This window comes from Ixodes scapularis, unplaced genomic scaffold (assembly GCF_016920785.2).
Source record: "Ixodes scapularis isolate PalLabHiFi unplaced genomic scaffold, ASM1692078v2 PGA_scaffold3__209_contigs__length_174095766, whole genome shotgun sequence".
Taxonomy (NCBI): domain Eukaryota; kingdom Metazoa; phylum Arthropoda; class Arachnida; order Ixodida; family Ixodidae; genus Ixodes; species Ixodes scapularis.
In genome coordinates, this window is record NW_024609868.1 from 61,447,412 (window position 1) to 61,519,248 (window position 71,837).

At 46.1% G+C, this 71,837-nt stretch overlaps 2 protein-coding genes and 1 non-coding gene across 3 annotated transcripts; 1 reads left to right on the plus strand and 2 right to left on the minus strand.

The window, feature by feature from the left end:
- Positions 1 to 1,440: 1,440 nt before the first annotated feature.
- On the plus strand, positions 1,441 to 32,488 carry LOC115314033 (indolethylamine N-methyltransferase). Its single transcript, XM_040210822.1, has 4 exons — positions 1,441 to 1,470; positions 21,166 to 21,308; positions 28,181 to 28,385; positions 31,658 to 32,488. Exons 2-4 carry the CDS (start codon positions 21,176 to 21,178, stop codon positions 32,091 to 32,093), a joined length of 774 nt encoding a protein of 257 aa, XP_040066756.1. The 5' UTR covers positions 1,441 to 1,470; positions 21,166 to 21,175; the 3' UTR covers positions 32,094 to 32,488.
- On the minus strand, positions 23,590 to 23,671 carry Trnas-aga. Its single transcript has one exon. It is a non-coding gene; the product is annotated as a tRNA-Ser (tRNA).
- Positions 32,489 to 50,761: 18,273 nt separating the features above from the next.
- On the minus strand, positions 50,762 to 62,040 carry LOC8031297. Its single transcript, XM_040210821.3, has 4 exons — positions 61,705 to 62,040; positions 59,841 to 60,066; positions 54,288 to 54,415; positions 50,762 to 51,465 (listed from the first exon to the last, which is right to left on the minus strand). Exons 2-4 carry the CDS (start codon positions 60,061 to 60,063, stop codon positions 51,325 to 51,327), a joined length of 492 nt encoding a protein of 163 aa, XP_040066755.1. The 5' UTR covers positions 60,064 to 60,066; positions 61,705 to 62,040; the 3' UTR covers positions 50,762 to 51,324.
- Between the last annotated feature and the right edge of the window lie 9,797 nt (positions 62,041 to 71,837).

The window sequence follows — 71,837 nt, forward strand, 5'->3', positions numbered from 1 at the left end:
GATAATGGTTGTCTTGACTGCTGGTCGCCAAGAGACTCGGTCATCCAGGAGGAAGCCTAGATAGGAGTATGTTCGAACCCTTGTCACGTTTGTCCCATTGATCGTGTAAGTTCGGTTGATGGAAGACCTGGCCGTAGGGTGGTATTGAAGAGCGGCTGTTTTAGAGGCCGATAACGTAAGACCAAGCCTAGATATCACGTCAACTATAGCGTCGAGGCCTAGCTGGAGTGTTCGCTGCATGTTACTGTATGAGCTAGTTGGGGCAGTAGCCCAGAGAGCAACATCGTCGGCGTAAATTGCGATGTTTATGACTGGAGAGGGGTTGTTCAAGGGCTGCAGAGCCTCCGGCAGAGCTGCCATTGCTGCATTGAACAAAAATGGGCTAATGACGCTGCCCTGAGGAACACCCTGGGCTACTTGCCGTTTTGAACTGCGCACACCTTCTAAGCGAACGCACATTGTACGCCCTGTCAGGAATGCACGAACGAATGCGAGTGCTCGGCCGGTAACACCAAGCCTGATTAGCTGAGCTAGAATGGTTTCGTGCGGGATAGAGTCAAAGGCCTTTTTGATATCAAGGAATATTGCCGAGGTTTTCGCATTGGACGTACTTATTCTTATGTTTGGTGTTGCAAGTGCCGGTGTTGTTGGCCTCCCCTAGATTAACCTTCCGGCACATGGCATATCCCTTGTTTGGTGCCGAGCACACTACTTTGACGCCCTGCCTTGTGGCGATCTTTTTCAATCTATGTGTGACTCCATGAATATACGGAACCACCGCGAAAGGTGATTTAGGAACCTTTTTTCGTGTGTTAGAGTCATTCTTTTGGCTGGATTTCTTGATGTTTCGGCAGAGTGTTTCACAGATGGAGGCTAAGAAGGGTCTCGGATACCCGGCCTCATGGAGTCTGGAGATTTGGGTCTTGAGGCTTCGTCCCATCTGATGTGAACATGTTTTTCTGTGGCTAGCTGTAAGAGCTGTGGTGGCGACCCCTTGCTTTACATTTTTCGAATGTTCTGAGTTCTGACTCACGTCGCGCTGCTTACAACTCAAATTGTATTTTCGTCTTGCTTCTTTTTCTTTTACCCGTATTAAACTTCTTCGTTCTCTTTTGTACAAACAAATAGCGATGTCTATCGCACATTACCTTCGAGAGTCAAGATATAACAATTCTTTTTCAGTAAGCGTTATGGATGGACTGCTAACACTAGTATCACTCCTTTTTATGATGTTAGCTGCCTCTATTATCTCACGTGTTAACTGATGATGGTTCTTTCCAATTACGGTGCTATTTTCGAAGTCCGCTGTGCACCCACAGTCACGGCAGTGAATTCCCAAAAGTCCTGAGTTTTCTAATAAGATGTTGTTGTTATGTTCCCTTAATCTGTCATTTATACATCTTCCAGTTTGTCCTATCTACTGTTTGCCGCATGAAAGGGGAAAGGAATAAATCACTCCCTCTCAGCAAGGTATGTATAGGGTTCTATGCTTTTTAGTGCAGCCGGTATTAGTTTTTGGTATGGCGTTAACTTTTTTACATATGCCCGAGAGTTTGATGGAGGCGGAAACGACTACATCGACATTTGCGCGATTCCCAATCTTCTTCAGGTTATGAGAAATATTATGAATGTAGGAGATGACTACCGGTCTTTGGTTACTGTATCTGTCGCGTGGATTGTGGGATGTGATTTGACCTTTTTTAATCTGTTTAAAGAGACTTTCGGCAACTGAAGTTAAAAGATGAGAAGGATATCCCGCACTTAGTATCCTAGATACTTGTCCTGCGAAGCTTGTTAGGCCTGAATGTGGGCAGGACTTGGAAATAGAGTTTTTTAAGCACTGGTTGACTATGCCTCTCTTTGCCAATTTAGAATGCGCCGAATTATAATTTAGGAGTGTTTTTTTCCCTCTCGGCTCATACGACCAACAGACATGATGGGGCTGAAGATGCAGTCTTAGGTCCAGAAATCTTAAGGATCCTAGCTCTGGCAGCTTGTGTGTAATCTCCAAAGGGTTTAAACATGCTTTCAACTTGACGAGCACATTGGGCACATGAATCGGGAAGTCTTTTTCGTTAATGTCCAGGGGTATCAAATAGTCATCAACGTAGCGAAACACCTTTACCACAGTCGAAGAATCTAAGCTCTTTTGAAGCAGTCTGTCGTGGTATGTTAGGAATAAATGACTGAGAATTGGTGCAATGCAGGATCCTATGCAGACCCCCTTTTTTGAAGGTAGGTGTTACGGTTCCAAGACGCAAAGGTAGACCTGAGGTAAAACCTGAGCAAATCAAGAAAGTTGCTTTGGGAAAGTCCTGAGGTGTTCTGGAAACCTATGGCACCATACGAGTCAATGCTGTCTTCAATGCACTCTAAGAGGCGTACCTGAGGTAAAGCATAGTATAGGTCCTTGATATCAATCGAGAAAGCCTGGTATTGGTTGGCACTCTGTTCTTGTAGAAAGCTGATGACTTCATGTGAGTTTTTTTACCAAAAAGGAGGTAAAAAACCGAGTTTACTTTTGCCCTTCTCCTACATAATGAATATCCAACTCGCCCAAGCATTAATTCTGAGAAGTTAGTAGAACAACTCAGTTGGGAAACTGCCATAGAGCCTGCTCTGAAAAAGTGGCGCCGATCCTTACTCCAGTACCGAGCTAATGGCGATCGCAACGCTACCTGTCTCCCGCAGCGGCCACTTCGTGAACTGCACGGCTGCAGTTACTGCTTCCGTCGAGTCACGGAAGGCCCGGTAGCGCCATCTCGTAGGACCATCTTGCAGAGCCATATAAAGCAACTTTCATGTTTCAACTCGTCGCTAAAGGGTGGCGCTGTTATCGTATTTAGATCGGTCTCGGTGGACGCCAGCGGCCGAGGTGTCAAGGGCAAGTTTTCAAACTGAGTGTTTCCGTAACGTTGGTTTCAGCTTAAGTCGAAGCGCAGCCGACGCTTCGATGTAATAGGACCAACCAAGCAGCGTTAAAAGCACACTTCAATAGGCCTGTTCTGATTATAACTGGTTCAGCAATGATGTAAAACATACACAAACATAACGAACCCCATGCTGAAGCGCTTTTGACGCTCTGATTTGTCCCTCAGCTCATAGCGTCGGCTGCGTCTGAACCAACGTTATTAGACTAGTCAGTTACGACCAACAGAACAGGGGAACTGCTCAACGAGGTAGAGGGGCTTAGAGCGATAAACCGGGGTTCCGGTCTGCACTCGAAAGTGACCCCCCTAAGGCGGCTGCCATTGTACGCAAATTTGACCACACGTCACATGACCAAACCAAATACGTGACGTCACAGGAAAGATGGCAGCGCCCATGCAGCGGCTGGCCCCAGCTGGGCCGGAGCTTGTCGGATGCTTTGTTGGTTGTCGTTCGTCTCGGCGAGTTGATTTCAGACGCGGAAGCCGTCATATGAGGCCGGTCGAAAGCGAGTTCAGAGTTCAGCGTGGTGTAGGTATAACGTGAAAATACGGAGGAACGGTGTGCATTTCGCTGGTGACCGTGTGCATTTCGCTGGTGACCGACCGGGATATTGCCACGGAAGAGACAATCTGACCTACGTTGCTCGGACCTCGGATTGATTCGGATACCGCTAGGATAAAATTTAAGGCGACGTTTCTGTGCTCTCGTTGACCATCGGAATCTTCGAGGTTTGCAGTGAAGCGTGTGCAATATATTTGGATACACAGTTTAGCGACGGAAATTGCATGAGTCGTGCTTGGCGGTGTGCAATCGCGGTGCAGCCTCGATCAAATGACCGAGGCTCACTTCGGTTGTGCGGCGTACCGGAAGGCTGCCTTGAAGCTGGTAGTTCCCGTGCCGCGCTGAATGATGCTGTGCTGCTTACAAATTGTTCTGGCGTAGAAGTGCACTTTCACGGAGCACAGGTGTGCGGCGCACCGAAGAGCTGCCTTCAAGCTGGTAGTTCCTGTGCCATGCTTTAGGTGATGCTGTGCTGCTTCCAAAATTGTTCCGGCGTAGACGTGCACTTTCACGGAGCACAGGTGTTGCAGTTGGTATTGATCCCGCTGGTCTGTCGCACGTTTCGTCAACACAAACGTTTCATCCACACTCGTTACGCGAATTGCAAGCTGCCCGGACATTTCATCGAGCGTGTTACGTACCCAGCTCACGCCGCTTTGTGGCAACAGTCTGCAGTGGCCCATTACCAGAAAAGTGGTCCCACATCCATTTCAGTTCAGTTCGTCCACGGCAGTCGCCAAACCCCGAAGGAGAGGATTTATTCGGACAGAATGCCACTAAAGCAATGCAGCTTCTTCAGTGGTCAGGATAGATTCTCTTCTGCGAGTTTTGTTATACTGTCACGGACCCTTGTTCCAGTCCTATCTTCTATCAATATTCACTATTCTGGGACACTGCAGGTCATGCTCAGCTGTAATTGTATGTTCAGGTGGAGGTGCTGGGCACTTTACCCATAGCCCTTCACTCTGTGTGAACCCGGCGGCTCTTCAACCGAGTTACCCGATAATGGGACACGGCTGGCGGACTATCCTGCGTCTTATACCCCTGTCGAGCCGTAAGCAAAGTCCTGACCCGAGCCTGGCAGAACAACCGCAAGACGACCGAGTACCACAAGGAGTAAGCTCGGAAATACACCACGAAGCACCTGAAATCCGAGCCAGTTGCTGCTACCAGGAAAAACCACCGGAATTCGGTCTCCTGTCAGAAAATCCGAAGCTGACTAAGCCAACAATGACAAACCTGTAGCAGCAAACCGTGTCCCCTCCCACCATTGTTTGCATGCCCGTCGCAAATCACACTCCGACGCTTTTTCACGCAAGCTGTATGAAGACGTCAAGGACTGGATTGAACAATATGACAGTGTCGCCCGCCACATTGGGTGGACAGACAACCAGCTCCTGCAGAACCTATACTTCTCGTGGAAGAAACTGCCGGCGCTGGTCTGAGAACCATGGATCCTCCTTAACGTCATGGGAAGTATGCAAGATCGAGCTGAAGCGCGCATTCGTCAGCCAACATCAACGAGAGAGAGCCGCATTCTTGATTCTGTCCAGGACACTGCCCCAATGAGAGCGCCACCGCACTCGTGGAGGATGTTTTGCGCTTGATCGAGCGCCCACGCCCACGCCCACGCCTTCGGCAGCCTTGTCCGCAACCCCCCCAACAACAGTCGGAGTGTTCATATCACTGAGGCTTCCAACATGGAATGTGCACTGCATGCCCAAGCCTGCCACTATGAACAACTTCCCGGCGTCTCGACACTCGAGTTGTCCAGCTACTACTTCGACGCCAGCCTCCCAGGCATCCACGACATCATCCACGACGTTGTCTGGGAGGAGATCAGGAAGCTACTTCCTGCCATCAGTTGCCTGGCTTTTATTTTGATTGCCGAGATTGTTTCGGAACAAGTTTGACAGGTATTTCAACCGAGACTTCTGCGAGCGAAGCGGCATCTGACAAACCGAGGGCAACTTACACCACAATGGCACGACGACCGCCACCGGCTGCCCCTTAGTACTCAATGCCAATTCAATGAGACACTCTAACGCCGAAGCATTCCCGACATCGTGTGTAGGTCTGTGCTCAACAAAGTATACCGAGGAAAACGTAGGTGATGCGAATGTACAACCGAAAACCACTTTGCTACCACTGCATGAAGCCGACCATGTCTACCAAAGCAGCCCGTACCAATGAATTGGTCGGCGAGGGTTCGTGCCAAACGACCCTCGATTACGTCTTGAGGAGCGACCACGGGAGATTAAGGATTACCTTCGGCGACCTTTGTCCCTGACGCCGAAGGTGCTGAATCGAAGATTCTGAATCCCTGATTACCCCAAAGCTCCTCATGTCCATCACCTCAACAAGAGGTAAGCACGACAAAGCAGGTAAGCGGCGATGCAGTGACAGTGGATTTGGTGTCGGTTGTCGTCCAAGGACAATACCTAAAAATTTGCTGACACCAATTTTCTGTGTCCACTCCACCAAGCACACAATTTCCAACTTTGAGGGAGAATGCCCCTGAATGACTTGAAGGAATAGAATGGCTAGTTGCTCTCAAAAGTGAACTGCAAGCATCACCAGACTTGGATAGCAAACAAAAATTGTTGCCAGCTTTCAAGTCAATGGTACAGCAAAAGGCACAGCCACGTAAGCAATACATGCCCGAGCTTGCTACATTGATGCCGAAAACTACCAGGAAAATTTTCGGATTAGAAGCCAGCCCTGCAGCTTCAGTGCATCAGACGTCAGTGGCCGCACATGACGTACGATTACAAGACAGCATCAGTCGGTCAAAGTCCGACTGATGCTGTCTTGTAACACCGACGTGCCAGGAGCGTCATCCGACAACAAGGTCCACAGGTACTACGACTGAACGCCTGACACCAGACTGTCGCAGAAAGAACTCGTTATGGAACCATTTACTAAGAATCAATAATTATGTAATCAAGTGGAAATAAACATATTTGATACACTAACCAGATAAACATATTTCCGCTTGCCTTCATGCCTTGAGAGTCTACACACCGAGAATTGTGTCCACTGCACGCTCTGGACCTTATGAGGACACTTGCTTCTCTGACCCTTCAATATTAATTAAGGGGTCATACCAGACTGGCAGACTTCTTGCAAGGGGCTGCACCCGTTCAACCTTTCCTGAACATGTGGTGCATCCGAAAAGCAACTCCAGTGATGTGAAAATGTTATTTATTAATTTATTGCTTCCAGGGGCCTTCGTAGGCATTGCAGAGAGGATACTTAAAACTACACACATGATAATAGCATTAAAGCACACTGCTGTAACTTTTTAATTGGAAAAACAAACACACCTCTGAGCATATAGTTTAATAGTATGTGTTGATGCATTGTTATATAGCATGACACTTCCTATATGTATGACACAATAGACCCTTTGCAGAACCTTATCAAGCAACACAACCGTCACCATTTTTTTGCCGTAAAGCACACGAATGGGCCCCAGTTCACGTCGAACGCTAATGCAGCATTCAAGTCCAATAGGTGCTGAGCCGAATTCACAGGGATGGCGGACATAACATTCTTGTCGAACAAATACCCAAAGTATGAAAGCCTGAAGTAATTACAGTAGTAGCTACTGTAATTTGTTTCATTAGAATTTGGCAGACGGCAAAGACTACAGTCTCGGTGAGTCAATACACACATTGGAGAGAGGCACATGACAGCATATCACCAGAGTGCTCGTCTGCACAGATTTGTCACACACCTTCGCTCCGTCTCTCTGATTGGCTCGAGGGGGCTGTGGCGGTTGGCCTTTTCCAAGTTACGGTGATGCGAAGTATAGACAGCCCACACTTTTAAAAAGAGTCTATTGAAGAGACCGAAAGGAATGGTAGTCAACATTTTTCAACAAGACTGCTCTCCAGGCAAGGGATGAACACAAATATGAATAATCTTATCCAGGTAATTAGAACAATTAAATAATTGACCGACTAATACAATGCACTCTTGATGGAAAAGAGTATAGCTGCAATAAATCCTACAAAACATAAAAAATACGCAGTTAATCTATGCATGCACCAAAACAGTTGTTCTTATAGCAAGTCGAATAGCTTTGAAGCAGGTGCCTGCAAGGATTTTTTCTTCCCCATACCCAATAAAACGCCAACCTCGTAGCTGAAAATAAGGGTGCACCTCGCACTCACACATACACAAAAAAAAAAAAGGAAGAAAAGCGATCGAACGTAGAATCGTGGATTAGCACAAAAGGTTAAAATCGCAGGAGCTTCCTCGCTAAACGTTGCTATGGTTGTTCGGTGACGGAGGCCTAAGGGAAGTTTAACAACTTCCCTTAGGCCCTAAAGCGTAGATTCTCAGATATTTCAACGTTCAAACAAAGCTAAGAGAATGCGAAAATTTCATGTTAAAAACACTCAAAGTTCTATCGATCCTCGGACACATCCCGGAATCCGAGCACCGGTACGGCGATGCAGAGCTGATCCTGTCTCACAGGTGTTAATATCCAGATGATCCACAGCGATCTTGCGCAAAAACGGTATAAAGTCTCATTCCTTCATATTTTCACATTACACCTGCGTCAGCGAGCACGAAGAAGCCCGAAGTCGTCGGAAAGCAGCTGCACATCACGGCTACCGTGCACCGAACAAACTCGCATCCGCCAGCTCTGGGCGCTGCCATCTTACCCGTGACGTCACGGCTCTTGGAAGGTCACGTGACGAGTGGTCACATTTGCGTAAAATATGGCGGCAACCGGGGGGGTGCCACTTCCGAACTTCCGGTTTATCACTCTAAGCCCCTCTACCTCGTTGGAACTGCTCATAGATGCTGCAGCACCCCCCTCACTCACCACGACTCGCCTGGCGCCGCTCGACGCGCCGGACGGCTGCTTTGGTAACTACAGTGTATTCTATGGGATACGTACGTTTCGAAGCACGGCGTCTAGATGGCGCTTCAGCTCTGCTCTTTGGAACGCAGTTATGAAACGAAAACCGGGATAGCGCTTCGAACGACGGCAGGCGGATTGGAGTGAGTGAGGGGGTACCCCCTTCCGCGGGAGTTCCACAACTGAAGTAATCTGGTAACGTTGGTCTGTACTTAAGACCTTTTCGACATTCGCCTTCTGCGCGCTGCCATCTTTGTCTCTGGGCTGTGTAAGGCGTTCTGATCGTGCGCAGTAGCTCTCCTCCGTGGAATATGAGACACCGCGCATGAGTTTAGAGCCCAGTTACACGTCATTCTTCGCCTGGGTGATAGGCACTAGAAAGGTTCGAGCTTCAGACATCCAGGCATGCGTCGCCGTGTCTAGCGTCGCCACGTCCTCCCTTTGTACCATTCCTTTGTTTTAATCCATAGGCATTAGACCGTTTTTGTTTTTTTTCGAAAACCCGGCGGTGTCTTTCGCTTGTCGGCGAGAGACTGTAAAAACCCGTCGGCGGAAGAGAGGGAGAAAGAGGGCGAGAGGGTGACGTGTGTGACGCTCCGAGTGGTCCGAAGCGCTAACGTCAGCACGCGCCAACCTCTCCCTCTCTCCCCCGGCGCTGCCAAACTGACAGGCACCATCGGGTTTTCGTCAAGTTTTTCGAGTGCTGCGTCAGCGCTCGGCTTCAAGTCAAGTTTGAGCCCAACGTTGACGCAATCGCGGTCCAATCTCTGCCTGCAGCGTTGGCCTTCTCTGATGATACTATCTGATTCAGCACCACGGATTTTTTTTTATATATCTATGTGTTGCTCACTGGCGCGGTGGAATATGGGCGTGTTCAATTGCCGCTCTGCTCTCGCCGGTTACTCTTCGCTCTGGGTTTCCGTAGCAGCGACGCGTCGGCTGTGATGCGTGTGTGTAGTTAAAATGATGGATGCGGTTTTCTCTACGAGTGATACGGTTGACCGTGTTTAAGGGTGTCGACGAACCGTGACAGGCAGAGTACAGAAAAGGCATGGAAAAAAATTATAAAAAGATCCATTGGTAGATTCTTACAGAATACGTTAGCATGACCCTTGGAAAGCGCCACACAGGTTCCCCTTTGTAAAACGCTTACACTTACCACGAAACGCGGTCAAACAAAGGCAGAAAAAAATAGAGGAAGCAAAAAAGAAATTTCAAAGAGAAAGGTGTAGGGTTCAGCATTAGCGTTTCCCAAATGGGGACGTGTGTAGCGTCTCCAAGGGTGATGCTAACGCATTCCCTAAGAGTCCACCAATGAATCTTCCTGTAATTTTTCTTGGTGATATTAAAAATATTGCAGCCGGCAATGTTTTTTTTAAATTCTTTATCTCACAAACATTTACAGCGTAGAGAAAGACATTCGCACGACGAGCGCGTGGCTTCAAAAAGTTCCTCTTAAGTACACGAGTTCTCGTACCAACCAATGCGCTCTGCTGATGCTAGTCCTTTGTCTTTACTACAGACATCTGCGGGATAGAGTATTCGCGACCCCATCGATCTATAGGGGAGGCCAATATCGGACAAAAATGGCGGTCTAATACAGGTCGTGCTATGCCATGTGCCAGCTCAATGCACAATGCTGGGGCATCAGCAAGCAAACATCGGACTCAAAATTGTTTTCCCCGCTTTTTATCCTCCACGTTTCGAACCTGCGGCGATGTGCTGGCGCAAGCGAGCTTCCAGAGGCTTGACTTTCTTTGAGAAAGCGATGAAAGGCTGCCTACTGTACTTCCACGGTGCTGACGAACGTTGATAAACGCGAAATGTCTGGTTCGCGCGGGTGCGTAGGTTGCGTGCAGAGCAACCTGGGAACAAGCTGAAACTACAGTTACGACAAAGTCACCAAGGCAACTGTTCTATCGCGCAAACCACCGACAAGATGTAATCACAGAACCCACAAGAGGCGAGCAGTAATCGCGAAAAGACCTGTTCCGGCCAGCTCAGTGTTTCTTTGTGAAATGTAAACCTGGAAATTATCTCAAAAGTCTGTAATATACTGATATCCTTGGAAGCAAAGATTTCTTTAAAGGGGCGATGCAACGATTGTAACTTCGAAATAATTTACAGTTTTTTTATCTTTATATTGTTTATCTTACCAAGAGGGATGGTGAAACCAACTCATTATGTTGAAATATTGGGATTCCGTTGTGTATTAGCAAAGCAAAGAACGGGAATGTTTCGCGATTTGCATCTGCAAGTGTCGACCATGGGAACTATTTGCCTCATATCATCGACAAAATGGTAATATATTCAGTTTCAGTGGCGTCATCTGCCCGAGGTGAACAAAACCATTCCTATCTTGAATCTCACCTTGTCGTTACTAAGTCAGTCGGACTTCCTTACGGCAATGCAAGCACTACGCCTACAAACCTCCCTCCCCTTCCCATCTTCACATCGCTCAAACCAACGTTCAAAGTCGCCATGTGTGCCGACAGTCGCAAAACTTGTTGCACGGCCTCTTAGTATCTGCGCACACAGATAGAAGGACGAAATGTTGCGATACGGCTATATATCAGAACGCCAGTGGAAGCAGAACGACAACGCTCAACAGCGGCGCTTGCTATCCCTGACTGGATTGAGCGCGTGGGATCAACCATCAACGAAGAACGGGGACTCCTAAGGTAATTACTCCCTGTATGCCTATCTACATGTGTGCGCCAGTTGAATAGTTAACTTTTTAAATTCAGTGACTGTTCTAGCAGATAGAGTCCTATTTTAGTAACAGATCTTTGGTCTGAGCAGAATACTGATTGCCCTCAACCACGGTCGAGTTGAATGCAAGCCAGGAAAATATGGCTATGTGTAAGCTTTTTGAGCGCGTTTTCTCTAAAATGCCTTAACACAAAGAGTTGTTTCAGTGCCGTTTAGAAAAACTAAAACGTAAGAGTTCTAGAAAAAAAAAAAAGAAAAAAAAAGCTCGTCTGTGCTGAAAATTGATATCGATTTCTTTGCAAAATTTATCTTTGTTTTCAAGTTGTTGACTTTTCTAAAAACTGCTCAAATTGCTTCACTTAGCTGTTCATACAGATATTAACAAAAACTAACATAATTATTAGTTTTTTTTTTTATAAATCTCATGTCTGTTGTTTAGAACAATTTGCACCCTGTTGAGGTTGTACAAATAGAACCGTTAAGAACTTCGGCGTAGAACAACATCAGTGCATAGTTATGATTATAGCCCATTCAATGTTCGCGTTTGTAAATTTTGTAAATATTTGCTTAAAGCTTGTTAAAAATTTAAAACATATTTTTAACATTGAAAGCAGATCTTTTTTCAAAAGCTGATTATTCACTTTTTTATCTTTTTATATGGATTGTTCATTAAGTTGGGAATCACAAAATACACTTGTGATTCTCCATCATGTACCTGTACTTGATGTAGAAATAAACATCATTATTATATATATATATAGGTTGACCTTTCTTGTTCTATACACGAAAAAACGAAGTTAATCTCTAACGTAGTTGTTGTGGTATCTTTTTAATAAATATTACGTACCTCACTGGACAGGAAGTAATTGCATAATGTGTATATCGCAGCTGACCTCTTTTGTCGTAATCTCGGGACAACCGGTTCAGCAAGCCGCTGTCGGGCTTTACCTCCATTGTTCTCATCGAAAATGTTATCTCTGCACTTCAACGCAAAGCCGTTGCCGGGCTCAAGAAGAGCAAATGTCGCAAAACAGTACTTCAGCATGACATATATGTGCTATATATCCCTCTCGGTTCCAGGAGATTGGCAGGAGAGTATTTTCTGTATTGGAATCGTCGTCGAAGGGTAGCGTGAAAATGACAGTAATAAAATTGAAGAAACCGGAATGAATTACAAAGAAAAGGATAAGCTTCGTAGGTATGATAGCCTGCGGATTGCTCAGATAAAAAGTGTAGCACTTAAATATGGCCAAGTAAACCACTATAGAGGGAAAACAACGTTTTAAGTATACGCGTAGAGCTTGCTTGCAACCATACCTCGGCAAACCTCACTCATGAGGGCCCTCACTCACCCTCACTCACCCTCATCTTCACAGGTGAGGTGAGGGTGAGTGAGTTTCTGAACCAGGAAAATTCATGAGTGTGAGGGTGAGTGAGGGCCGTGAGGGCTGTGAGGGCAGTGAGGGCGGTGAGGACCATGAGGGCGGTGAGGGCCGTGAGGGCGGTGAGGGCCGTGAGGGCCGTGAGGGCGGTGAGGGTCGTGAGGGCCGTGAGAGCCATGAGGGCGGTGAGGGCGGTAAGGGGTATGAGGGCCATGAGTGCGTGAGGGGCGTGAGGGCGGTGAGTGGCGTGAGGGCCATGAGCGCGTGAGTGGTGTGAGGGCGGTGAGTGCGTGAGGGGTGTGAGGGCCATGAGTGCGTGAGGGCAGTGAGTGGCATGAGAGGCGTGAGGGCCGTGAGGGCCGTGAGGGCGGTGAGGGCCGTGAGGGCGGTGAGGGCCGTGAGGGTCGTGAGGGCCATGAGTGAGTGAGGGGCGTGAGGGCGGTGAGTGGCGTGAGGGCCATGAGTGCGTGAGTGGTGTGAGGGCGGTGAGTCCGTGAGGGGTGTGAGGGCCATGAGTGCGTGAGGGCAGTGAATGGCATGAGAGGCCTGAGGGCCGTGAGGGCGGTGAGTGCATGAGGTGGTGTGAGGGCCGTGAGGGCGGTGAGTGCGTGAGGCCCCCTTCAGATCGAGCATCTTTCTCAGCAATTTTGGTGTTAATGGCGGGTTGTTCTCTAGCTTTCCCTAGATCGACACGAATCGCTGAGATCGGGTCCGGCTCGAAATAAGCAAGCAGCTCGGAGCAATCCGAATACGTTTGAAGCGGCTGCATCTAATCAGGGACGCAAATTTTTTACGTGATACCTCGTGCCGGTGATGATGACACCGAAAGACTTGGTTCCCGTTTGAAATCGATCGTTTTTTGGAAATAAACTGTTTCAGAAAGGTGCATTAGTATTCTTAACGAGATTGAAATGCATAAAAACACGTTTATAACGCGTAATTGTGTCTAAATAGTGCAAGAAAAATAAAACTTTATGATGACGATGGCAAATTGCAGCAATTGGTTGCTGCGTGTGATCGCGGGCGGCGCGTGTTGCTGGTGTTGCGACGTAAAGTTTCTGGGCGAAATTGCCCCATCTGAAGCTGGCCTGAGTGGCGTGAGGGCCATGAGTGGCGTGAGTGGCGTGAGGGCGGTGAGTGGCGTGAGGGCGGTGAGTGGCGTGAGGGCGGTGAGTGGCGTGAGTGGCGTGAGGGCCGTGAGGGCGGTGAGGGCCGTGAGGGCCGTGAGGGCGGTGAGGGCCGTGAGGGCGGTGAGGGCCGTGAGGGTGGTGAGTGGCGTGGGGGCTATGAGTGCGTGAGGGCCGTGAGGGCCATGAGGGCGGTGAGGGCCGTGAGGACGGTGAGGGCTATGAGTGCGTGAGGGCCGTGAGGGCGGTGAGGGCCGTGAGGGCGGTGAGTGGCGTGAGGGCGGTGAGTGGCGTGAGGGCCATGAGTGAGTGAGGGGCGTGAGGGCCGTGAGGGCGGTGAGGGGCGTGAGTGCCGTGAGGGGCGTGAGGGCCGTGAGGGCCGTGAGGGCGGTGAGTGCGTGAGGGCCGTGAAGTTCAGTGAGGGTGAGTGAAGGGCTGAAGGTGAGTGTGACTGTGAGGGTGAGGGTGAGTGAGGGGCTGAAGGTGAGTGTAGCTGTGAGGGTGAGGGTGAGTGAGGGGCTTAGGTGAGTGTGGCTCTGAGGGTGAGGGTGAGTGAGGGCGACCTAAAATGCCGACCTCTGCTTGCAACTCAGACAAAAACCTTTACTTGGATGGCGAGAGAATCGGGTAACCAAGCTTCATGAGACAGATATGAACGCGCAGCTATAAATGAAAGCTATCTGCAGGGGGTATTTTATTTGTGTGGGTTAATCAAAATAAAATAAATTATATGTTACTTCGAAGTTCCGAAATAGTTTTGAAATGACATATTTGATTCAGGTTTATATATATAGTTGATTGACTTCGAAGCACACCAGTCAGAGACGTATTCTAGGCAGCGTACTGTTCCTACAGTCAAAACCACATTAAAACGGGGTGTCAGCGTTTGTGCGTATAGACCTGTAGCTCTCAAGTTGGGAGCAGCGGCCCTGCCGGGAAACATAGGATATTTTTAGGTCGCGTTTCTACTGTGAGTAGCGTTGCGTCCTTCCAAATGCTATGTTCGTGCGCGTGAACCATGAGCAGACGCCGAGGGAAACTGACAGACGCTAGTCCACGCACCTGAACGGTACATGATGGGACGCTAGGACGCCGCTTCAAGTCAGCATTAAATGGTCGCGTCTCGCGGACGCTAGCAAAGGCGCCTCTTTTGTGGTCGTGTCTTGTGTACACTACAGCGCCCCCTGGCCAAGAGAAACGGGCCTATGGCGCGTGCTTTACTCGCCTTCTGAAGTGTCGCGGACGCGCGTGCTGGGCTCTCATTTTGTAAACATCGGGATGGTGTCCCCATGTTTAAAAAATCGAATGGCCTCGTGCGCTGAAACTTTGAACAAACTGTGGCGCCGTAATTTTGGGTTGAACAAGCTCATTTGATTGGGCCTCTCACTACCTATAAAGCCCTTATTGAGCTTTTTTTTTTTTTTTTTTTTTTTGCGTGTACTGTTGAAGTATAGAAGTCGGTTAGATTCAACACCGCAAGACAATCAAAAGTTTCAGATTCATGCCCCCCCCCCCCCCCCTCCAGTGTACGAGTCTCTTATCTCTGGGTGGTGACATCAGAATATCAGTGTCCCGACGCTTTCTTTTCGTTTTCCTTTTTATTTTGGAACGCGTCAAACGGCGTCTCTTGGCTCTCGCTCTTGGCGTCTTAGCTTAGAGCTGTGCTTCAACGGCTTTCGAATTCTTGTTGTTTCTTGGTATTTTAGGCGTGATCAAGTCACGCACGAGAGCAGGCACGCTTCTTCGGTGTCACAGTTTGAGACGCTAAAGTTTGTACTATCCAAAACGAGTCGTAACAAGTCCCTTTTCGCAGCGCCCTCGGGGCAATGCAGGAGGCCTATCTCGCGTACCGCACCAGAGCAGGCACGCTTCGTCATGTGTGACTGTTTGAGACGCTTAAGTTTTTACACCCTCCCCCCCCCCCCCCCCCCCAAAAAAAAAAGAAAGAAAAAAAGGTTCTAACAATCTTTTTTTGCAGCGCCTCCTGAGCAATGCAGGAGGCCTATACAAACAGAAACTGCGCGTGAAGGACATGGAAATGCACGGGGCGTCAGAGCAGCAAGCTGCCTTTGTCTCTAATCGCGGTTCGAACGCGTTCCAACCTCAAGTAAAGATCATGGTGTAAACTCTAGACACATTGGTATATAAACAAAGGCAGCTAGCTTTTTGTCTACCCATTATTTGTTTCAATCCGAGCTTGGTGCTCCGACGGCACATCGCTCTCTAATCTCCTCGACCTCCCTGACTTTTTGTCCGTATGCACTGAGAAACTGAAAAAGAAAAACTTTTAGCCTTTCTACTCTGGTAAAGAAGGAAGACCAGCGAAGCTGTACCATGGTGGGAATGAAGTAACGGCCGGCCGCAAGTCGCCAAGCCAGAGTGGAAAGGTTGGAAAGGTTGTCGCCATCTATAAGTGATGGCACCAATCAGACAACCGGCAGGCCGGTTGTCCGGTTGCCGCCGTAGCTCATAGATGGCTGTAGCCGTCCGGAGTTTAGTGTCATCATTTGTTTGTCCGCGAACACGATACGGGGGAAACAAGCCCTCAAAGGGATACTGCAACGGAATTTCGGTGCTCATTTTTTTGGTTTATATGTGTTAGAGGAGCATGCAGTGTCACATCGAAGAGAGCAATTGGCGACGTGCGCGACCGAAAGCGTCGCTCTGGTTGGCCTTCCACGATTGGCCGAACGCTGACTATGACGTAGGAAAGGGGATTTATCATCGACGGAAATCAGAGGAATGAAAGAACTTTAATTTTGACGGTGTTGGCAGTGTTGCTTTAAGAGCCCAATGATTTCAAGCTTCCACCATGTTATTTACAAACACCATCGAACTTGTTTGCAAGGTAATGACGTCATATGGGGCAATTATAGGAGGGCGCCACCAAAACATCTCGCCGCTAATATCTTCGTAAAAAAGTCACGAAAAGGAATTTTAAAATGAATTAAACAATTAGCAAGGGGCACCTGGTGGATTTCGCCAACGCCTCGTTTGTAGTGCCTGTCTAGGAACCTTGACAGCTATAGTCGGTTACAAGTCAAGAAGGTAGGAGAGGCTCCTCCCACAAGTGTGATGCGCCCGTTTCAAATCTCTCCGCCGTCGAAAGAAGAGTTCACTGGAAACGCTCCTTGTTCCGCTTCAATGGATTCCCTCTTGTCTCCGATCCCACTTTTTAAGAAAGCGACCTTTGTATTCATCGGAGAGGGAACCGAGACCCTAAAAGCAGCCTTTGTATCCATCGGGGGGGAAACTAATCCCCGAAAGTCGTATTTGTTTCCGTCGGTGGGGGAGAACTCTAATCTCCCTCTCGAGGCTTCCACAATGCTAAGTCAAAGTCGAAAGATAAAGCAAATATGTACAGAAAGGCAAGCCCTTCCTCGCTCGTTGGCCGCGACGTCACGGAAACGGTGGGACGCTATTGGATGCGGAGGTGGCGGAGGGATATCTGCTTCCCTTTGAGGGGCATTTGCCGCTACCTTCTTAACCTGTAACTGACTATAGTGACGGTAAGTGTCTCGCTTCCAGCCACGACGAGAGAAGAGGGGAAGGAGGAACTCCGCTCTTTCCGAGAATCTCTTTTGTGTGTCCCAGAAATCGCTATTGCCCCCTGCAAGATTATAAAAAATTAACCCGTCACTCAATTTTCGTACAAAAGCAGCCGCTTCGGTGGCTGGAACGAGGCCATCCTCTCGACGTCAGCCCCGCCTTAGCTTTGCTCGTCCCGACACGAACTACGTCACGATTTCGTTGTATGTCACATGCTCTCCTCTGGCTGTTCTCCGAGCGCTTGCCAAAGTGGGCCGTTTATAACAAGAAATACAGCCACAAGGCTCAAAATACAAACGTGCGATAGTCATTTACGGATATAGTGGCTCATATTCAACGTATGCTTAAATAGGACGGTTATATTTCAAATTTCGTACACTGTAAAAGACAAGTGAGCGGAGGAGCGCCAGAACGCCGAGATGTGGTTGGTAACGCAAACGCCAAACGCCGAACGCCTGCGTTCCGTGTTCCAACGCGTTCGACGAGTCCAGTGGAGACAAAGAATGCTAGCTTTAGTTTTTGGTCTTATCTGTGGTCACCTCGGTCTCTTAATTATTGCCCCCCGATCAATATGCTCTTTGCTCGTCACCCAGGGAGTGACACAACACAACGAGAAGACAGCGAATGGGTTTACTGTACTTCCCGGTCGCCCGTCCTCAAGAGCTGGCCATCCAGGCCCACCGACCCTGGTTGTCGCCCGTTGTTCAGAGCTCGCAGTCGGAGTTCATGTCCAGGCCTGCGGATCGTCCTTCAACACGCCAGCGCTGCGTAGGCTAGCTGCCCCGACCTATTATATCCCACGATTCTCGCATGCAGAAACACTCCGGGATCGTCATGGCCCAGGCCGGTAGGGCCAGGGCTCGCCGTTCCCACCGGTCCTGTTCGAAGCCTTGCTGGTGGACCGCTCCGTTGTTCGCCATGGGCCAGACTAGCCAGACCGGCTCCGTCGTTCCGGCCCGGCCCCCGCCTCGCGCAACACGCTCTGTCTTCTGCGCCAGCTCGTGTCTCTTCGACCAATCGCCTGTCACGTGCCCTCCGCCCCGTCGTCTTCCACCCTCGTCTACCACAAGTTCTACCCACTCACCACTCTAACCAGAGCCCGGCGTTCTGAAGTCACCGCGCGCTCTCGTTTCCTCCTCTTCCTAAATTTCTCGCCGTAGAGTAGGATGTGGTCCTTTTCTAGAAGGACTACATCCTACTCAGCTCATTTGCATTAAACGGCGCGCCTATAGACCTTTTTCGCTTACTCTCGTCTCCAGTCACCTGATAGGCATATATGGTTTGGGCGACGAAAAAATAAAACATTTCAACCTGCGAATAGTAAAAGATAAGGCGGAAACAAAACGAGAATATCTGACGGTTACGTTTATGTTCTAAATGCATTCCATTGGCGTAGTGACGACAAAACAATGCTTTCGCCCATACTGGAAGTGACGACATCTCAAGATGGCGGCGCCCTTGTTTTGCGGGCTTCTAACTCCGATTCCCTCAGAACCTGTTCCCGGATGAATATGACACAGCAATACTTCTCTGTCGGCAAAAGGGTTTATTCACTCACTTATTGCCTGGGAGGTTTCGGGATCGGGCAACGGTTATCAGCGAGGCGGGGGGAGGTGCGCTGCTACTGCAACTGCTCCAAGTCCCAGCGGTAGTCGTCCACACCGCGTCATGGGGACGTCGTCATCCAGGGTCGCCGTCCGGTCCGTTAATCGAGTCCACAGCTCGATGTCTTGCGCGCATTTTCCCCGCGCCATCGTCCGTCTCCCGCCGAATCCCGCGCCAGCGTCCTCATCTCCTGTCGCCGTTGCACGCTTCTTTCTATCCGCCACCCGAGAGCCGCCGTCCTTGCCACGGTTGGTAAAATGTCCTACTACAAATATCACTTCACAAAATAAACAAAACGCATGAAACAGGCTTTGCCGCGCGTTACCCAAATATTGCACGAAGCGAGCTGACGAGCCGAGGGATCGAGGATCTGAGCGAGAAGCGCCCCCTGTAGTTCGCGAACGCCCTCAATAAAATATTTGTAACTCTATTCTCTCCCCCCCCTTTTTTTTTTCTTTCCCTTTTTTTTCACTACAACGCTTACAACAGCAACAGTCACTGTCAAGGTCTTTTTTTAGCTCCCGGCCTCAGCAAGTGCTCCTTGCCTTTCGGCGTGCTCTGGCTGCGCCTGGACGCTTGGAGAGTTTCACGAAAAGCCAAAGCTTTATCAAAAGTGGAAGGAAATGAAATCTGTGCGGAGAGAAATCGATGGCGAGGAGGAGATTAGAACGCGCGAAGACGCAGAGTCAAGCACTGACGAACATATTTCATGGGACTACGATGCCTGCATGGAAAGAGTTTCCGACTGGTGTGTTTAGCGTCCCATTCGCGCTAAGAACCTCGCTAGGGGCGGTTCTGTTGTTCTCACTAGTGCACGTGCTAGTCACGTGGTTATGTTTTCATTTTCGTAGTGCATAGAAGCTTGGCATTGCACGCGTTTGCACCAGCAGGGCAAGTATGCTCACTCTGGGTTGTGAAAAAATTCCTCCAAGCGGCGATGCAAATTGCTTCTCGCCGCGAAATCTGCCCATGTATCGAAAGTGGTAACAAGTGACGTCACAAAAGCCGGAGTGTCATGCTGTCGGATTTCACAATCCTGGCGGTCGGTCTTAGAAATGCTGGCGAAAAGCAGGGACGAACATGAGTGTCGCTGTCGTTGCAGTGTCACAACTCCTGGCTGCCGAAACTTCCGTGGACTGACAAGTGGAAGAGCGACCTGCAGCAGAACAAGCCACCACCACTGCCCTGACACCGCCAGAAACGCGGCCGAAGACAGCATGACACTTACGTCATTTCATCAGGCGGAAATCTATATAGGGACGACTTTTTGGGGGGCGGTAAACACACCTGTCGGAAACATGTTACAGGCGCCATCAAAAGTCAAATTTGGGGGTTTTACGTGCCAAACCAACGGCGGGCATCTGGCACGCCCAGCGGAGGACTGAGGATTAATTTCGACCACCTGGGGATCTTTTGACGTGCAACCGAAAGCTCGGTTACACGGCGTCTTCTCCGCAATAAGCCTCCGTCATATTGCGGGCACCTCGGCCGGGATTCGAACCCGCCACATGGGGATCCGTAGGCCGACGCTCTCGCCTCGGAGCCACCGAGGTGGCTCTTACAGGCGCCATCATTGGGCGGTAGACGCAAAGCTAGCACCGCCTTTGTCACTACCCAGTGCTCGAACGCATTCGAAAGTGAACGTTGAAAGCCGGAATTCAGCGTTCGGCGTTCAAAGATGTTCGATGAGTCAGCTTTGCGCCTATCCCCTAATTATTCCGTTCAGAGCTCGGCTCATTGGCGTCCCCGCTCTTTGGGGAAAAGGCGCAGATCTTGTTTTCTAGGTGATATCAATTTAATTCACTGAAATTCAACCCGTCGATAGCTCGATGTTATGACCTGGTCCTGCTACGAGGCCTGCTTATGTCATCTGGATTAGCAAGGTGGCGGGGCGTCACGCAGACGTTCGCTGGGCTCGCAGTTAAGTTCGTTGAGCATGTAAATTTACGCTGACAGGTGTGCATCAGAAACTCTATCGTGGAGCGTAATAAAGACAAATTTTGAAAAGGTGTCTTAAATCACAAAATTGTAATAATACCCCTATATATCAGTAGACTGTAGCGTAAGCCCCTCCAACGGAATTCAAGTGAGACGGTTCCTTTGGTACAGTGATTGAGTGTATAGAGGATACGATTGCTGTCGTCCATTGGTCGCTGATAGAAACCCGGTTTACCGAGCAGCGAATTTGTGTTTCCTTGTAAACTCCGTGGCCGTGGTAAAAATACCTAAAACTCTCAGGTGCTGCGGCTGGGCGCGATCATGTGATTTATGATATCACCGAGTGTTTTTGCGAAGAACGACCATGGGAGTCAACGGGGAGGTTTCCACTGTCAGCTGTCGCTGTAACAAATATTGTTTCAGTGTTTATATGGAGAGACACATTTGTTAATCGCACTCACGAAACGAGGGTCTTTTGATGCAGCCACTGCGCCATGAATCAAGAAGAAATTGCTGAAAAGTACAAGAACCAGTTCGTGCCTGAAGACTATCCCGAGGCTATGCAGACGGACATTCCTTCTGTCTACGCCTTTTATCAAAGAGAACTGCACACCATATTCAGCTCCCGTAAGTATACGTTCAACGGCGATGAAGCCATATTGGTTTTTGTAAGTACGAGCAAGGATTATTCCTTAACGTTGTGGGAACCATGGGGTTCCCTCTATCCCTATCTAGGTCTAGCTTCGAGCAGGACGTGGGAGTGATGCCTATAATGACGTCGGCCTCCCGGATACAAGGTACCACGAGGCCGAATTCCTCAAAGGGGCCGGTTCTCCCGTGCCCATTTAGGTGAATGCGCCGTCGGCACACCCTTGAGAGTTATAATGGACGCGACTGCTAGCGGTCTCCCTGGGCGCGTCCATTCTCCAGGGCTACATAAGCTGGCACCGAAGGTGGGCCAGGGGCTCTCGTCGGCGGAGGCCCTGGCCCTTCGGAGCTCGGTTTTTCTTTGTGGGCCTCCGACTTTCCGTGAATCTGTCTAATGCGGCAGCGCTGGAAACCGACCGGGGGATACTGGCAATTGAGCCAGCGCCCAGACTTCACGTCTAAGAGCGAAGTGTGTTGACATTTCAGTCAATAAACACGTCTTTATCCGGACCCAAGGAACCTTCTTTTGTGTTTCTAAGTGGTACCCCACAAAGGGGAATCCCACATCTGGGGCCCTACGTTGGGCGCCTAATGTGGGATTTCCCCTTTGGGGGGGTACCACTTAGAAACACAAAACGTTCCTTGGGTCCGGATAAAGACGTGTTTATTGACTGAAATGCCAACACGCTTCGCTCTTAGACAATGAAAAGTCTGGGCGCTAGCTCAATTGCCAGCATCACCCGGTCGGTTTCCCGCGCTGCCGCATTAGACAGATTCACGGGAAGTCGGAGGCCCACAAAGAAAAACCGAGCTCCGTAGAGGCAGGGCCTCCGCCGACGAGAGCCTCTGGCCCACCTTCGGGGCCAGCTTATGTAGCCTCGGATGATGGACGCGCCCGGGGATGCCACTAGCACTCGCGTCCATTATAACTCTCAAGGGTGTGGGTATAACTCTCGTGGTTCCTTGTGTCCGGGAGGCCGACGCCATTGGTGACGACGACTCCCACGGCCTGTTTGAAGCTAGGCCTAGATAGGGATAGAGGAAACCCCATGGTTCCCACAACGTTCATAACCTATGCAACACGCCTTAGTTGTTTTTTTGTTGTTTTTTTTCGTCACGCAATGGCCATCGCTGAACAAAATTCATGAAAAACAAGCATTATTCACCCCCTCAACTTGCAGCCAGAACAAGCGGCCATGTGGTTTGGAGCCGATTATATGCCGTAATTGTGGGTTCAAAACCATTTGCCCGATGACGATCGAGCGCGGTTCGTGGATTGGAGAACTGCGTGAGCATTCGGCTGGTAACAATCAATGCCTCAGTGGACACTCGGGTAGTGGCTAGCATACAACCACTGCGGTTATGAGAATAGCCAAACTCTAACAATGCCTGGAGCTCAGCGAGCGTTCTCTACTTTGCCAACCCAAGCGCTTGGCTATTATTAACGTTGGCGGCATAGGATAAAAAAACACTAAGTCACGGTTATTCGGTCAATAATGTTAGAGTTATTCTAAGTAGTATCTAGCTAACGTAGAAAAATCGTTTTATGGTATTCGCTTGGAATGTTTTTCTCTTTAAACGAGCTTACGGGCACTAGCAGTACCCAAGTATACACTCGCACGCAACGCCACAAACCATAAAACTTCTTTGTTACGATGTCACTTCAAGGATAAAAGCGAACGTTTTCTTTTCTCCTTCACGAAACTTGATGGCTTAGCTGGGAATCGCAGTCTCCCCCAAAGGCTATATTTGAATGCGGTTCATAATTTGTACCCAAGCATTGCGTGAGCACTCAATTGGGGCTCGTGATAACCGATAGCTCGACAAGCATTCGGGTCGTGGCCCGTTCCCAATCGCTGCAGTGACGACAATAGAGAGTTTTAGTAGATCGTGTTTTCAGGCCACGCTAATCGTAGCGGGAGCTCGCGCTGCCACTTCGATGCATGCTCTGAAGCGCGCGCTCGTAGCGGTAGCGGGCCTTTGAAAACGATCTACTAAAACTCCCTAATAGCCGAACCGTAACAATGTCTGGAACAGCGCGTGTCCCGTGCTTGGCCAACCCCAGCGCGTGGCTATGATTAACTTTGGCGGAATATAATCGGCTCCAGATCACGAGGCCGCTTGTCCTGCTGCTGCGAGTTCAGGGGATGAGCGCTGCTCGTTTTAGGGGCGAAGCTCCTTAGGGTCTAGCCTTGTCCGTCCGGCGTCCGTGCTCACATCGATTGCCATCCCATCTGTCTTTTTAAAAAAAAAATGCTTGCGCAGTCGACAGGATTTGAACCTGTGCGGGGAGACCCCAATGGATTTCTAGTCCATCGCCTTAACCACTCGGCCACGACTGCGGGACGAGTAGGGGGCTCTGAGATGTGGTAGTAACTCAGGAGCGGGGGTGTCATGGATGAAACGTTGTATGTAGCCGCTCAACATCTATACAGGAGAGGGCGCTGCAGTCAAATGCGTATATAATCGCGTTAAACTTTGCATGCATTGACTCAACGTTTATAGACGAGAGGGCGCTGCGGTCAAATGCTCAAATGCGTATATATCCACGTTCCATACCACACATTCTCTTTCTGACATGGATGAAAACGAACGAAAAGCTCGGCATGCTGCGGCTCAGTGGATCAGCACCACCAGAGCTTCGCCCCAATAAACATCATTCACCAAGTCAAGATGCGGTCTTTTTTTTTTCTTTAATTTTTTTCTGCGACATTCATTGCGTGTAATGAAAAATGAACGCGTGTTTTATATGTTATTAAAACCAGGGATTCGTTCTAAGCATTTCAGCAAAATAAAACCAATTGCAGCATGGCCCCTTTGAGATCTAGCTATTCCGTCATCGCAGTGATTGGGTACAAGTCACTACCTGAATGAATGTCAAGGCGTTGATCATTACGAGCCTCATTAGAATTTTCACGAGGAGCTCGTGTTCACTGTATTGGTGCCGCATTGCGTCTAAATACAAAAATACCATTTAAAAAAAAGCGCGCTAAAGTGGTTTGATGTCGTTCCCTATTTCTGTAGGATAGTAGCAGTGGTGTCGCCAGGGGGATTTCAGGGAGGGAGGGAGGGGGGCTTCACGTCCTTTCCCGAAACCGTTTCGACACTACAAATAGCCCCCCTTCCCCCGAATAAAATTCTCCACTGGATTGTAGGATATCGGTAACAGCACGCACATGGCTCACTGTTTTATATAACATGCTTATTTTAGTTGCCGAGTTTAGCTCGTGGAATTTTTAACGTGTAGCGCTGTAGGGTGTACTAGAATAGAGAGGTTGGCCGTCCGGCGGACGAGAGTGTGTCGCAATGGGCGGGCACGCCGGCGAGGACGCTGTGGGGCAGAGCGCCCATCCGACGGCTGGTGGTTCTAGCGGTCGCATGCTTTATTCGGCCTGAAAATGGTCCTATTCTTTGTTTATTTTTGCCTGCTCCGTTGTCAGAAAGAATAACTTCCATCCTATATCACATCCCTGTAAAAAAAGCGGGACTTCCGTGAGCGTCAGAAGTCAAATGCCTTTTATAAGCGGTCAATTACATAATCTCGCTTCTTAATTTTTTTTCCGTTACATACCAGCATTACGAAAGCGAATTTTGAGTATATGATATGCAATGATTTCCTTTTCACTTTAGTGCAAAAGCTTTTTTAAATATATTTTCGGCAGCTATACATTTTCCAGACCTTTAAATACCTAGTTTCTGCTCTGGAGTTAATACACCTTTTTGTGTAGCATGGCTTAATGAAAGCGAACGTTTATTCACTTCTGCGTTCTCAGTCAAAGCTTATAAACCAGAAAATGTCTGAATTTATTTTATCTAGTTAATATTCATCATATGAAAATAAACACAAAGAATGGAAAGATAAATGGAGAAACTTCAACTGCTGTCTTAATTGAAGAGCAATCCCTTTTGGAGAAGTTTGATTTCTGCGGCATGTCACACAGGTCACAAATTCCTCTTAGACTTCTTTTCTTTTCTCTTCATCAGTTTTCTTTTTCTTCATCAGTTTTCTTTTTTCTTCTTCTTGGTATCAGGTGATCCCATTCTGCGAACAGAGGGGCCTTGCTCGGCGTCCGAAACACGGAATGCTTCTTTTTGCGTGTCTTTTAACCCACGTTGCACCCCGACAGAAAACAAGACACCTCCGTGTTTTTCATCGCCGTATTAGACAACGTTCTGCGTGCCTTGTCCCTTTGGCACAGCTGGCAGCCACACAATATTGTATCGCTTCACACACCACGCAAAACAAGAAGAAGTAGCCACAACAACACGCCCAAGCCAGCCTCCCTCAACGCTGCCTGAACGGCCTCCTGGCCCCGCTGTGGCTGGCAGCGCCACTCCAGGCCACTGCGGCACAATTAGGCCACGCGACACCCAGCTCCTCTGGAGATGCAGATACGGTCGGCAAACCTCCCAGTTCTAGCACACCAGCGCCGGTCCTGCATGTGAAAAATTACATGCTTGAACATTTCAATAGCAGACTCAGACCTAAACGACAGTGCTGTCACCCGAAAGCACAGATAAACCCAGCAAGCACACGTTGGCGTCGTCTGCTTTCCACCAACTGCTGGCTGTGCCCATCGGAAGGTGGCGCCACAAGCCCGAGTCTCGCGGGTTACGTAATGACTCCAATGAACATATTTTGGTTTAACCTTTCATGTCATAAACGTATCCTGCTACTCGGCTTCGTTGTCTACGTGGAAACACGACATTGAAAATGTAGAGGATGTTCTAGCTATCCAGAGGAACGAAGTATGCCCTTCGAAATCCACCACAAAAAATATATATTTGACTAATATTTGAGCTGGGGACAATATTTCCCGTGCCTGTTACAACCTGAGCCACAAAGAACTCGTTAAAGACAAAGTTTGGGCCAAAGCTTACGGAGCGCTCCAATTGGACTTTCGAGACGATGACGCCGCGTTTTTTTCCAGCAAGCCTAATCGACGGGCTCCGCGAAATTTCGGCTCTTAATTTCTGTCTGGCGTGTCTAAAGCCTCTGCTCTTTCTGTAATACCGCTCTAAACGTTAAAAAAAGAAAAGAATGGACCTTTTTCATAAAATTTTTTAGCATGCGTGCACTCCCGCTGTCGCCACTTTCGCAGGGCACCAGGAACGATGCCCTGCAAAAACGGCGACAGCAACATTGTCAGCATCTATCTTCGGGCGTATTTAGTCTATTTGACGCTTCGTTTTTTAGTGTCGGTAGTATGGTGTACAAAAAAGCGCTGAAAACCGATACAACTGCACGATGCCAATGTGTTTTGACGGGCGGAGCAATGTTGGGCTGCTCTTCATTTGTACTTCGCAGACAGCTCCCCAAACGGCGCTCCTTACTCGAAAAAGGTCCATTGACTTATAGGCACATTGTAGAGGGCGGGTGGACCGTCCATTATCTACCGCTGCATCATAGGGGTTGCCACCCCGGCAGCACTTAAAGGGGCACTGACACATCAAAATCATATTTGTTTTTATTATCCGAAACGATTGATAACGATGCTGGGACATTACCCTCAAAATTTGAAATTTGGGAATTCAGTATTTGTGAAGTAAAAAAACAATTTCCAAATGCCGAATTCGAAGTTACCGCGCGATCCGCGCCGGTGCGTTGACGTCAAATTTTGCGGAGTCCTGAGAGTCCACTTTCTTTCACGACTCCCTGCTGTTGCCATGGCGACCCAAAGCGAGGAGGAAAGGAGCCAGCGCCGGACCGGTTTTGAGCGGTGTCGCCTGTTTTCTTTGGGAGGATACAGATCCAGGAGACGGCACCACAACGGACTCCCGAGTTTTGGTATTTCAGAAAGAAGGGCCGTAGTGCGTTCGCAATTGCGTTAAAAACATGTTTTAGGATTGCCGTTATTAAATGTTATAGAGATGTCGCCTACAAAGCTTGTAAATTTCATGATTCTGACGTCACGAATCAAAAGAAGCGAGGAGGCGAGAGGCGGGAGAAGAAAACGCCAAAAATAAAAAGGCGCGCGCGGGCGCGGAAAAATATTTTTTCGCGATGCGGTTGTTTTTTTTTTTTTTTTTTGCGTGTCTATTACTACAGCTTGCATCGTTTGAGACAATAAAAAAAAAATAGGACCTTTGGGGTGTCAGTGCCCTTTTAAGTCCTGTGAAAGTAGCGCCATTGCCTTTTCCACCTGCTAGCTGGACGCAAACCGACACCAACATATAGACGACCAAAACACCGCAAGGCAACTGGCTAATCTGTCTACGTTGCCATGGAAATCGCCATCCCGGTCCATTCAAATCTTCGAAGCTTCCAGAGGGTCGTTTTAAACCAGTCGCGCCAAGATCAACATGGAGCATCATCGTCCTGGAAGCGTTCCTCGCTAGTATAAGCGCCTTTGGCACTGTGTATGCAATCAACTTATCAATCATGCCCATCTCAGTGGATCTCTTACAATTATATTGTTCTTCTTGCGTATTTAAAAACAGCAAACTTACTATAGTGCCTCCGAGCACCGACACAGCATGTAGTGGTTGTAGTAAGATGTACGCTTGTTTCGCCACTCTGTGGATAGCAAAATCTAGGTATACAAGAAACATTTCCATAAAGATACCCGTCACCAGAGAATTGAGATTGGCTCACCAAGAACGGAGGGGTCAAGGCGAAATAGCTCTTTCATGGACCAAAATGGTGACCATTCCGGGAGCTTGGCGCTACTTTGCTAGGATCCAGTGATCCAGCACCAGCAGTGAGCAACAGGTGCAGAGGTTGGTTAGAGCAAGGGCGCACGGAGAGAGTAAGAGAGAGAGAGAGAGCGAGAGCTCTTTGATGTGGTATTCCCTACGTGCTGCTAACCTGCAACTTTTCTTTTTCTTTTTTGTGTCGCGCTTCGTTAAAGCATCGTTCTATGGACGTAAGCTTCTGGACGTCGGTTGTGGCCCCACAGTTCACACCGTTTTCCCGGCTACAAAAACGATGGACGACATTGTGCTCAGCGATTTCTTGCCTCAGAACAGACTGGCAGTGGAGAAAAGGCTCCAGAAGGCTCCAGCGTTAGACTGGTCTTTTCAAAGCGAATCCTTGGCAGCCCTCGAAGGATTCACGTAAGAATGCTTTCCCTTTACGTCTGACTGTGTTCCTTTGTAAAACGCCATAAAACAAACCGATATCAGGTTGTCAAATGACACACTGTTGAGATCTGAGTTTTTACAAAGAAATCTCTCTAAGTTATGAAATCTGCACAATCATTTATATCTGGCATAAAAGGTTTAAAGGCTAACGTATGAAAGTATGATGGGCATCGAGACTACGGAGTGGAGGTGAGGAAGAGACAGGCCGTCATGTGCACGTGTGGCAGGTCCTACATTGAGCGATCTAATTGCTGAATTGATTCCCAAAACGATATAGGGAAGTGCCAGGTTCACAGGTAGTATTCGAGTCTTGGGAACGCGTCAGAACAGCTCATGACAAAACAACAGGCAACAAAACAGCACAGTGTCAAAACAGCACGCGTCCAAGCAGCACAGCGTCGAAACAGCATGGCGGCAAAACAGCACAGCATCAAATCGGCACAGTGACAGAAGAGCACGTGACAAAACAACACGGTGTCAAAACAGCACAGCGACAAAACAGCACGCATGTAGCAACTTGGAGCGCGCTATTCACCTTCGCGCGAATAATTTCGAACCTCGTTGACCCTTTCATTTATTGTCGCTAGGTTATAACGGAATTTTTTTGCCTTATTTCAGTGCTTACCAAACTCCGCAACTCGAGACCTCCCCAAATAACTCACAGATTATTGCCGACGAAGGCCTCCTTCAAGGGGAAACCGGTAAAGCAGAAACATGCCACAGCCTCAATGTTGTTGCCGTATACCGGATGGGCTGAGCACACCGTTGTCGCACACGCTTTTTTTTTTAACAACTAACGACCGCACATTGCAATGCAATTGATTCATTTATTGTAGATGAAATCAAAAGCAAACTGGCCTGTCAAAATGAGCAGAACTGTTCGAGAAATAGTCAGAATACGCACGGTACTGCCCAGGGAGCCTTCATGTGCGCATCGAGTATACTCTCTACTCCGAACTTGCTCCAAAGAGAACGGATTCGACAAATTGATCATCGACGAGTTGGTTTTCGACAAATTGGCCTAGACCCTCCATTCATTTACAGTGCCTACTTTGAGACACGCTTTTTTTTAACTACATACGCTTTATTTAGGGTTCAGCGTTTTCGGCTTAAACCGAATAAAAGCGGTAAAAGTACACCGAATTCATTTTTCCAGATTTGGTTTTAACTGAAGAAGGTCTAACCGTCTGACCCCTTCCTTCCGCAGTTTTCAGCTTGTCTGCGAGATCGGTTCAACTTTCAACAAAAACTCTGGGGGCGCAGGGGACTTCAGGACGAAATCTGGGTTTTTCACCTGATTGGGATTTGTGGGCCGAATTTTTTCTTCAAAGAAGAAAGTTTACGCATGAACTGAAGAATGAAAATCAAGGGCGCCTGTAAATGCAGCATATTTTTTAACAACCCTAGCTTCCGTCTACTTGGAGGAGGGCATAAATACGATTGTTTTATTGTTGTTCCTGTAGTCCGCGCGAATTTACCACCTCTCGCAGTCGTGAAAATTGGGAAAAAAACACACTGAGTACAATGCTAGCCAATTTCTGGATTTTGATATTTGCCTCTCCGACCGAAGTGGCAGTGAAGCTCATGTCCGTCCTGTGTACAGACACGAACACACGACGATAATGTTAGATTACGATTGGGCCCCAGTGCGTCTTGCAGAACAGGTCGTGTCGGCTGCCACAGACAGCAACAAATAAGAAAACCAGTACCTGGTTTATTCACTACACATTTTGAAAAAACGCTTTTAAATATTGCATTTTCGTCTGTATACTGGTTTTTGTCAATAAACCGAAAAGAAGTGAGAAGTTTATGAGTCTACAAATATTCACCGCAATAAACCGGAAACTTCTGTTTGAAATAAAAAAAACCAAAAATTACACCGAATTTCAAAATAATAATTAGACCGAAAACGCCAAACACTAGCTGTATTGTCAATGTCCTGCTTTGACGCTGTGCTGTTTTGTCGCTGTGCTGTTTTGACGCTGTGCTGTTTTGACGCTGTGCTGTTTTGACGCTGGGCTGTTTTGGCGCCGTGCTGTTTTGGCACGTGCTCTTGTGTCGCTGTGCCGTTTTGACGCTGTGCTGTTTTGTCGCATGCTATTTTGACGCGCGCTGTGTTGTCGCAGTTCTGTTTTGTCGTGTGCTGTTCTGTAATGGTGCCCCAAGTCTTTTGGCAGGTATTATAACCGTAACCATTTTTACAAAAGGGGCAGGTTTGAAACAGTCTTCATCTCACCTTTATTAAGGCTCCCTTGTATCAAAACTCTAGATTCATGTGCGTCACATGCAGTAAACCACTTAATAAATTTTTATCAGTAATGTTATGCTCGAAAGGATTTCAGACTCTCTTCCTGTGACGGATACTACGATAAATGTATGTAGACGCTATTCCGCCCGGCTCTAGGAATAGGAAAACGAACTAAGCTGACAAGGCGGTGGAGGCAACGTCCTAAACGCCGGTTCTCACCACTAAAATATAGCGCAAGGACGACGGAAGGAAGAACGAGAAGACAGGAAAGAGCGCCTCTCTTCTCGTTCTTCCTTCCGTCGTCCTTGCACTACTTTTTAGTTATGTTTACCCAACTAGCCCACCAGTAATGCCGGTTCTCACATGCTGCGAAGCGTTGAAATTGCGCTGATCATGTGTCGTCAGCTACTCATCGTCTGCCATGAGCAACAGTTTTGACGGTGCGATACAAAAGCTGGAAAACGCTCCCGTCAGCACGCGCTTAGCGCGAGGTCAACACTATGCTTGTAGCACTCCGCTGCATGTGTGAATAGACCTTTAGTCGCTCCTTGTAAACTGGTCACGCTCTATGGGGGCCTCACGTGTAGAGGCGAGCCCGGGAAGGCAGGTGGTTGAATGGTCAGAGCCAGCCAACGGAGCCCTGAACTAAGGGCTCCGTCCGGGACTCGTTGGTTTCCTAACCTTTTGTAAATAAAGTTATACCACCACCACCCCCACCCCCTGTCCTCTTAGCTCTAAATAGAACATAGTTGCCGGTTCCTCCCATCGAATCTATTTATTCTGACTATTTTCCGGAAGTCTCTTTCCGTTTTGGTTCTGACCAAAGCCTGCGTGAGCATGTATTATCGCTACACTTCACATATCGTGTAATACGCAATAACTCCACTTTCCATTCCAAGTCGAGAAAAAAAAGTATGCGAGAAGACCCTGAGGTTATCCTGATATAGATACATAAATGGAGTACTTTGTTATGTTTATTATTATTTACACCTTCCAGAGACGTTAAGAGCGGAGCGAGGGAGATCGAAGAAAGGACACGAAGGGCCATCAGAAAGGTTATTTTCTGCAATGTCCTGGATCCTCAGGTGCTACCGGAAGAACACAAGGAATCATTCGACGTGGTTCTGACCAGCCTATGTTTGGAGACCGCCAGCTCGAATGAAGAAACATATCAGAAAGCGATTCAAAATCTTAGCAGTCTAGTCATCGACGGAGGTCATCTGATCGTATGTGGTATTTGTGGAGCCAACAAGTATTCGGTTAAAGAAGCCAGCTTTCCCGTCATTTCCGTAACCGTGTACTTGGCAAAAGAGTCAATCGCTCGTTCTGGATTCAAGATAGAGCGTTGCAGCTTGCTTCAGCGAGACGCGTCACATGCCAAGGACACGTACTATTGGAAGCACGCGTTTGTAATTTTAGCTCGTAAGCCTTAACGGGTTTCATAGTGTTTTTTTTTTTTAATCTGTAGTTTGTGTTCTAATCTTGTCCTTCATATATTTCTGATTATCAGATGTGCACATGTCGAGGGATTAGAGGCGTGCAAGTTGTGGTTTAATTCGAATGGCGTTGTATCACTCAAAGCCTTCATTGTACGTTGGAGAGCCACGACAACAGGTTCTCTTCAAACCGTTAAAGCTATACGAATGGCACTGGATAATTAAATTCAAACCCTTGTTTGCACACCCGAGGTAATGTGTCAGTGTCTAGATGCCCAATTGAATCATCATAATACTGCAGAGAAAAATGTTATCTGGTTCAAAGATTGTGCTGTGTGACTCCTAATATAAGCAGCACTTTATAAATTCATCAGTGTTCATCCAAATAGAAAAAAAAAACATCACGCTGATGCGGAATTTGTTTTTTTCTATTTACTATAACGTAAAATCTTCAATATCCCGGTCTCATATTTGAACGTACAACACGTTTTTGGGGAGGGTGGATAGGGTAACTCGGTGAAAACATAAAACGCATAAGCGGGATGCGAAAGCCTTTCGACCGAGAGAAAAATGGTAGTGTCGACGCCGCAGTAGGGCTCCCCCGCGGGTGATGCCTGAACCCTATTCAAATCAAATCAAGTTTTTTATTTGGTGTCACATCTTCTTACACGACAACAGGGGACTTAGGACAAAAAGCTGCTGGGTAGCAGCCTGACGAAGGTCCCAGCCCCCGTGCAATTCGGAACAGCAAAAGGTAAATAAAAACAAAAAAGAAAAACACAGAAAAGACAACTAAATATTACATAAATGTAGACACATTTTATACAAATGTTTGGTGTGATGAGCACTTTAGGCCAAAAAAAAAAAAAAGAAGGAAAAAACAATACCCGACAACAAACCACGAGAGCGGTCAGCAAATATACAAAGAAAGCACACAGGATGAAAACAAGGCCGGTTTTAAAAAGTCATAGAGACAAAATCGAATTTACTAACCCTTTATGTGAAAGTGCCTCTAAATTTATTTTTATACAGAGTGTTTAGTGTGGTGGACAAACTAGAATGAAGTCTCTGATCAAGGCAATTTGTGCGGGATTGACGGATTACCGAGGGCTGATTTTGCCTAAATGTCGCGCAGGATGATGCGATATTTTAGGTTAGCTAAGTGAATGTAATGAACGTTGTTTTGCTGAACAACCCTACGATACGTTGTTAAAAGTTTGAGCGCATATATTTGCTGCATTGTTTTTACCTTTAGGGCCTTAAATAATGATGCAGTGGGATGGAGAGAGGGAACAGAAGATATCTCACGTACAGCCCTTTTTTTGTAAAAGGTGCAACTTCGTTAGGTTTGTTTTGGTTGTGGTGCACCAAATAAGGTTGCAGTAAATTAGATTGGAAGGAACTAACGATTTATAAATAGTTAATTTAATACGAGTTGGAGGTATTGTTTTAAATTTTGTTATTGGGCCGACGCTCTTGGATAGCTTTGATTGGACATTATCTATATGAGTATTCCAGCTCATGTCTTGTGCAAACAACGCACCCAGTATTTTAATACAGTTTACAAATTCGATTTGTTAATTTTTGATTTTAAAACAAAGTGGATCGTTTATTCTTTTATTCCTAGGTTTAAACAGAATAGCCTTGGCCTTACTACAACAACAAATTGTTGTGTGTATGTTTATACAGCCGGAAGTTAGTCTGCCTCAGTGGGTGTCTGGTGTCTCAGCTGTAGATGAGCAATTTAGCCAGTGCGGTACGACCGCTAGCCTGGAGTCTTAAACGTGCACCACGCAGTAGTGATACACGACCGCACGCCGGTACGATGCTCATCCAGATCGAAACGGGCAGGGGTGGGGATTGAGCCCAGGATCCCTGGGTTCTGCAGCACGAGCTTTCGCTCCACGTGCTCCAAGCTGGTGCGCGCGGATCCTGGGTTCTGCAGCGCGAGCTTTCGCTCCACGTGCTCCGAGCTGGTGCGCGCTAGCCCACTCGGCAACCGATCCCCCTCTTCTTACTACAATTTACCTTTAATTTTTTGTTCAGTGTCCAGGCAGTAATGTTTCTTTAACTTCTTGCATTGCGGAAATGGAAGTGCGGATATGGTCATGGGAAAAAAAAATGCTGGTATCGTCCTTGTAAATTATCAGTTTTACATCAGTGTTTTGAGCCACGTTTGCGATGTCGGTGATGTATAAGATGAATAACAATGGGCCTAAAATGCTGCCCTGGGGAACTCCCGATGTAATGGCTAGCCTATCTGAATGAAAATTTGGAAAAGACACGTACTGATTTTTATTTAATAAGTAGGATTTTAAAATATCATGCGCTATGCCTCTTATTCCATATAATGGTAATTCTGCAAGTAAAATGTAATGATTAACTGAATCCAATGCTTTTGAGTAATCGAGGAAAACGCCGGATGTTATCTTTTTTGCGTCGAATGCTTTTACGATGAGTTCTTTCTTGATTTAGCAATGCTATTTCAGTGGATCGATGATTACAAAATCCAAATTGCGATTCCGAAATTAAAGCACGTTTATCAAGATGTGTTAGGTGTCTTTGATGTAGAAGTTTCCCAAGTGGTTTGGAAAAGACAGGAAGAATTGAAATGGGCCTATATTGCAAATGTCAAACACATCATTACCTTTATGTAGGGCACTAACTTTTGATACCTGCATTTTAAGTATATATATGTCAGATATGGTGCAATTTTATCAATAACATATTAATAGGTTTTATCTGCATGTTATCGGCGTCAATACTTTTACTATTTTTAAGATTCATGATAGTTGAGCAGATCTCTGCCTCATCAGGGGGGAACAAAAACATTGTGCTCGTCTGCGACGATATTATGAACTCTAGGGCTTTTTTATACAGGAGGGTGACACACACGTTGACGTACCAACATTTACAAAGAAATCATTAAACGCGTTTGCCATGGTGACGTCTGTAATTTGAGCGCCGCTTGCTGTTACTTCATAAGGTACGTTTTGGGGTGGCTTATGGTTTATTAAAGATTGGATTCTCTTCCACATAATATCAGGTTTCAATGTTTCTAATGGATCAAAAAGTGTGGTGTAATAGTCACGCCTAGCAGCCCTTAGCTGAGTTGTTAGTTTATTTCGATAAGATTTAAAGACTACAAGTCTACTATTTTTTTTTTAGTTTTTAAAACATTATCATATAAAAAATTCTTTTTTCGTGTAATTGATAGTAGGCTAGGTGTGATTTAAGGTCTACGCGAATTTTTATGGGCTTTGAGGTTGACAAAAGGAAAATGTTTTGTATTTATTGAATAAAATATATCTAAAAATCAATTATATGCGGAATTAACTGAATTTCTAGAAAACAATTTTTGCCAAGATGTACGTTCAATGTTTTCTTGAAAACGGCGCAACTGGTCAGAGGAGATCGGCTGAACTCTAGCCACAGGAACCCAGTCGCTACGCTTTGACATTTGCTGGCATAAGTGATCAGGTGACGACACCAACATACAATGGCGTTCCTGTCGGAAGTCGCGGTGTCAGTCTTGGTTCATAAATGATTGGGCCGAAAGTTACCATCCAAAAAACGCATTCTACTTTAGAAACTTTTTCTCAATCATTTGTACTTAATAAGGGTTACTGCGCACGCCAGCTGGTAAACGATCATAGTAAAAAAAATCATTGTGACTATAGGGAGAAAAAATGTGACAACGCGACGCCGTATCAACAAGACGGTGTTGTGTTGCCCCATTTTTTGTCCTTGGTCTCGAATTTTTTTCTTTTTTTTCGCTGTAATGTTGTATTTACTTTCCAGCTTGCATGTTTGCAATCGAACAACTCAGTCTGTTGCCGACAGGCGACGTAGATGAGGTTGATTTAACTACGTTCAAAGCACACTAACTGATCCCAGTGCTTTGCTCCAAAGCAAAGCACTGGCTAACTGATCCCCCCTCCCCTGCCCCCTTCCTAACTATTTTTATCGTCTTCTTTCAGTCGCCGATAGTGCAAAGAGAAGCTGTCTTACTCCCCATGACATTATTTTTTCAGATCCTAGTTAAGGCACTTTGTAACTGAGTTGTTTTTAATAAGACGTCACACTTGGTTCAAATAAATACAACTTGTGTGATGTGTCCGTCCTTAAAGGGGTAGTGCAACGATTTTAATGTTTAAAGAATTCGCAGTTCGTATTTTTATATTATTTATCTAAACACAACTGACATAAAAAAAATAATAAAAAACCCGCCACCTGGTACCCGAAAATTTCTATTTCACTGCGTAATAGCAAAATCAAAAGTTAATTGTCGATCTGCAGCCGCGTGTGTCGGTTACGGGACGAAACAACTTCTGGGGGATACGTGGAAGTCAACAAAATTTATTCCCCTCTGCTGCTACACTTGCCGTCAGCCCCGTGGCGAATTGACTTTTGTGTCAATCACTCGCCTCGACGTTCGGCGATGCTAATGTTTGAAAAGTCGACAATCACAGAGGAAGCGGCTGGGGCATTTGAAGAGAGAACCCAACGGGAAAGCAGGTGATCCCTCAGAGTATGACTCTCGAAAGAAGACGTGAGAGTTGAGAGGCACTTGGACCTTCGATTGGTTTCTTTTTTTTAGTAAAAACAGGCGCGTGCTAAAAAAAACACTGTTTTCTCTTCTTTGCTCCATAAGGGACGGAGAACAACTCCCGCAGTTAATTGGCCAAAGTACGAAATTCGTTCCACCGCCCCTTTAATATCTATTACTGGTCGAAAAAGATGGGCCCTGCCCAACGATGGTAGCACGGAGTCTTCCACACATTACTCCAAAAAAGTAATCCATTACAGTAAAAAAAAACTATTGGTTAAAAACTATTCTACGCATTAGACTACTTGATTACCCGAAAAAAAAAGTCATTGATCGTAACTTTAAGAAGTAACCGTTACTTTTCCGATTACTTGAGATATTCATAACGACAGATTTTCCTGTCGGTTTAAAAACGTGTCCTTTGTACTGTCAATTATTGGATTAAAATCACCGAACTATGAACTACTCATCTTTTAAATGCGCTACTTTCGCTGAACCATCCTTTGCCGAAAACTTGGTTCGAGGATCTCTTCGTAGGAAACATTTACAAACAAATGGCGCCATTAGCAAGGGGACAAAAAATTGTATCGGTCAAAAGTAGTTTTAGTACTTCCAACAGTAGTAATATTACTCCTGCGATTAGTTTCTACTAAGTGTATTCAAATGAATACAAATTTACTCCAAAAATGATTGATTACTTGCACAACACAAGCGTTATCTGTTTTTTTTTGTTTTTTTTTTTTTGTCAACGCACGGTTTTGAAGTCGCTAACCGCAAATCACTAGTGCAAAACAGTTCCTTGGTTAACCTTCCGAATAATCAGTTAAAGCTTTAATCGTGCTCAAAAATTGTTTGCCAATTTATTGGCTGCATTTTGAGTTGAAATTTCGGAACGAAAGTGAGAATGCTTTCTCTCTACTTGGTAAGCATGTGTATATCTTGGGAGTCCGCAATGTTGTATTTTACGGTAGCACACCTTAACATACCCTATGATTATAATCCGGAGTAATTATTCGGTCTAAAAGTTTTATAAACATATTTTATGGCTAGAATGGTTTACCAGTGTTTGCTTTTTTTTCTTTTTTCTTACAACGCTGCTTCCAAGGCAACCTGTCGGTGCGCGGTTGAGAGCTCGCCGTTCCTCGCCACTGAAGAAAGGATCCAATGGGAGGTGGCGTAGATAGTGACGTTGCAATGCCATGGCAACGCGCAAGCCGGTTCTCCGCGCATCTTCCACGTTGCAAAGAGCGTAAAGTTGTTTCGTTCCCTCTGCTGTCCCTTTTTCCCTCAATGCCTTTCCCAACGGAGTGCTTCCTCGAAATTGTGCAGCTGTTCCCCTTTTTATATGACAAGACGCAGCTAGACTACCTGGATAAGGACCAGGGTGTTGAACCGGAACCGAACCGAACCGAAAACCGGAACAGAACCGTTATTTTTAGCCGAACCGGAACTGAACCGAACCGAAATCTTCGCCGCCATCTTGGAACTGAACCGGAACTGAACCGGAAAAAAATATAACGGTAACCGGTTCAAAACGGTTAGCGGTATTTTTTTTTGCTAGTATTACAAATTTATTATTTGGGAATAAAAAAAGTGGCAGCTGTATTTCTATATTGATCAAATCGTCATATACAGAATTGCAATGTATAATAAATCCTGGTTTTCTGCGGCGCTTTCTTATTGGCACTGTGATTAGCCATGTGTCACATCGTCACGTGACGTCACGATGTCAAGACATGCTGTCAAGTAATGTCACATCACGTGACCCCGTCACGTCACGTAACTCACCGCGTAGATTCAAATTAAGGACGTCGCTAGATCTATTAACGTTGTTGATACCGTGACGTCACATGACATCACAACTTCGCACTGAGAGGCACGTGACACCATGATGTACCCGATTGTCATGATCCCGAGTTGAATGCTCTGGTTCATGACAACCAGCATCGCCAAACATTCGGGTGACGGCTCGTGTTCAACTCAAAGTGGGCCCGAGTCCCACTAGAACTAGAAACAGAAACAAACGACAGCGACAAGCCTCAGACACATGCAGCATGTTGGCGATGGTACCTTTATACGGCTTTGAGTTGTTCGGTGCTCGCGAAGTTAGTACGAGCGTTTACAAGCCTGCAAATGGTACCATCGTGTGCATGATACTCGTGTTTGAGCATAGCCTTCTTTATTCTACGAAGCCTGTCAAATCGCGAAATACTCTGGTTTAAGGCTAGCCGCTGTCGTTTGTTTCTGTTTGTCGCTTTAGTGGGGCTCGAGCATTGTAGCCCAACTAAAACTATATCTGAAGATCAGCCCATGCTCTCTGCTTTGCCAACCCTGCGTATGACTATGATAAACACTGACGGTGTGTATATTAGGGTCAGATCACGTGGCTGATAGTTCTAATTGCGAGTTGAGGAGGGAAAAGCAATTTCGTTTCTTTCTTTCGACTGTCTGCCATTTCGCGGAGGGGCAAACTAATGGATGCTTTTGTAAGTTATCAACGTCAGGGATTACATCTTAGCGGTATTTATTGAACTTAAGGTAAAAAAAAAAATATGCTGCACGACCCATTTTACATGTATGCACACCCTTCAGGCTCCCAAACATGTTTTCGTTATTGCTGAACTGCCTCAAAAAGTTGTCCCGAGAATAGAAGTGTTAAAGGGTCTAAATGTGACGTATTAGTCCGACGTTACATGGAAATATTAGTGTGTACGGGAGGGATACCTGAAAAGAAAGATCCTAGTGGCCTCAGGGGGATAGCAGCCGCTCTAAGTCTCACAGGAGTGTCGTTCTCAAGTTCTCCAAGTTTCGACCGCCCTGTATTTTGTTTAAACTTCACAGTGTGGTGCAAAGTAAAAGCAAGGAAGGATTATTGTTAACAAGTGACACAAATATAATTGTCGAGTGAACACCACTCAATACGGAGCAGGCAATCCCTGAGGAACAAAAAGTATCTTGAGGAGCAACTAAAAAAAAAAAAAAAGGGAGTGGGGAGGGGGGTAGTTTTATAGCATACTGTGTCGTAAAGATTCCTCTGCCCCGCATTTTCGGCGCAGTCTACAAAGCGTGGCCTGGAAACGGTAGTGACAGATGGGTAGTTGGTAAAACTTTTATTTGTAAAAACACTCTTGCCAGAAAGCACGTTTTCGTCGTGCGAGTTACTCGCGCCGTGCCTAACGACGATGCACCAACAAGAAAAATGTGTGCCTCTCAAATACACAGCTTGCACTGAGCGCGAAACTTTTGCAGCGTGCATTTTGCCCCACCGGATTTGATATTCTCAGCAAGAACAACTCGCAATGACAACCACTATCTAGTGCGATTACGTCACGTGCAAACCATGTTAAATACTTCAGCTTTCTGGTGAAGAGCTTCGTTCGCAACACCAGCAGTAGACGTCCAAGGTGTAAAGTTGTGTAGTATTTATAGCAGTCTCGCGATGATATACGGCAGCCTAATGAGATGTTGGAGCACATGACTGATAAAGAGCGGAGTCGTGAAGTAAGGTCCCAAAACAAGTGCACGTAAAACCTAAGATAACATTAGCCTCCCGAGGTGGTATCTCGCGACGTTTCGAGCTGAGGCAAGCTGATGCCCAAAAGTGATTTATACTAGGATTTATAAAATCGTCGTTTGCCCTGCGCGGAATCTATGTTTAATTAGGAATATCATTTTATGCATTTTTATGCATCTCTTTTTGCTGTAAAGCGTTGTGTAAGGGATTATTTAGAACAAATTGCGTGTCATCTCCTTATTTCTGCCCATTTCGTGTATTTGCCTTCCGATATATCATGTGACCACAGTGTTTTTTGGCATACCCTGCAATCAGGTATTTTACACTGCTAAACAGCTAACAAAAGCACGTTGCCGAAGACTCAACAGCTGGCGTATTTTCGAGTATCGTCCTTCCGTGTCGGTCTCAGGCGGTTATGTGAACTTCATAAAGTCAAATTTACCGATGATAATAAAAATATACTTAATTCCTGTTTGAATATTTGGCAGCATAAATAGAAGATCCTCACCTCAAAGATGTATAAGTAAATGTACCTTTAAATTATCTGAAAGATGTTCTGCAAATCTTTTTCGGCGCTTTCATCCTCTATAGACACGTTATAGGTGATTTGGAAAAGCTTTAAATAATTTTTTATTTTATTTTGAAGCTAATTTAAATAACTATGTGTTCCTCACGCATATATAACTTCTCAAATATATAGAAGTTTATTATCGCCTTTTTTATGTGTTTTTATTATCGCGTTTTTTTACTGGAACAAATGGTGGAACTATGACGATTGCACACTTAAACTCTCAGAAAGTGTCCAATTAAGTAGCTTCCGAATGGAGTAGAGCACGAAATACCGCTTTGTTCCATTTAACAAAAATCATCAATTAGCGAGGGTGATGCTCATTTGCAAATTAAATTGACCGGCATTTTGTCAAGAGCAAACCTCAACATCCAGGCTATGCCAGTTTATCCAATATAAGAAAATGTACACATGGGTAAGCACTGTTTTAGGTCAGATTCGATCTCAGTACGAAGGTGCTCATAGATTAGAGTGAACAATTTCAGCCACTCCTTTTCGCATGACTCGTCACCCGCATCATGGTGCTGAGAGCAAACAATGCTAGTTAGAAAAACAAGCATTGCGATTGTCGCTTAGTGTTTCTATAAAATATAGACTAGAAGGACTTGTCCCGTGACTTTCGTGACATTTTGAAAATTATATTGCCTTAAGCTCAGTCGTCTCGTCATCATATATATATATTGTGAAACGTATTCCGTAAAACACATTTTATGGTATATATGGCAACGAGGGGCCCATTTCATGATTTTATTCACTGTAATTAATACCTTAGTTCAAGGGCAAAACCACGATTCAACATCTGATACTGCGATACAAAGTTGTACCAATCACGGGTATTTTAGGCAACCTACTTCACTTCGCGAAAACATTTCGATTCAGGTAATATGTATGTGACTCTGGTAAACGAAGGGATGTTGAGTCGTATAAACTCGACGTTTTTTTGTATGTTAATGTAGTTTTTCTTTTCTTGTTGTGTAGGAATAAATAACAAAATTTTATAATTTTGGTACCTGAAAATAAAACTGGATTGAACAAACGATAAAAAAAAGAAAACTATATACTGTAAACGACTTATTTTTCGTGGGCGCAATATTTCGCGATTTAGGTCAAAGCTGAAGTTTTGGAATAATTCGCGGGTTGTAATTTTCTCGACCGCGGTGGAATCTCAATATAAATTTCAATGTGTTTACATTTTACCGAAATTGTTCGCGGGACCCATTTTTCGCGAATTGTAGGCGATTCGCGAAATTCTCAAGAATAGGTCCTCGCAAAAATCAGATCGTTTACAGCAGTTAGTTTCACGGCCTAAATAGTGCCTATTGACAGAACAACGCGGAAAATATATTCTCAATTTAGCGGTTCAAACCGGTTCGAACCGGTTCGAACCGGTTTGAACCGTTATTTTTTGCGCCCCGGAACTGAACCGGAACTGAACCGAAAGCCGTGAACCCGAACCCGAACCCGAACCGAACCGATAAAAATATCGGTTCGACACTCTGATAAGGACACTAGGAACAACCGCTGGGAAATTATAGGAGAGGAATTTGCAATAACAGGGGAGTTTCTCCGTGACACGTTGCATATCGAGTGTGTTGTGACGGATGTCGTGTTGATTTGGTGACACTCTCGAAAGTAGCCTTTATTTCTGGCGCGCAACCGGGGCAACAAAGCACTGACCTGTACCTCGGTGTTTCGGTAGCACCAACTCGGCCGGCCTCAAAGCCTGCGGTTCCTTCCCTTCAGAGCGCGGTGGCGTCACAACATCAACGAGCACGCTAGAATGATCACATTCACGCTGATCATTAGGTAATCATCGACACCTTCTATGTAAGCAGCGAGTGCGGTTTCGATGGTGATAAATGCGAAATATGAGAGCCGAAACAGAAGAATCTAATGAAAAGCAGACGACGAAAAAGCAAAAAGTCCGGCGGGAGACGCGCGCGCGATCGCGTAAGCTAGTGTTGTCGCAAAAACGCCCGGAAACCCGAGGCCAATGTGGCGTCGTCGTGTTTACCGAGCCGTATATGTAGAGAGTTTGGTCATTCATTGGGAAGTACAGGAGACAAATCGGTAGGCGCTATTGGCCGAAAGCGGGCTGGGCGTCTTTACAAGTTCGGATGTGGCCAACCAGAAGCCCGAAATAATACCCTGGCGGTGGTCACGAGAAACAAACTTAATAAATGCGTCGGAGTGACTCTCGGCGATTGAAAATATGGTGCACATGGTGTTTCAATCATGATCATCCAAAATCATGGTGGAAGAGTGCGACTAGCGGAACGATCGACATAATCCGTACACCAGGCGCCGATGGCCAGGAATCTGCCGTCCGAGCGGTCACACTCTGTCCGAGCAAAACAGAGTTGAGCGGCACATTCGGTTCGTACATCTTTATGCATGATATGATCGAAACATCACGTGCACCCTATTTTCAACCATGAAGGGTTACTTAACTCTTACGCGCCTATTAAAAGCATATACCTATGATTAAAACGTTTTCTAGCTTCTCGGCTTCTGGTTGGCCAAGAGAGTATGCCAAGCCCTCTTTCTGTGTCTGGCTCCGCCCGCGCCTCCCATTGATCAAACTCTCTCTATACACGGCTCTGCGTGTTGGGACGCCGGTCGGCGGTGCCGCCCAGCGGCGCCGACCGGCGGCGCCGTTGCCGTATAGGAACCGTGCGCATCTAATTCAAGCCCCGACCAGGGCGCCCCTAGCGGCAAACGGGTCCATCGCATCGGGGAGCTTCTGCCAGTCGCTGCGTTGGTTGTGCGTTGTAGTGGGTTGGCGTTGTAATTTCTGAGATGGCTATTCCGCACCAAGAAAGCCGCAACAATTGCTGCGTGGTCGGCTGCAACAGTACGTCGAAGATCGCACACGGCACGAAGTACTACATCGTCCCTTCGAAGCCGTACGGCCGTACGAGGCGGAGGACTGCGCGACCTGCAGGTGCGACTTGTGCGTCCATACAGGTTAGTGGCGTTTCTTACCTTTCTGTTCGCGCTTTGTTTAAGCTGCTGACGAATAATACAATTAACGTTTTTCTATTCTAGCGACGATGGAACAGCATCGACACCGACGGCAAACTCTAAAGTATGCGGCAAATACTTCACCGGAATCGAGAAGCGGAGTGCGGTCGCCCGCCTAAGCCTACACTTGGATGTTTCCATCAGCCTACAGGAAGATAGTAGTGGGAATCGCGGAACGGCGCGAAAAAAATCGCCCAGTTATTGTCAAGCTGATTCAGAAATAAACGTACATAATTACCACGGTCCACTCAACGCCAACTACATTTTTTTGCGGGCACGCTTAATTTTGTTAGCGGAGTACGGCGCTCCGTGACATCCACTTGTCCGTCGAAACGGACCTCCTTCACGTCGTACACGCGGCCAGATTCACGAAGGAGTTTTCTCTTCTTCATATTGGTACCACGGAAGAAGCTTTCTAGATTCGTAACCGCCTTAAACCCCGTCGTAATCACCCCGGGAACACTATCCGCTGTGCTAGCTGTGCTGCTCATCGCCATTGCTTCCCCCGATGATTCTGCACCGGCTACCTAAGAAGTTTTCCGGATTCGTAATCGCCCTCTGTCCTCTGTGGTGTTCGTTGCTATTACTTCCCGATGATTCTGCGCCGACGGCACCGGCTACCGAAGGAACTTTCCGAACTCGTAACTGCCTTAAATTCCTTCGTAATCACGACGGGGACACTGTCTGCCGTGTTGTTCGTCGCCATTGCTCCCCGATGCTCCTGCGGCGGCTACCGGTAGGTCGCGGCGAACAATAGGCGACCGCCGCGACACGGCCGGCATGCTCGCTTCCTATATACGTTTGCAAAAAGAGCGCTTTGGCCGGCGCCATTTTGCGGCTCGAGCGACCCCTCTCAGGCAGAAATTTCTGCCACCCGTCTGAGCTGTAGAAACCCGGCCAGCGCGACTCTCCACCTGCATAGTGCAAGCAGAGTTCGCCGGCCTTTCTTGAAAGTTTTACTGGGAAAGCATTAACTGGGGCCCCATGGATCGAGCTGACGTCATCAGCTGTGAAACCGCGCCAAACGGCACCTTAAATCCTTTCTCCAAGTCAAGTGAGTTCCCAGCTATGAAACCACGCGAAATACAACGGCACCTAGTTTCCCCGATCCCAAGGGAGCGGAGTAAAGCTGATCGATTTCGGCTCTGATTCCATTGGCTGGCGCGCGTCGACGAGGCTCCCATTGGCCACTGCGCGTCAGTTTGAACGACGGCCATCCCATGGCACAGCGTGTCCGCGAGGCAGCGACTCCACCTTTCCACGCCCAAGGTCAGCGGATTGAGGACAGCGCGCTCGCTCGACCGTCGACGAAAGATGGGAGCGGAAGAGCGGCGTGCATGCTTTCGCATTCACAACTCATAAGAAGTGCTTAGGTATACCTCGAGCCTTTTTACCTCAATCGCCTGTTCAGGATGCGTACCCTTTGTGTGTTATCTGCCACTGTGAGCACCAGGTAATACCAGGGCTCGTAGCCTGCTCGGCCTTCGCCGGAAACAAACAAAGAGATCGAACGTCAAGCAGCCCGCAACGCGTGCCGTTCAGCGTTCTTTGAAGATTATTTCCGTTTATTTATTTATTTATTACATGTACCCTCAGGGCCTTTGGCATTGAAGAGAGGAGTGGTTACAAAAATAAATGATGATGAAGAAAAAGAAAGCAGTTACTAGAAATACGAAAAAATGGCGTCTATTCATACAATATTACAGTCATACAATCATACAATTTCCTTTAAAATAATCCCCGAAACGCCTTCCCGGCTATATTCTGGGTTTTCGCGAAAAATAGCTGATAGGGTTGAGTCCGGGGTGTGAGGTGGTATAGACATCAGATGGTGATCGAAAAACTGAGTAACCGAGAAAAAACTATCGAATCGATTGAAAGTTCTACAACAATGATCTCTAAGCACTACAATGACATGTTAAAAAATTCATTCACTTGCACGCCTTACGAGCGACTTGAAAGAAAAAATAAATGAGAATGAACGGCGAGCTCACGGAAAGGATGCGAGGATTAAAGAGCTAGAGTGGGCTGTGGAAAACGCTCAGCAATACTCAAGAAGAAAGAACATAGAAGTTCACGGAATGGCCCAGCAAGGTTGCGGAGATCTGACGGCTATCGTGAAAAATCTAGCAGCCAAACTGAGCCTATCCGTAGCGCAGCCAGATAAGATCGAGTCTATGCATAGACTAAAGGCAAGATAGGGTAAAATCACTCCAATTATAGTCCGCTTTAAGGACAGGTCGGAACGAGACTGCTGGATCAGCAAGCGCATGGCGCTGAAAAGCGAAAGGGTTTTTATTGTCGAGATCCCGACTTAACTCCAGCGGTGGTTCTTTCGGAATGCAAAAGAATGTGAGAGAGAAAGGGGATTTCAACATGTCTGGATAAAGAACGGAAAAATATGGGTCAGAAAGGGGCAAGGAACGAATGCAATACGAATTGAAAGCTATAGTGACTTAGACAAAATTCAATAAAGCTATGTCTTCTAATACATTTGAAGAATGGAACTGTCATACGCAAAACCTACTAGGTGAGAAAGGGAAAAGGAAGAAGGACCAGACTCTGCATATCATTCAAACCAATATCAGAAGTTTCAGGAAACATCATGATGAACCTAACGCCTACATAGCCCAGTCACTGGCAGATATCGACGTCATAATATTAACGGAAATAAACATTGGAGCAAACGAGCCGCTGTCGTTTGCGATAAGCGGATTTCATGAATCGTCAATGCGTCGTGAAGGTAGAAAAAGGAGTGGAATACTGGTATACATTCAAAACTTACTGGCGTTTCGATCGTACAGAATTATCTTTAAAGCGCGCGGAAGTTTTCGTGATGAATATACAAAATGCTGAAGTATCGTTTACTATATACAAGGTGTCTAGGCCGTCTAGTGGAAGCTTAGGGCTGTTTTATGAAGAATTTGACAAACTAATCAATTCCTTTACTAACAACGACTACATCGTTATAGCAGGTGACTTCAATATTGACGCAATGAGCAAAACAAAATATAGAGTCTCAGAATATTTAGGCATATTGCGTAATTATGGGTTACAAAATATGATTAACGGCTACACTAGAGAGAAGTCTCCTGCTAATAAAATTATGAAAACGGGCATTGATCACATTATAGTACGCACAGGCAACTTTATGTTTATAGCTTGGACCATGCAGCAAAATTATCTAAGAATAATAGGCAAAAATACCTCGCGTAAAGTGGAAGAGCAGAAGTAGAAACAAATTCTAGAAAACAATAAAGTAGATCGCAGTACAAATATGTATAAGTGGAATTCCCTATTACACCTCAATCACATATCGCTCTATAAACGGTAGTTGAGACATTCGGAAGTATGTATGAAGGCTCGATTAAAACTATCAAACTAAAACTTAGAAATGCTAGTAACAAATGGATTGATAAATATATAATTGAACTGAGTTTTGTTTTTAAACTACGTAATAGGGTGTAAGAATTATCCGACTAAACCTTATCAAAGGAAGAGTATAGGCAACTAGGAAACAGGGTGACAGCAAAAAATGGGCTGTCGAAAAGAAGTTTCATATGACGCAACCCCAGGCAGAGTGGTAAAACATAAAGGAAACATGAAATGTTGTTAATCAAATAATTGCAAAGCCACCCCGAATCAGTGTAGACGAATGCATAAAGAATAATTTCGGTGTAACCGACTTTGAATCGTTGAGTAACGACTTAAATAATGCTCTTGTTAAGCAGGTGGAAAATGTGCTTAGTCAAATAAGTATTATTGCAGTGAAAACAAATTTATTGGGATTTTCACAAAACTCGGCATACATGCAATAGATGGCAGAATTAGATCTTCAGGACATAACTTGCAGAATGTATAACAAAGCAGGCAGGATGTGACAAAATAAGGATCAGAGATTTACGGGTCAGTTTCAACAGCTTGGAGCACATCCTCCTTGCAATTTTAATTGGAATATTTGATAAGGGGAAAATACATGAACGAGATGAAAGTTTTAAAAGTTAAATTAATTTATAAACAGGAACGAAAAAATAGATATCAAATTATGGGTCAGTCGTGTTGTTGCCAGTGAGCTCCCAAATAATGAAAAAGTTTGTTTTAAAAACCATTACCTCCTTTTGTGACAGGTTCTCATTTATAAACAGCTGTCAATATGGCTTCCGACAGCAGAAAAGTACGACGCTCTTGCTGGAAGATTTGACTGAATTTGTGAATGAGAAGCTAGACAACAATCAAATAGTACTCGCAATATTCTGAGACCCAACGAAAGTATTCGATATGATTGATCATTCCATATTACTTGATAAACTCAAAAATCTGGGATTCGGAGGACCGCACTTCAGATTCGTTAAAAACTACTTTAACAACCGCATTCAAAACGTCAAAATTGGAAACAGTGTAAGTGAGGCCGTAGACCTTAATTAAGGTTTTCCAGAGGGATTGGTATTAGGCCCTATACTCTTTAATATATATGTGAATGACCTCGCTTTGCTGCATTTAAAATCAAACATTTATCAGTATGCTGATGATACGGCTCGAACAGTGGCAAGCGAAAACTACAATATTCCTCTCTACAACAGGATATCAACCAGGTTATGACCTGATTTTCAAGAAATTGTATTTTTGTAAACACAAACAAACGACTCTAATGTGCTTCAGGGCCCATCGAAAACGTATTAATCTTAGGGAACTGATTTTCTTACACACAGCAGAATGTAGGAATTGCTACAGCTCGCCCTTACTGTACACAACAGAAACGAAATACTTGGGCATACATCGACGCATATTTCAATTGGAACGTGCACACAAATCACTTAATGATCAATTGAGGGTAATGGCATTATACCTATATAGGCTGTGAAGTTACGCGGATCCGAATCTGAGGCGGACAGTCTACCAAGTGGTTGGTAAGTCGAAATTAAGATACAGAATAACCATGTATGCTTCCTGTTTCGATTTTAAGAAAGCACAAAATAAATAAAATGATAAAAAGGATGGTAAAGATATTCTGTATACAAGGCGGCTTGAGCATATTGCATTTAAAAAACAGCTCTCCGACCTGAATTTATTGCCAATAGACAATCTTTTAAGGTTTATTATTCTGACGAAATATTACTTCGCACCGGATATTAAGTCAGAGGAAACAAGAGAAAAGCAGCTCAGGAAAACTGAAAAATTCGTTGTTCCGAGAATATACACAAATTATGGAAAGAGGCTAAGGAAATATTACATACCACGTCTTTGCAATGAACTACCGGATAATCTGCAAAACATCCCGTCGTTTAAAATAGCAAAAGAGAAATAATGAAATGGTTTCAATGTACGCGCACATAAATATAAAGTATGTGTTGCTGATTAATTTATGATTTGCCAAAGCATGAGTTTGTAGTGCTTTCATCATGTTATTTTTGATTTCGCAATGTTAAAAATATATATATATATATATGTATGGTTTTGTTGCGAAATAGTTTGCCCCGTTCAGTGTCAATGACTCTTGATTGCATAATTTCAAGGGCACAGCCGACCCGTTTTGTGTATTTTATTTTACTCCTGTTGTAGTTCCTTTTTTGTTTTTGTCAAGTGTACTCCGGTGTACTGCCCGTACTCACACCACACATAAGCACGAAAGTGCTTTCATGAGGCGGATCTAAATGTTTGAAAGCTGAAGCGAAAATAAACTATTACTACTACAGGTTCGTTCATTCGCTTTGTTGCTGCGCAAAAAGGCACGTCTCTTCAACACGGGCCCCAAAACAAGCCGGATTCCGCCCGATCGTCGTGAAGTGACTATTGCCGACACTGTATATTAGATATGCGGCGTTATTCGCGACCTCCCTCAAATCCTGTTCGGATAACGCCGCACCATGGGGTACATACAATACATCTTGTTTCGACGGTTAAACCAGCTGAACTACGAATGATGAGACTCGTTGAATTTCATGTGTGAGCGGGGAATACCCATGCAGTTCAGCTATCCTATGTGGACAAATATTTTTTACGGTTAATACCTTTGTAGATTGACATGGCTGAGTGTATGGTGCCGTAAAATGATCAATATAAAACGAAACAAACATTACAGTTGCATATGTTCTGTCGCGCATGAACTCACCAAAATAACTCTTATTTGTTTTGTTTCTAGATTGCAGCTCTTAGGCGCCCGTTTCCGGCTTGCCGGCGTTTCCGGCGGCGACGTTGCCGGCGTTTCCGACAACGTCGCCGTTGGCATAATCATGAGGTCACGCGACCTCGGTGACGTCTTGTGACCCCCCTGAGGTCACAAGGGTCACGTGACCTCACGGTTACGCCGACGGCGACGGCGACGCCGCTCGGAGGGAGGAGTAGTAGTCAGGATGAGGAGGTGAGGAGGGTACACTCTCCCCTCAATACCGTTCCGTCCTCCTTCTCCTCAAGGGCTATGGACTACAAATGACTGGAACCACCTGCCCCCCTCCATCGCCACATTCGCAAACGCTCCGGCGTTCAAGTCTGCCATTGAAAACAATTATGTTAACTAATATGTGTTGAATTCTATTTTTTGTACTTTTGTTTTTCCTCCCACTCCCTTCTGTAACGCCGTGTGGCATTAAAGGTATTGAAATAAATAAAGAAAGAAAGAAAGCACAGTAGAAACTGCGTCTCTTGAGACGTCAGTGATTATGCGGGCAGAAACTGAGGGAGAGGAGGCGAGAGTGCGCGGGGACGTCAGAACATCCATCTCTGGTCGGAATGATTATACTCCGTTTCACCTTACGTCCGGACGCAGCAGACGCTACGAACTATCCCAGCCAATCCAGCTCTGGGGGCATAGCCGCTTTCCGCACGTCGCAGTGCCTTGTTTCCCAGGTCAAGTGACACTCAAACGGCCTTGACTTGGCTCCGATGGCTTGTAGTATCCACTGCGTGCGGACGTAAGGTGAAACGGAGTATAGTGGATAAGCGCAAAGCTAGCTGCGTTTGTCTGTAATGTGTGTGTACAAGACTGACAAGACTGACCAAACCTTTTGAGAAAATTTTTTTTTCTTTATTAGAAATGTAGAAAGACGGGGAGGTATATAACCAAATTATGCTGGCTTCCTACCGTCGTGATGGGGAGGGGGGGGAGAGGGATAAACAAAGAACTGATATGTACAAATGGAATAAAAAAATCATGAGAGTACGAAAACTAATAAATATATAATAAAATAAAAGTCAGATATCAAATCAGTCACAAAGGTGAGTCAAAACATATGCATCCTGAGAGGAAACAGATAACAACAAGAAATAGGTACATAAGCTATGCCCATTTTTCCCCCTTTTTTTTCATCTGGAATGTGTCCTGTCTTGCCTCGTGGCATGTTGCGTTGATTTTAATCTGCAAGCTAAAGTGATAGTCCAGGACCGCTTGCTTTGTTTGTTGATTTGCTTGTTTGTTTATTGAGGGCGTTCACCAACAGCGGTGGTGCATCACGATCCATACCAAAACAAAAGAAAACATGTGAACACTATATACATAAAAAAAGCTGAACAAAATAAAAATTCACATATCTTATGACTATGCTACGCTTGCCGTAACGAGTAATTGTCAATAAGTTCTTCAGAGCATGTGATATCCATTGCCGATGGTGGCCGGTTTCGCCATCTGGTTGAAAAGTCCGGTGTACGTGTTTCCTCTGACCGGAGGCCGCCGCGACGGATGTGACATCTGCTGGACGGCAGCCGCTGCGGCCGCCATTTCCTAGAACATGACCGAACACAAGAAGCACTCAGTTATCAATTAAACATGCGTTCTTATCTCGTACATTTGTGATCCCATCAAAACGATTATGTGAGTTCCCCTAAATTAAACGCTGAACTAACCCCCCCCCCCCCCAAAAAAAAAAAAAATATATATATATATATATATATATATATATATATATATATATATATTGATATGATGGAACTTGTATGTAGAATTATAAACTTGCAAAAGAAACGCTTAGGGCAATGTTTAGGTCGCGAAACTCATTATCACTAACTCGACGCGCTTCTATTTGGTGCTTCTCTTTAGGGATGACGTGCCCAAATGCACGGACTTCTCCGAATCGTTCTTCAGTCAAGCTAAATCTCGCAACCTAAATATTGCTGTACCTGCTTGTTTTTGTTTCCGCTTAAAGGAAAGATTTTTTTTTTTTTTTTTTTTTTTTTTTGCGTACGGGCTTTTTGTAGTTACTTAAAAACTATTTTGTGGAATCACCGTTTCGATAAACAATTCCGAAACACTTCTTTTTCAAGTATAGACGTGCCAAAATATTAGAAATGTTCCTAACTAACAATTTATCTCGCGTCGTAAATTTATTTATTTATTTATTCATATTACCCCTAAAGGCCCTCGTGAGAGGGTATTACATAGGGGGGGGGTACATAAATCGTTCCAATAGGAACTAGTGCACATTGAACAACATATGAGAATACTAGAAAACAATCAATACACTTAATAATAAAAAGAAAATAAAAAGAAAATTGCGCCATTTTTCTTTGCTTTTATCAGAAAAGGTTATTTTGTGGAATACGTGTTCAAATTAGGTACATAATAAAAAAACCTTTATGGGTTGTCTTTTTGTCTTATTAAAAAGCGTATTTGACAAAGATTTTTTTTTTTTTAATTTCAGGACTGTTTGCCAGTTGTTTGTTTTTTCGTTCATGCACGTGCTACAAGTTAAATTGTTGGGATCGGGCACGGTTCGAAAGGGGCTGGCAACTCCAGCTTTCAGACATTTGAAGCTGCAGCTGCCAATTAAGAAATGAGGCAATAATTCCAAGTGAGACCCACTGCCCCCTCTATAATGGTGATAGCTAAGCACGGGATTCGACTCGTTTCACGGTTGCAATTTTTGCGATGGAAAAATTGTTTCAGCAACGTCAGTTAATGGGCTCAATGTCATTTAAGGATATAAGAATACATCCTTAACGTGCTTCTTGTTGTCTCAATAGTGATTCGTTGAGCGAGTAATCGAATCAGTTTGCTAGAGTTTACATGAAAATCTTTAATATACTCTAGCGGATCGGGTCGGATTTGATTGGATGCGACAGGCTTACGAATTTATGCGTTTAGATGGGCCAATTCGATACACTAAATCGATGAGGTGCGCTACCGTGGGATTCGTGTGAACGCAACCTACAAAAAACGTGAACCATGCGCAGATTGTAAGTGCTTTCACGGAGACGTAGTTCCTGCATGCTCGCAAATAAGAAGTTATTTTACGGTACAGTCATGCCGCACTTACACTGCTCACACATCATCCAAAGGTCACTGCGTTAGCTCCAGACATGACGACAGAATAATCTTCGATCACTCCTGAAGCCTATCCGAAGCATGTTTGCTTCATGTAACATGTATTCGTGACTCCAGCGACCTATAGGGGACGCCACTATCGGGCAACTGTGGCGGTCGAATCCAGGTCCTGCCGTGCCATGTGCCAGCTGAACGCACAACGCTGCGGCACCAGCAAGCAAGCATTCGACTCAAAATGGCTTGCATCGCGTTTTATCTTTCACGTTTCAAACCTGCGGCGATGTGTTGGGGTAAGCGAACTTCCAGAGGCTTGACGTTCTTCGAGGAAACGAGGAAAGGACTGCCCACTGTCCTTCCAGGGTTCTGATGAACGTTTATAAACGCAGAATGTCTGGCTCACGGGGTTACATAGGTCGCGTGCAGAGCAACCTGGGCCACAAGGCGATACTGTGGTTAGGACACAGTCACCGGTAGAACTGTTATGTCGCGCAAACCACCGACAACATGTAATAACGGAAGCCACAAGAGACGAGCAGAAATCGCGAAAGGACCTGTTCCGGCCAGTTCAGTGTTTTCCCGCTAGGTGCCGTTCATTTTGTTGGAGTCGCAAATACCTCTAACATGTCTGCATTTCAGTTTTAAAAAGCGTGAGCATCCACTGCACCGATGCATGCAGCCGTCTTTCGTTTGAACGGCCGTGGTTTGCACTAGACTGGACTGGTCTCGTGAGGCCGCGGCGCGGTACCCTCCATGATCTTTCGCTCCGTTCGTTCTCTCGATAGTCCACGCTCCCTCTTACAAGCGGGAAAGGGTCTTCTGGCACGCTTCCAACTTCCAATGACGCGCCGATGGAGCGGGAAAGGAGGGGATCGAGCAGCTGTGTCGGTGGCACAACTTAAAAGGGAGTCGCAGCGACGACGCCGTTTGTGCGAAACCGCCGACACCCGGGAGGAAAAAATTGGATCTCCGAAAACAACAGTAAGCGCACCGTTTGCGAGGTCGGAATTCCTATCCTTCGCCGAGTCGCAATCCCTGCACTAGATGCTGAGGCATTTTGTAGAGAACAGTCGTAGCGAAAGCAGCAATTGCGGCAATATTTTTTGTGCGATCATTCAGGCAGGGCCGTCACAAGAGAAGAAACATGACTTGGAATGTGTCTGTAGACTGTTCTTTGTATAACGTATTAGCAGTGTGAGCGCGGCTTTAGACAAAGCTACAGGGTTACTTTACAGTGCACACGACCGGCAAAAGGCTGCGTTGAAGGTATAGGTCTTTATACCCACCTTTCGCCTCCCACTCATGGTCCACCAGCAGCATCCGAACGCAGCAACGCAAATGACGACGATGGCCACTCCCAACGCAGTGGCGATGATGTTTCCAGTCGGGGTGTGGTCGAAACCGCCGCTAAGACCTGGGCATGCATGAAAATACCTTCAGTCGTCCCTCCCCAGTCAGCGCATGCGGTGAGAGCCAGCACTCCCTATGCGGGCAGAGACTCTGGGAGAGGAGGAAGCGAGAAGGCGCGCGGTCGTCAGAAAACCGAGCTCTGGTTTCAATTAAAGTAACTGGATCCTGGGAAATCGGCACCATTGCCTTCCTTGCTTCGTAGCCGGGCGCAAACATATGCTAACTAACAGACGATCGAACCTCCCAAGGCGATTGGCTGATCGGTCTCAGTCGCCATGAAAATCACCATTTCGGTCCGTTCAAAATCTTCGAAGCTTGGAAGGGTCGTTCCAACCAGTCACACCAAGATCGCAGGGAAGCATCATCGCACTGAAAGCGTTCCTCGCCAATATAAGCGTTCATTGAGTCTGTGTATGCAATTCACTTATCAATCATGCTTATCTCCCCAGATATCTTATAATGAAATTGTTGTTGCTGCGTATTTAGACAGAAACAAAAATCATGAGCCATTCCACTTTGCGAAGGTGGATGACCAGTGAAGCTGTTTAGCACACAACCCAGACGTGACATTTTGAACAAAGGTACGAACACATTTACTGTCTTGATCGGGGGTCATCGTGACGAAAGGTACGCACACACATTTATTGTTGTCTTGATCGGTGGTCACTATTTCGCGTGGACGACTATCGCCACCCCAAGTAGCAGAAGGACACTAGACAAGCGCTGCGGGACCGCCACCTGGCGGAAAGTAGGCACGCGCGACGAGATCTCCACCCCGGGAGTATGGAAGGATAGAAACTAGGCACGCGAGGGATTGGAAGGACGACAAAGAGAGGGCGGTGTGAACGTAGACATGGTTAAAGCATAGAGTTATTATAATGTACGCTAGAGGTTCAACTGGCGCTAGTGTCTATGCGACTTCCGTGACGCAAATTGAAGCAGACAGCAACCAGTCTACTTTTCCAGACTTCCTGTGTATTCCTATAGGAAAGCGCGCGTGAATTTTGTCTCTTCGCCGGAAAATAACACGGAGCACTTTGGTTATTGGGGTCGTACCGGATAGCATGTACCTTGATTAACACTGTAAAAGTGTAATTGCTTTAGTTAGCGCATTTTTCTTCATCAGTCAACGATGTTTAACTTCGCTACATTTCAGTCCCAAACGTGTGTTCCGCAGCAGGTGTGTAAAAACAAGCGACGATTCGAAGCAAAATTACAATCGAAAGGAATGTAGAGTGTGTTCAAGGCTCGCCAGCAATCCAGTGACGCTTATATATTGATAATATGCCAGTCCTGTCACTATATAAAAATGACCCCGTCGTGCATGAGCGGATAAAAACATTCAAAACGTAGAGAATAAAGTCCGTGGCTAAAAAAGGTGTCTCTTCGTATTGTTTTCTCTGCCGGGCAGCTTTTATCGGGCACTTGTTCTCAAAGATTTCGAGCGTGCGAGTGATATTTTGAACGTAGAACAAGCAGCTTCGCTCAGAGCAGAAAGAATAAAACGGTACTTACTTATTTAAAATAGGAATAGATTACGTGGCCTTCAATTAATTTTGATCGTATATGCACTGATCCGGTGTTACTGCGTAGTTCCTGCCGTCTTTCTTAATTTCCAGATGTTCTTCGTTCGTTTGGCACGTATATCCCCCACGCTGAAAAGCGCCGACGTCGTGTTCGCGCTAACAGTGTCCGACAGTGCACATAAATACACGTACGAAGCCGTTTTAGCACCGATTTAATGCGATGAATTTGAAAAAAAAAACTCCGTAACTGACCAATTATTTCGTCGGCCTGACTGTGAAGTGTTTCAAGCTACCTAGTACGTACGAATTATTCGGGATATTTGCTTTTATGATCGAGCGCAGAGAGAAAATGCACTCACTTTTTCCCATAGAAATGCATTACCGGAAGTCAATTTTAGACTGGTTGCTGTCTGCTTCAATTTGCGTCAGCACACTAGCGCCACTTGAACCTCTAGCGTACATTATAATAACTCTGTGGGTTAAAGTAGGGTGCCTCGATGTCCTTCTGTTTAGAGTGATGCCACCCTTTGTAGTACCCGATGCCGACAGCACGCGCTCACGGGGAAAATACAAAGAAATCGACGAAAACAAAATGTCGCCATTGCACAGTCAGCGCCACACACGCGTGCAGGGACACGCCCTTTCACGCGCTTCTGATCAAAAAATAAAAATAAAAGTGGGGAACAAAATGGCGAGATGTCTCCACCCTAAGCAAAGCGCACATGAAGGCACCCTAGGTTAAAGCCCCTTCATGTTTCAAAAGTAACGCAAGGTGCGTCGATGCACGAGGCACGTCCAACGTGCAGCCCTTGGGAAGGCCATGGCGGCACAGCGCAGCAGTGAGCTAGATTTGAGACACCATGAATTTCCCAGAAGTGGCGCGCGGCACGTGCCTCGAGCATTTCTACAACAATGAATGGCGGAACTTTTTCCAGGATAGAGGGGCTTTAAGACATGGTAAAGGGCTGCCCACACTAGCGAGAAAACGCGCGTGGCACGCCGATCGCGGGAAGTAACAAAAAGTCACCGTAGCACAGTCAGCGCCACGAGCGCGTGCAGAGACACGCCCTTTATCTTCCCGCTCAACCGATTTTGCGGAACGCGTTTTCAACGCGATCGGCGCGTCGCGCGCGTTTTCTCACTAGTGTGGGCGGCCCTTCAGACATGGCCGACGCCGAGTGGCACAACAGCAAGTCTTTGAGAAACCTTTAATATATACCTGAGAGTCTACTGATCTTGAAATTGGTGCTTATTGATAACCATTCTACTGAATAGACCTATTTCTAAATTACCCAAGCATCAAAGAGAATGCAGGGAATGGTGTTCCACTCGCCGCACCTGCCGGCGTCTGTAGCAGTAACTGTTCTAAAGCAAACGCCGCCTTCGTCAACGCTTTATTTTGTTTTTTTACTTCTATGCTTTTATACCGGAAGGCGTGCACGTGCGGCGCCGGCGTCTTCAGCAGTAACTGTTCTAAAGCAAAAGCCTAAAACAAATGATATCTTGCATGCGCGTTCGTCAACGCTTTATTTTGGTTATTTGCTACGAATTTTTTATACGGGGAACTAGTGCGTGTAAGGTGCGTGCGGCTGTGAGAGCGTAGAGTTTTTGTTGACACACATGAAAAATCCACGGAACCCTACCCATAAATAGCTTCGCTGTGAAAATATTTTTCAAAACCGCCAAGCACTGTCGACACATCTGGTGGCGGTGCGAAGGTGTGCGCATATCTTACCGGTGTGTGGGTGACGAAATCTCGAAATTCAAAAAAACGTCTTCATAAAGCTACCCGTCACCAGCAAATTTAGATGGGCTCACCAAGGATGAGAGGTCAAGAATAACCTGCCCATTCAATGAACCAAAATGGCGACCATACGGGGAGCTTGGCGCTACTTTCTCAGGACCCAGTGACACCAGATGGAATGAGTAGTGGGTAAAAGCTGCCTCTGTCGCCACAGCACTCGTCGAACGCATTCAAACGCGAAACACTGGCGTCAGGCGTTTGGCGTCCGAGTATGAACGCCTTGGGCGAGTGCAGTGGAGACAGGGACAGCTAGCTTTTGGGTGTACCCGCCTATAATTACAACCAGAGTTCGACGTTCTGACCTCCCCGCGCACTCCTCTCCTCTCTCTCAGTTTCTACCCGTATAGTAACTTTAAAGGGGCCATGAAACGAATTGTTTTTACTTTCGCTAAACGCTACTTAGAATAACTCCTTAACGTTAATAACCGAAAAAAAAGTCTTAGTTTTCAATTCTAAGCAATGTCACCTGCCCCTCCCCCCTCCAAAAAAAAAAAGTCGACAAAATACTTTCTATAATATCTTTAAAGCCAGCTCGAAGAACTAACCCTCCAACCACGGGCACTTGCGCCGCCATAGCTTCTGAAGCAAAAAGCTGCTGTCGTCTGCTACTACCCATGGCCTCCGAGATCCCGAAGCGCGCGCGCGAAGACTTTCGCGCGCTTCGGGATTTCGGAGGCCATGTCCCAGCTGTCTCAATACTGCACGCCAGTCGCGGCGAAAGTGGCGCTGTGTGTGGTTTTCAAAGCGCCCCCTATAGGTCCCGCACGGAGTGTTACATTAGGTATAAGCGTGGCAGTTGCTAGAAGAGCGAGCTCCGGGCTTTCAGCGTCCCTGCCGAGCACGCGCACTCGTGCAAGCACTTTTGAGGGCCACATGCTCGCGCTTGTAGCACCGGCTGCATCTGGATTTAAGATGAAACAAAGTATAAAAGTTTTTTTTTAGGGCCCCATTTTAATGCGACAGAATTCTTCGTCGTTTAGTGGCCTTTCTAGTGTGCAAGGGGGCGACAGTGCTTTAGGCAAAGCCGTTCTTCACTAGCTGAAAGGGTTCTTTGGGGAGCAAAAGTACCTTTCAAGCAAGTTCTATTTTTTTTTTTATAGTGAGGCTTTTTAAATATTTTGTGGCGCGGGGGGTCATGCTGAACTTTGAAGTGGTAGCCAGGCTGCCAGGGATTTCGTTTCATTTAATTCTATTCACCTTAAAGGCATCCGAAGACGCATTACACGAGAGTGGATTCAGAAATAAAAGGCAAAAGAGCGGCAGGCCTTAATCTTCCTACGCGCCAAGTCTAGGAAGGTATTCTTATGGCCACTGGATGTGCGCGTCTCAACGGGGCTCATACGAAGATGTATGGGTGCAATGCAAGCGAGTGCTGACTTTATTTGAATACAGTGCCGAGTTCGTCAACGGGGGCATTCGATATCAAATCATGCCACTCCTCTCCATGGCCAAAGAGGTCCCAAAGTGCAACGCGCACATTGTTGCGTGCAGAGATTTTTGGAAGTAGTCTATTGTACCGAAATTTAGTCGGCATGAATTTATTAATTTTTTTTATTAATATTGACTTTTTCATTTTTCGACTTCAATGGGTAGGGAAGTCCCAGAGATAGCCGCTAACAAAGAATTGGAACAATGGTGATCGGGGCGACTCGACGCATTGTTCGACCGGGATAGTTTTCACTTCTTTGTTTTGTTTTACATCCAGACTGTCCAAAAGAATATTTTATTAAAATACGCAAATGGAACATTCACGTAACCCCACGTCCCGATCTCAGAATTGTAACGAGAGCACGTTCCTTTCGAACCACCGTAACATCTAACGGGAACTCGTTCCAAGATTGAGGAAGAGCGAGCTATTCTTCCTCTCTCGAATCCCCGAGCACATTCCGTAGTTTGCAGCGATGGGCTCTCCCATGTGCTTTGAGGCGAAGTAGACTCACCAGGTATTTTAGTGTGCACGACGCTGACACTGGTTTTCTTAACTGATCATGCGAAAATAATTCGCTGATGGAAAAACGGATTTGTATGCGCATATGCATAGTGTGAAAACGCGCTTGTCAAACAAAGATTCGAGAAAAATGAGAGACCAGCATACTTACAATGAACGAAGCCATTAACAGTGTCGCAGTGCACATTTTTGAAGCCAGATTGGGCAAGGCTGCGTCTCAAGCTCTCCTCTGTCTGCTGCGGGGGCAGTCCCCTCGCGAACAGTGGTAGATGCGAATTTCTTGGCTCGTTCGCCTCGGAGAGTGGCGTTGCATTTCCGAAGGTCAGGATGGCCGAGGCGGCGCTGACGAGTAGGCACAATCTCCGACCGTCCATGGCCTGCGAGCGGCAGAGAGCGGTGAATGCAGCCTGAATCCTCTGCTTTAGCTGACCCGACGGTTCCAACTATATGTACAGCATGTAACTCCCCCCTCCCTCCTCCCCCACCCCCCCCCCCCCCACACACACACGCACACAAACAGACAAAAGAAAAGTATTTTTTTTTTATTGTCCAAACCAGAAACCAAAGTTGTAGCAATAACCGTTATCTTATTTGATAGTTATAAGTGATATCCTGAAAATAAAATTTCAATGCGAAAATGGAGCCCCTTTTCGCCCGTTTTCTGTAATTTCCGTCATAGAGCTCCTCCACTTATTCGAGCGCTCTGTCGGCCGCCATTTTCGCGATGACAATTTCAGGAAATCCCTTCCACCTTCTGATTTAGATGACGGTCAGTTTCAAAATTTTGGCATCTCGTGGTTCGCGCCGCTAGCGCTACATTTTGGCCGGAGAATAAGTGTTCGGCAATGCGTAACTTAGTTTTGCAACAAAAAAAAAGTGTTTGGAAGAACACCTTGCCTACCATGCGCTGCAATAATACTGCAACCCTTAAATCGCGGTTACGCTGCTCATACATCATACAGAGGACCGTCTGCAGACATTAGGGAGTTCTAGGGAACCATGGCCCCCCGGTACGAACGGCGCATGTACTACCGCAGAAGACTCACACATGCGCAGTTCGTGCCGTATCAAAAACAGTTCACTAAAGCTCTCTGTTGTCTAAAACGTGCGTTTTTTTTTTATGAGGCTCAGTTTTGCAGACATGTTCCAAGCATACATGCCTACGAGGCAAGCGTGTAACGAACATGTGCTCGCGGCGTGCCCGGCGTCGATTGCGTCATCGCGTGTGCAACGAAAACCGCGTGTCTTTTTTTGTACCATGTACGAGGAGAATCAGATGTACGAGATATCCGAGGCGCGGGCACGTCCTGCTCCGCACAATGTTGGCATTCGTGACTAAAGTTACAGGAATTTTTGTTCCACTACCTTTGGCGTACGTTTGTTTGTGTGACACTGTGTGACGCCAGACTAAAAGTCCCGCTAAATATATAGCTGGAAAAACCTATTCGCTAAATTTAGAAGCGAAATTGTTACGTCCCCGTGTCATCCCGTGATGTCACGGGACTTTGTGGCGTCACGGTGTAACGTGACACTATGATTCCTCGATAAATGTGTCGGGAAAATTTTTTTTGCTAAATTCGGCGCACCCCCATGACCCACAAAAAACATAAAAAAGCACACCCAGTAATTTGCCTAAAGGGTAGCAGTTAACTGCTATCAGCATAAAATGCTTCGCAAGTTCAGTTAACATTATCTGTAACTCAACTCAATTCAAAATAATGTGGCATCAAAACTAGAGTGAAACTTTAATTATGACGCAACCCCTTATACGATAAATGTAGAAACGTAAACACAAACGCCAGGTTTCACTCAAGCATTAATGGAAGCTCGAATATATATATATATATATATATATATATATATATATATATATATATATATATATATATATATATGTGTATATATATATATATATATATATATATATATATATATATATATATATATATATATATAGGACGCGAAATTCACAGAGAATTTCGCCTCCTGTACAAAAATCATCTGTCCTTACTCACGATTTTTAAGAGGAGTTTCGATGCTTGCGAACCGCTGAGTCGATGTCCGTCATCGACGACTCTTGGGCAGGTCCGACCAGTTGTCGCTCCCGCGGCGACCCCAATAATCTGCTCCCCTTCGACTTCGGTATATCCCAGGTTGTATCCAAATCATACCAAGCCGTTCAAGCCTGGCTCTTATTTTGAAGTATCCGCGCGCCTCCACGTCGCCCGAATACCTCCGGAGTTTTCGAACACACTCCACGATGCTTGCCCCCTTGTCGTCGACTTGCGTCACCACGGACGGAGCTACACAAGGTCGCAAGATTCGCTCTTGCCGTCCCATTGCAGCGCGTGGCGGCAAACAGGAAAGATGCCGCGATTCCGATGTTCCCCTCTCTCCGCCGCAATGACCGTATCCCCTCATGCACCCCTCAGCAGACAGTGTGGTAGGAGCTACGCGCTCGCAGGACCGATGAGCTGCTTCCATTTCCTCCCCTGCCCCACTCTCTTCGCCTGGGTAAGCGCGTGAGCATAATCACGTGGCCAAAGATGAACCTGTGATTGGACCAACGAGCGCGTAGCATCCACAGTACTGTTCGTGAGCGGAGCAAGATAATGCCGACTTTCTACTGACTTTCTTGTTTTAACCCTTTCCGGCGCGAAGCAGTCTTGCCGCGCGCTTGTACGCTGCGTAATTACCTTTCCATCGGCGGCGTCGGTGTTAAGCCCTGATATTATCGTGCCCGGCTGCACAGTTGCGCAATAGTACGAAGTGCATTCATTATAATCCGTTCACCGCTAGGTTGACAGGGCTGGGGAACCCATGCACTCGTTTGACCAACCAACCGCCTGTCTCTAACCGCCTGACCCGACTCTCTGCGCGCGCATACTCGAGGAGGGCGTGATCAAGTGGTACAAGACGGACGGCTCATCGGTCCAAGGAAGACGTAGCATTCACCGAACTGTCAGCTTAGCGGCTTAGAAGACGGCTGTGGAAAGGGACGTACTACTAAACGAGCGAGGGGGAAGGCGATATCACTGTGTAATAAGTGGTGCCTTAAGTATGTCGTCATCGTCGTAACAGTTGACTTGCTATTTTTTTTTTCGTTTTTTTTTTTCTGTTTATTGACATATCTGCTTAGTACTACAAGTTGCTATCAAAGTTGTCATTAACGCAATAGCATGGCTCTTTGGTGCTCCCGTACTAGTACTCGCGTATGCAACCGTTACCAACTAAAAATTGGGTTGTGTGGTAGGTTTATACGGCCTAGAACTTGGTCTGCCTCACAGGGCCGACGAGTCTCCCAGCTGCAGATGAGCAATTTAGCCAGTGCAGTACAACCGCTAGCCTGGGGTCTTTAACGTGCACCACGCAGTAGTGATACACGACCGCACGCCGGTACGATGCACATTCAGATCGAAACGGGCAGGGGTGGGGCTCGAACCCAGGATCCCTGGGTTCTGCAGCGCGAGCTTTCGCTCCACGTGCTCCGAGCTGGTGTGCGCTAGCCCACTCAGCCACCGATCCCCCCTTCGTTACCAACTAGAAGACAAGAGGCCTGCGTACGATGTCATCGATGGTGCGCCCCTACCCGCTCAAAGCGGCAGTCACGGCCACCACCGAATTTATTTTGCTCGGCGAGAACACGGTAGGAATAGTACAAAATGGCCGCCAGCACGTGGCGATGGGATCACGTACATGCCATGTTTCGGACAGCTGATCCAACCGTAAAATAAGCCAATATGGGAAAGAACAACATTGACGATTTATTTGGGCTTCTGACTGAGCGCTCGCCTGACGTGTAGCCAACGCTGCCCTTAGCAAAAAGAGACCGTACTTCAAACGAAGTTGAAATATATTAAATACGAATATTCGTTTTGTATTTATTCTGTATTATTTTGGCCGCACTCGAAATACGCGCGTAAGGTATTCAAAATACATTATAAATATGAAGAAAAAATATTTTGGATATACCAAAAATATTATCCCTTCACACTCAGGATGCCATTTGTGCATTAAAAACTGGTTACACAATCATTTTTTTATTTTCGATTTTGTCAGCAAATGGTGTCCCTGCGGTATTTGAAGGCGCAACTAAATACATATCACAAAGCTACATTAGAAACGAACACAAACACAAACACCATGAAGCACTGAACAGCTCATTCACAGTCCCGTTGACTGCTCTAGAGCCTCATATAGCCTACATATTGAAGGTAATAATTTTTTCAGTGACCACCTCTGCACTTATTAAGGTTCCAAGTATTCGATCTTCTCCTCGGGAGTCTGTCAAACGGGAAACAGTGTTTTGAAGTTCGTGGACGATATCTCTTACTAAAAAGCATTGGTACAACTAATAACAATTCGGCGCAGTCCCTAAAACAATATCCACACAAACGGCTCATAAAATACATGTTATTGCTTCACTGCGTAGCACCACTCAGGACGAAGCGAATCAAGGCAGTTTCTTCACTTTAAAATATTGTAAACGACTTTATTTTCGTGAGGACCTAATTCTCGCAAAGTTCGCGAATCGCCTACAATTCCGAAAAATAGGTCCTGTGAACAATTCCGGCAAAATGTAAAAACATTTAAATCTATATTGCGATCCCAGCGCGTCGCGAAATTGGAATTTGCGATTTATTCCAAAACTCCAACTTTGACCTAAATCGCGAAGTATTGAGCCCGCGAAAAATAAGTATTTTACAGTAGTTATTTTGCCTTGCCTTTTTAGTAGTAGACTATTTAATATGGTAGTTAATGTCTCTATATTAAAGTAACTATTCACATCACGTACAATGGTGAGTATACACGTTCAGTGAACTAAAATTGTGCAAACAAAACCACGCCAAACGTACCTGTTCACAGCACCTGCTGAAGCTTTCCAGCATCAGCAAATGTTGTGGTTGTAGTTCCCGAACCCCGTTTGTGATTGGTGTGCAAGGAACTGATCAGGGGCCCTAAACTCGTCAAATACAAAGTTGTAGCCGAAAGTTGGCGGAGCGCGCCGATGGGACGTCGACGAGAAAAACGCGAAGTCATTGTCGTGATCGTCCAATCGGCGCGCTCCGTCAACTTTGCCTCCAACTTTGTATTTGACGAGTTTAGGGCCCCAGGTGTGTTCTTGATAGAAAGAAGGAAACAATAGCATAAACTGGGCTGATTTATCAGTGCATTGCTGCGCAATTCAGTTGACAAACTAATCAAATGTTGTATTTAGGCGCTTCAGTGTACTCCATATCTGCTTGAAGTGAACTTCTAGAAGGGGAGCTTTTCAATATTTTGGTAGTTTAAGTCTAATTACCAAAGTATTGCAGTCAAAAGGTACTTAGAGTATAACACAACAGTATTTACGATTTTCAGGTATTTTAAGAGTATTCCGCACGTATTTTTGATTGCTCGATGTTTTTAGGGTTGGAGTATATTTTGCATGAATTAAATAAATATTTCAAGAAATATATGTGAAAGGTATTTTGTTCCTATTAATTTAGTATTTACATATTTCAAAACGCATGAAGGGAACTTCAAATGTAATTTAAGTAAAGGTATTTTAAAATGATTTTTAGAAGTATATTTTAGTACTAAGTAAAAAAAAAAGAAGTTTATATTTTCAGTATATTTTTCGTGTACTTACAATTATGAACTGTATTTCAAATACACTCAAATTAGCATGTGGTATATTTCAAACGTATTAGTTTTCGCTAAGGGTGTGTACGCGTTCGTCAGGGGCTCGAGTTGGATCAGCGAAGAACCGATGGAACGCGAATCCCGGCCGAACTCTGACATTGAAATTACCCAAGCAGCATCTTTTAACCTATATATGTAGGCAACACTAATAAAATAGCCTTTTCTAAGCTGAGAGCAATTAGGAGGATACACTCACTCAAAAAGTAATAAAATATGTCAATGAACACTTTGTAACAAAAATAACGTCTCTACCCAATAGATATACATTGAAGCCAAAATAACGTGATTCATTTATCGTTCTCAATACAAAGTGTCGCAGAGGTTTGTAGTATGCAGAGGACCAGGCCGATGGGGTTCTTCGCTATGCCATGTTTATTGCAAGACTGCCGGAGCCATCGGGTGATTGAAAACCCGGGGTGGAACGTTACGCCGGTAGCTGGGCATGGCTTCAGAAGAACAGGGTCCCGAGGAGCGTGAGCACGCGCTCGGCGGTGCGCGCTTATTGTATCTCCGATATAAGACAACCCCAGACAGTTAAAAGCAAGTAAACCCTTCAACGGAAGTCACAGGAAAGTTGGAACGAATTAATACGATATAACAAACCCACACACGAAAGAAACGTTAAATATTTACAGTTTTAGATAAGAATATGACAGCGCACTTTTCTTCTTTATGGCGAAAACCTGTCAGGCGAACGCCGTTGCCGGTCGGGGTACCGATGAAGTGTTCCTTGCGGCTGAGGCAAGGAGGAGCCCGAGAATGGAGTTGATGCAGTTTCTTGTCCTTTGAACATCGGTGGCGAATCTGCAGGCGGCTCGTTCTCAAACTCCCCTCACCCTCGGGGTGTCGATGTCGACAGGGCAGTCGGTATCAGCAAGTCGCCCTCTGGCGTCTCCGGGGTAGAAATCTCCCGCAATCGCAGATGGTCTTGATGTCGCTGCCACACAAAGGTTCTCCTCGGCGTAGTTACGCGAAGCCTGTAAGAAACTGGTCCTGACCAAGCCACGACAACTCCGGGCAACCAACGGTTCCCCGACCGGAAGTTCCTGACATAGCCCTTATCCCCAAGTGTGAGATGTTGCGGATGACCGCTGTGTATCACCTGTAAAATATCCTGCTTGTGGTGAACAATTTCCTCGGTGGAGGGTCGAAGTCTACCCAGCCGGGTAGTGAGCCGCCGTCCGAGTAGCAACTCCGCCGGGCTCTGAAGGGTTGTGGCGTGAGGTGTGTTTCTGTACGTGAACAAGAAACTTGTCAGTCGCAGGGACAGGGTCGACCTGGCATGTCTTTTTGTAAAGCTTCTTTCAGGGTGCGAATGAAGCGCTCGGTCAGTCCGTTACTGGACGGGTGGTAGGGGGCGGTCCTGACGTGCCTCATGCCGCTCTCTCGCAAGAAAATGTGAAATTCTTGAGAACAAAATTGGGGGCCATTGTCGCTAACAATAACATCTGGCAGACCGAAACGACTAAACAGCTCCCTGAGCTTTTGAATAGTTGCTTCGGCCGAGGTGCTGTTCATCATAAAAACCTCGGGAAATTTGGAGTGGGAGTTGACGCTCACCAGAAACTGGTGGTATTGGAAGGGTCCCGCAAAATCCCAGTGCAGCCTCTGCCACGGACGAGTTGGCCAGGACCAGGGATGCAGCGGGGCTGGACCGGGAAGGCTCTGCTGCTGCTGGCACGGGTCGTACAACTTGACGAGGTGTTCAATGTCTGCATCTACCTCTGGCCACAATACATAGCTGCGCGCCACTTTAATCCTTACGATTCCCGGGTGCTCTTCATGCACTTCGTCCAGAACGCGTTCGCGCAGTACTTGTGGAATCAGAACCCTCATTCCCCACAACAGGCAACGCTGGTGCCAGGTCAGCTCGTTCCTTCTTGCATAGACCTCTTTAGTCCATCTTTTACCTTTGCGGGCCATGATGCGGCGAGGAATCTGGCGACTTGAGAGAGCTCTTCATCTTTCGCAGTAAACTGAGCTATCTCCTGGCTACACATTGTAAAAAAACTTCAGGCGGAGATTGAGAAATGCGGCGATGTCATTCTCGCAATCCTCTTCCCTGCACCCAGGAACGGGAAGCCATGACAGAGAGTTTGCCTCCACGTTCAGTTCTCCTGGCCGGTAAACCAGCCGTGGTACTGGTAGGCGGAAAGGGTGATCGCCCACCTCTGCAGACGTGCCACAGCAATGCTTGGAATCCCCTTCTTGGACCAAGAATTGTCTGCAGCGGTTCGTGGTCTGTGATTAACAAAAAAGATCGTCCAAACAGGTACACGTGAAATTTCTTCCCGCCGAATATAATGGGCCTCTTTTTCTAGCTGGCTGTAGTTTTTCTCACCCGGTGTCAAAGTTCTCGACGCAAGCGCAATAGGCTGAATGTCATTGTTGTAGAACACCCTAGAGAGGACAGCTCCAAGACCGTATGCCGATGCATCACAATACACTTGAAGGTCTGCTTCTGGGTCGTAGTTTGCCAGAACAGGCGCGTCCACCAGAAGCTTCTTCACCGTGTCAAAATCGTCTTGACAGCGCTTGCTCCAGGCCCAGGTGATATCCTTTTTCAATAACTCGTTCAGCGGCGCTAGAGTAGTCGAGAGATCAGGGAGAAACTTTCCGTAGAATGTCATCATCCCCAAAAAATAACCGTAACTGTTTGGAGTCTTGTGGCCTATAGGCGCCTTTTGAATTGCTTGCACGTTTTCTCCCGACACAGCTATCCCTTGTTCGCTGATATGATGCCCCAGGAACTTCAGACTTGACACCAAGAACTCACATTTCTCTTTCTTGACTCGGAAACCCTTGTCACTTATCCTCTTCACTCTTAGAAAAAAGGGTATCAACAGTCCTCCCTAAGGCGGGGAACGTTGTTGTAACCTATGTTCCTTTAGAGAGGAGGAAACTTTCGTCCCTGAAGCAGGGGAGCAAATAGTTCCTCCGTCGCCTGCATCTCATTATGGCGGCCCTGAATCGAGCAAATCGAGCTCAGTGAGGCTTAACGAGGACGCTACGTCTCTTGTACGGGACGACAGGAGCACCAAATAAAAGCGTAACATGAGCTTTCTGCGAGCTGTGTTTATTTCCGAAGCCAGATTCCCACGCAGGTACAGAAACTTCCGTTTCGAAAGCAATTACTCAGACTTATCGTTGTCAGCACTGCAATGTTAAACGGAGACAACAGATACCCAGTCACTTCGCGCCCTTTACGTCTTACTTTTGCTGTTCCTCGGGTCACATTTCCTTCGTCAACCGCACATAACGGAGGAATGGAAAACCAATCCGCGAGACCAAAAACCGCTCTCAAAAGAACGAACTGGAAGCCGCTGTTGATCGCGTAGCGTGAAACAAGGTTAAACCGCTTGCCACCAGATGGCAGGGTCAAACAGAGTAATTGATTGACCCTGCCACCAGAAGACAGGGTCAATCAAGAGACATTAGTGAACTAGGGGAAGGCTCCGAAATAATTATTATGGGAGACATGAATGCCCATATTGAGGGTCTGGATGGGTATACGGACTCAACTGGAAGCCTATTACTAGAGCTGGTGGAAAAACATAACTTAGTTTTATGTAATACCAGTCAGAAGTGTGACGGGCACATAACTTGGGAAACTGGCAATCTACATTCAACTATAGATTACGTACTCATGTCACACAAAATGTACGGTAAGTTACAAGTAATGAAAATGAGAAGTAAATGCTAAAACTAGACAAAATAAATCAAAGCAAACTTTCTGCAGCGACAACGAGTTGAAAATAGTTGTTGAAAGAATAGAGGCAGCAGTTTCAGGGCAACGGTATACAGATTGGACCTATGAGAGCCTAACTAGGCTTTTTGCTCTGCAACTAGACAAAGTTCAGAGTGAACGAAAGGGGAAGCAAGGACATAGACCAAAAAGCTGGTGGAACAAAGAAGTGAAGCAAGCGATACAAAAACGTCAGGAAGCCTCTAGAGAACACAGGTATCCCAAGCGTAGTGGGGAGTCCGAAACGGAAGTAAAAAGAAAATGGGACAATTTTTAACATGTCGCCGAGAGGCGTCCAGTTTGATCAATGCGAAAATCCAGAGAAAGGGTGAGGAATGGATGAGTAATGTAAGTAAGAAAGATAGAAACGCTGCCAAGAAGTTTTGGGAGCACTTGAACTCATTCGGTGAAACGAAGCAAGCTAGACAGAGGTTCATACTCTCGCATCAGGGAGATCAATTAGAGGGAGATGATGCGATACAATATATAGGAGCAGTGATGGAGGAGAAATTTCGGGACCGGGTACATGTGGAAGATAGGAGAACCAAAGGAAGTAGCAGTCCAGTTCGTGACATCGCGGATTTTGGACAAAGAGAATGGGAAAAGGCGGAACGAAGAGTCCCTAGTGGCGCGTCGACAGGCACAGATGGTATCCCAATCAAGCTGGTGAAGAATTTGGGTCCTAAATCTAAGGTAAAACTAAGGGAGCTAGTGGGTACCATTATAACAAAAGGAAACATTCCAGATGAATGGAGGCTTGGTAGGATGAGTATGATATATAAGGAAAAGGGAGATAAGTCTGATATTAGGAATTATCGTCCCATAACCGTGACACCGGTTATTTACAGGTTGGTAATGCAGATTATCAAGAACAGACTGGAGGAATGGGTAGATTGCGAGGGCATACTGGGCGAGTTACAGAACGGGTTTCGGAAACAAAGAAGGTTGGAGGACCATTTATTTTCTCTAACACAGTGTATAGAAATAACGCAAAAAGAAAACAGACAGCTCTGGCTGGCATTTCTGGATATCAAGGGTGCCAATGACAATGTGAACCGAAGGAACCTGTAAGACATAATGGAGAGCTTAAACCTAGATGAAGGACTAACAGCACTATTAAGGAACATTTACAAAGATAACAAGGTGATTATAACATGGGAAGGAAAGGCGACAGAGAAAATAGAGATAAGACGAGGCCTTAGGCAGGGGTGCCCGTTATCGCCTTTGCTGTTTATGTTGTATCTGAGAGGATTGGAGGATAGACTAGAGAAGAGTGGGATTGGATTCAACCTTTCTTACAGTAAGCTAGGCCAAAAAATTCAGCAATTCTTACCGGGATTGATGTATGCGGATGATATCGTACTAACGGCTAACAACAGGACAGAATTGCAGGAATTAATGAGCATCTGTGGTAGGGAAGGAGAGGAATTAGGTTTATAATTCAGTAGCGAAAAATCAGCAGTCATGATTTTTAACGAGGATGAAGTTGAGAGGCTGATGATACAGAATATTACAGTTGAGAGAGCTAGTAAATACAAGTATCTAGGAGTATGGATATGTGATGGTGCAGAATATCTCGGTGAGCATGAAAAGTATATAGTAGGTAAGGGCAACAAAAATGCAGCTGTAATAAAAAAAAATAGAGCACTTTGGAATCACAACAGGTATGAGGTGGTGAGAGAGATTTGGAAAGGGGTCATGGTGCCTGGCTTGACTTTTGGAAACGCAGTGCTATGCATGAAATCCGATGTGCATGCGAGACTAGAAATAAAACAGCGCGAGGTAGGTAGACTGGCTTTGGGGGCACAATGCAAAACGCCAAACCAGGGAGTACAAGAAGACATGGGATGGGCGTCATTTGAAAGCAGGGAAGCGGTGAGCAAGATAGAATTCGAGGATAGGTTGAGGCAAATGGATGGGGAGCAATGGGCACGAAAGGTTTTCAGCTATTTATACATGAGGAGTGTAGACACAAAGTGGAGACAGCGCACTAGGAAATTAAGAGGAAAGTTTTTGGGCTATAGCGAAGATACGGAAGAGCAAGCCTGAGTTAAGAAGAAAGTTAGGGCCACAGAAAGAGATCGGTGGCTAGAGGGAATGCAGACAAAGACGGCTCTGGAAAGCTATAGATTAAACAAAACAGTTATTGCCAAAGAGAGCATTTATGACAATTCTAGGGGAAGCTCATTGTTGTTTGAGGCGAGGACGGGTGTTCTGCGAACCAGGACATACAGAGTGAAGTACCAGGAAATGGATACAGTGTGCACTGCTTGTGGAGAGGAGGACGAGACGTCTGAGCACTTGATACTCTACTGTAAAGGGCTTCACCCTATGCCTACCGAAGACAACATAGATTTAGTAAAGTCATTGGGTTTTAGAGACAGCGAAGGGAGAGTGGATTTCAAGACTGTAGAGATTACCAAGCAAAGATTAAGTGAATGGTGGCAGAAATCGAGAGAAAACTAGGTATTTTCTTATTCACTGATGGCAAGGGGGTTTCATAGCCTCACTTTCTTTGCACTGCGGAGTGAATATAGATTTCACATTTAAATATTCTAAGCTTAAATGGTAAAACAAAATGGCTAGGTGACGTAAGCTACCGCCCGATCCAAAGGGCTCAGCCGTATTCATCCATCCATCCATCCATTGCAAGTAGCTAGGCTAGGTGGCGCTGGGTACCGCCCAACTCATGTTCTACAAAAAATATTTTTATTTCCT

Bases quoted from the DNA above. Each gene is read 5' to 3' on its own strand.
- LOC115314033 (XM_040210822.1), top strand. From the start codon at position 21,176: ATGAATCAAGAAGAAATTGCTGAAAAGTACAAGAACCAGTTCGTGCCT. The intron at 21,309-28,180 runs GTAAGTATACGT...GCTTCGTTAAAG, and splicing joins GCACACCATATTCAGCTCCC to CATCGTTCTATGGACGTAAG. The intron at 28,386-31,657 runs GTAAGAATGCTT...TACACCTTCCAG, and splicing joins GCAGCCCTCGAAGGATTCAC to AGACGTTAAGAGCGGAGCGA.
- LOC8031297 (XM_040210821.3), bottom strand. From the start codon at position 60,063: ATGGACGGTCGGAGATTGTGCCTACTCGTCAGCGCCGCCTCGGCCATC. The intron at 54,416-59,840 runs GTAAGTATGCTG...ATGCATGCCCAG, and splicing joins TGTTAATGGCTTCGTTCATT to GTCTTAGCGGCGGTTTCGAC. The intron at 51,466-54,287 runs GTGGGTATAAAG...GTCATGTTCTAG, and splicing joins CCATGAGTGGGAGGCGAAAG to GAAATGGCGGCCGCAGCGGC.